Source organism: Gigantopelta aegis, chromosome 10, assembly GCF_016097555.1.
Source record: "Gigantopelta aegis isolate Gae_Host chromosome 10, Gae_host_genome, whole genome shotgun sequence".
NCBI lineage: Eukaryota > Metazoa > Mollusca > Gastropoda > Neomphalida > Peltospiridae > Gigantopelta > Gigantopelta aegis.
Window position 1 is genome coordinate 68,959,158 of NC_054708.1, and position 69,750 is coordinate 69,028,907.

General features: G+C 37.6%; 2 protein-coding genes across 2 annotated transcripts; one reads left to right on the plus strand and one right to left on the minus strand.

The window, feature by feature from the left end:
- Positions 1 to 2,725: 2,725 nt before the first annotated feature.
- LOC121383771 lies at positions 2,726 to 51,286 on the minus strand. The gene is made up of 3 exons (XM_041513866.1): positions 51,001 to 51,286; positions 48,981 to 49,116; positions 2,726 to 2,783 (listed from the first exon to the last, which is right to left on the minus strand). Exons 1-3 carry the CDS (start codon positions 51,284 to 51,286, stop codon positions 2,726 to 2,728), a joined length of 480 nt encoding a protein of 159 aa, XP_041369800.1.
- A 3,511-nt stretch (positions 51,287 to 54,797) lies between these two features.
- On the plus strand, positions 54,798 to 57,140 carry LOC121383772. The gene has a single exon (XM_041513867.1). It carries the CDS (start codon positions 54,798 to 54,800, stop codon positions 57,138 to 57,140), a length of 2,343 nt encoding a protein of 780 aa, XP_041369801.1.
- Positions 57,141 to 69,750: the final 12,610 nt, after the last annotated feature.

A 69,750-nucleotide genomic window follows, 5' to 3' on the forward strand; every position in this document is an offset into this window, starting at 1 on the left:
CTTAAACTTGACAAACCAAAATTGAGCCAATCAAAATAAAAACTTAGACTTCGATCGTGCTCAGTTTACCTCTATCAAGTGAGGAGCAAAATATTACAAAACAAAAATAAAATATAACCGATTCTAGTCTGTCGGAATTTTCCCGTTATCTTTCGAACCTTCTCCCCAAAACAGAGAATAGTGTGGGTAGTTCTTGTCAAACTACTACTCCTCTGTCACAAAGATAACAACGAGCACGATTCCCATCGGTTAACACCCCTTCCAAACGTCCTTACCGTAAGGCAACACCGCCTATTGCCAAACGGTCCACTGCACCTCGTCTAAAACTACTACCTAACTGCCCACCTTCCCCACCTATCCCATCTCAATAAACACGGACTAACAGTACTAACGGTAGTTCAGTACCTCATCTGGTAACTTCTTTTGCTAACGCATTAAAGTAAAAACTGAAATTGTTCCCCGTGTCCTTTTAAAGACGCACAGTGATTTCTATATGTGTATAAGCAAAATAACATGAAAAATGAAGTCTATTACAAAACGGCTCTTTAACTCTGTTGTTTTAACGCAATTGCAACAATAGGGGCAATTTTGAAAGTCCATGAACGGAAAACATTTATTTAAAAACATGCCAAATTTGACCTGGCGGTACATATTTGGGCCCAAAGATTAAGAATCCATAAAAGTTGAAAAAAGAGATAATTTATTGCAATTCGCCACTTTATTTCAAAATGTCACTTTTGAAAAATGTGTATGTGTGTCGTTTTGTAATAAACTGAAATAATATACACATACCCATAACCATATACATACACACATAGACATACATAGACATACACATACATATAAACACGTACATATACACATACTAGTACATAAACATACATACACACATACTTAGGCATACGTATGCACATACACACGTACACATACACATACGCATACACATACACAAACACACACACACATACACATACGCACATACACATACACATACACATACACATACATACTACACGTACATATACATAATACATACAACACAGACAACTACATGTATGCATATAGTTAAGCCTGTGTTGAGCAGCCTTTTAAGACGGGTGACTGGATAATGTAAATGTGACCTCTAAAGACATGAGGCTGCTTTATACAGGTAGCAGCTAGAGTAGGTTTCACTGTATATGTATATACATACACAGGCACAGACACATTCATACATATACACATGCATTAGAGGTTTATCTGTAAACTGATGGACGTAAATAGAGAGAGAGAGAGAGAGAGAGAGAGAGAGAGAGAGAGAGAGAGAGAGAGAGAGAGAGAGAGAGAGAGAGAGAGAGAGAGAGAGAGAGAATGTATTTTCAATCTGGCAAATATTTGAAAGATGATTCATCTCTCAGTCCTACATTTTAGCACTGAATGTTCGACAACAAACACTCAAACTTTTCGATTAGCAGCAAGGGATCTATTATATGCACCACCCCACATACAGGGTAGTACATACCACGACCTTTAATATACCAGTCGTGGTGCACTGGCTGGAACGAGAAATAGCCATATGGGCCCACCGACGGGGATCGATTCCACACCGACCGCGCATCGAGCAAGCGCTGTACCACTGGGCTACATCTCGCCCCTGATACGGTACTTTCGTTAAAACCGGTTAGGTCTTGACAAAGTATTATCGACAATCGTACCTTCCTATTTCAGAATTAATATTTTATAAAGTGTCAGTAGAACTTTCAAAGTTTAGTTTCTATACTAGTAACACATTAATCATGTATATATTTTTTAATAAAATATACTAAAGTAGACAATGAACGTTTTCACTTGTTAATTTTACGTGTGTTAAAATCGACAAATTGAAATAAATATTCTTTCGTTTGGAAAGGGCAAAGTTAGTTTGTTTTGGTTAACGACATCAGTGTTGGAGAATATTGATTTAAGAGGAAATGGGTGCATGTGAAGGGCGGGGGGAGGGTATTGGAGGTTGAACAAGTTGAACAGTGGTCACTGCAGGCCGCGGCCGTCTCCAACAGCGTTATGCTCAACTTGTCAGGCAGAACTTGGAGGACGTCCGCAAGCTGATTAGCAAGCCCAAGCACGAGGCGTACCAGCAGCTACCAACAAGCCGTGCTGACGGGGATTTTGCTTTCCACTGCGTCAAGCTGCAGGAGGGACGAACCGCAGTGTGCATTACCATCCGCCGGACCGGACTTTACCACCAAGGGCTACTACTTCAAGAGATGAACAACCCGACTTTACACCGCGTCTTAAAGACCGTCTCGGGGCAAGACTACTACCGTCCCATCGCCAGAAGTTTAGCGGCCTCCGTGTACCGGCAGTACCTCACGCAGCTTGACGTCACGGATTTCATCGGCACACCATAGGCGGCGCCCGTCTACCAACCTCCTTTGCCCCCGTGAGTATGGACTTAGTCAGACTTTAAACCTTTTGGCCGCCATTTCAAAAACTTTGTTTATTTTTTTGTAAATAGTCTGTCACCCTTTATTTTTGGCAGTCCGTCTAAATTGCTCCAATCACCTTCAACTTTGGATGAGCAGTCTAAATTTTTGTTTGGCCTCTAATTGATTCCAGGCATGGTTATTCTCGACTTTACAAAATGTTTCCAAATTCCGCCCACCTCAAACTTACCCTCCCCCTCCTGTCCCGGAATTGGTCACTGGCGAAGTCAGAGGCTAAGTCCGGGGTGGGCGTGCATGAACCTTCAGTGGATGTGGGCATGTAAAAACAGTTCCCATTCCCATTCCAACCCTCGTATTAAGCTGTAAAAAAAGAAGAAAAAAAAAAACGGAAAAAAGGACGTACTCGATAGTGTCGTGGTTAAGCCATCGAAGGCTGTTAGGTACAGGGTCCCCAGCCCGGTACCGGCTCCCACCCAGAGCGAGCTTTAACGACTCAATGGGTAGATGTAGGTCACTACACCCTCTTCTCTCTCACTAACCATTAACAACTAACCCACTGTCCTGGACAGACAGCCCAGATAGCTGAGGTGTGTGCCCAGGACAGCTTCATTGAACCTTAATTGGAAATAAACACGAACATAACTTGAAATGAAATTAATGGACGTCATGGTCTGACACGCAAATATTAAAAATATGTCCCATTGTCCAACTTTCCAATTGTATTACATTACATACATTTAAATTGCCACTGGAATAATTTTTAACTTATAATTTAAAAGTAAACTTTATTAACTGCCATAAAACAAGTTAATTAAATAGAGATGCTATTTAATTAACTTGTTTTATGGCAGTAGCATAATATATATAAACAAATACAAGCTGCAGTTAAGTTTACATTTTTTTGGCGATACAGTCCTCACTGTTTTTAATATAACTGGAGCTGAAAGGAAGAGATCTATCTATCTTATCTGTTGGGAAATTGCCCTGTGGAGTTTAACTTTATTTTTATTTACACATAACTTTTAAATAAATTTATAATCCTGGAAACTGGAACACTTCGGCTTTATTTTCTGTGGATGTTATTTATATTCTCTGGACATTGTTGATATCCTTGGGACGCTGCCACAAGTTGGCTTATAGGTTGTATTTTCCTTTCCAGCATGAAAAATTGTTAACAAGTTAACAACATGGTAATATTTTGAGAATATAGCTCTCAGCTATTGGGCGAATGCCATAAAGGTCTCCCGATAGAGTTAACATTGCGACTGAGAACCTCGTTTTGTAATAAAGTGTCGAATTTTAATTAAAAAAAAAAAAAAAATTATTTAATTCTAATCTACTCTAACTTAATCTTGGGGCCGAAATATGACTTGAGGAAATTACCCATATTGCTGTAATTGGATTAAATGCGTTTTTGGAGCAATTGCATTACAGTTCCGTTTTGAAATAAACTTCAGTTTTCATATGTTATTTTGCTTTTTAACATCTCAAAATCACTGTCCATCCTTAACAGGACATGGGCAACACATTTCCATTCCAACTTTTATCAATTTTAACAAACGAATGGAATTATATCAGTTTATTACAAGACTACACATATGTACATTTATCAAAAGTGCCGTTTTGTAATGAAGGGTCGAAAGTACAAAATATATTTTTCATTAATTCTAATCTACTTTAACATAATCTTGTGGCCAAAATTTATACCACCAGATAAAATTTGGCATATTTGTTTTTATTAGTTTGTCGATCCACGATTTTGTTGTATGGTTTATTTAATGGTTTATTTAACGACGCCCTCAACACATTTTATTTACGGTTATATGGCGTCGGACATATGGTTAAGGACTACACAGATATTGAGGGAGAAAACCCGCTGTCGCCACTTCATGGGCTACTCTTTTCGATTAGCAGCAAGGGATCTTTTATATGCACCATCCCATAGACAGGATAGCACATACCACGGCCTTTGATGTACCAGCCGTGGTGCACTGGCTGAAGCGAGAAATAGTCCAATGGGCCCACTGACAGGGATCGATCCCTCAATAGCTCAAAAGGTATCGTAGCAAGTCTGCAAAGTTGCGGGCGATTCGGTGCCATAGGTTCGAGTCCCACCAATGGCACGGGACAATTTGTGAGGCCAGAATTTATTTATCCCCTTTGCCAGTGCGTTAATATCTATGTATGTAACAGTCTACATCGACATACAAACAATATATAGATATTCATACATCAATACATACATAACACATACCACATACATAAATAAATACATACATACATACATACGCACACATACCTACATACAAACACCTATACATACATACATACAAACATCTATACATACATACATACATACATACATACATACATACGCACACATACCTACATACAAACACCTATACATACATACATACAAACATCTATACATACATACATACATACATACATACATACATATATCTATACATACATACATACATACATACATATATACATACATACATACATACATCTATACATGCACATATACACCCACACCCACCCACCCACCCACTCACCCACCCACCCACTCACACCCATCCACTCACACACACACACACACACAGACAGACACACACACACACACACACTCACACACAGACACATGAGAAAATTTGTGAAGGCAATGAAGAATTTTAATATCCCCTGTGCCAGTGCGTCATTGAGTATATGTATGTTTAAGTCAAAATCCGACATACATACAAGAGAGATATTCAAAATATAAAAATACAATCTATACGTACATCTATACATACATACAAACAACATACAAACATCTATACATGCACACATGCATACATACATCAATACATACATACATACAGTCAACCTCGACATACATACAATATATAGATATTCATACATCAATACATACTAGCTAGTGCCAGGTCTGCCCACTGTTTCGTGCACTAAGCGGGATCGACCGCGTAGATTGTAGCCCCCATGCATGTGGTTGAGTTAAAGAGCATCCTCGATAGCTTAGAGCAATCTGTGGGCGATTCGGTGCCACGAGTCCCAGCAAGCGCATGGGACAATTTGTGAGGCCAGAAAGGATTTAATTATCCCCTGTGCCAGTGCGTTAATATCTATATATGTAACAGTCAACCTCGACATACATACAGAATATAGATATTCATACATCAATACATACATACATACATGTACGTTAGGCATAGGCTTGCTTTTCATACACGAGGTTTTCCTTGTGACAAATGTGGGCCATGATCATTTCAGGTAATTTTGTGAAAATGTAATAGCTTAACCATTATTCAAATGAGGCTTTTTGTAGCGATCATGAGCAAAGTCTCCATAAATATATGTATGATATCCGCCAACTCCCGCTTAGGTGTGGTTGTATGGGTGTGAACATTGCCAAAAATACACAAGAAAAGCACGCACTGTCGACACATTATGACGAAAGTAACAGACATTTAACTAAAAATATTTCAAATAAGCTCTCTCTCTCTCTCTCTCTCTCTCTCTCTCTCTCTCTCTCTCTCTCTCTGTGTCGTGTGTCGTGTACTATTACTAGATCACTGTGACCTACGTTCACGGTCTACTGCACATAACAGTAAATCCTTGTCCTGACCATATATTGCATACAAATGCATACGGGACCATGACATCTCACTTGTAGGACTAACTTGGGATGGCTGTGTGTCGCGTACTATTATTAGGTCTCGATGACTTACGTTTCACTGTCTAGTGCACATAACAGTAAATCCTTGTCCTGACCATATATTGCATACAAATGCATACGGGACCATGGAATCTCACTTGTAGGACTAACTTGGGATGGCGGTGTGTCGCGTACTATTATTAGGTCTCGATGACTTACGTTTCACTGTCTAGTGCACATAACAGTAAATCCTTGTCCTGACCATAGCTTGCATACAGATGCATACGGGACCATCAAACCTTACATGTAGGAACACCTTTGGATTGTGGCGTATCGCATAATATCACTAGGTCACTGTGACCTACTTTTCAGTCTACTGCACATAAAAATAAAATCTTATCTCGCTAATTTTGTGGCAGTTCTATATTTTCAACATTACATATATAATGTGTTTCTCTGCCAATATAAATGTGTCAATGGGTGTAGTTTTTGGCAATATTCACACCCATACAAACCACACTCAAGCGGGAGGTGGCGTACATCACACATATACAAATGTATTCAATTACATTTTTCATAAAATTACCAAAATTATTATACCCCACTTTTGTCACATGAAAAATCTGGGGTATGAATACCAAGCCTCATTACAACTAAACCGTTTCCGCTGCTGGAGAGAAACCGATTTTTATTTTTATATCTATGATGGGTCGTATTATAGTATGGCGTTGTCTGTTCGTCAGTCCGTCTGTCCGTCTATTAATATTTTCTTGTCCGGACCATCTTTTGCATACAGATGCATACACGACCATGAAACCTCAAATGTAGGAACACATTAGGATAGCGGTGTGTCGTGTACTATTACTAGATCACTGTGACTTTGGATGGTGGTGTGTGGCATTATATTACTAGGTCAATGTGACCTACTTTTCAGTCTAATGCAGATAACAATAAATTCTTATCTGGCTAATTTTGTGGCAGTTCTATATTTTTAACATAAAGTGTTTCTCTGCCAATATAAATGTGTCAATGGGTGTAGTTTTTTGCAATATTCACCCCCGTACAAACCAGACTCAAACGGGAGGTGGCGGATATCACACATATACAAATGTATTCAATTACATTTTCCACAAAATCAGCTTGTTTCAAAATTACCCAAATTATCACAGACAACTTTTGTCACACGGAAACCCTGGAGTATGAACACCAAGCCTCATTACAACTAAACCGTTTGCACTGCTGGTGACAAACAAATTGTTATTTTTATAACCTCACATGTATGAACAACTTGCGATGGTGGTGTTTTGCGTTCTATTACTAGGTCACTGTGACCTACTGTTCATGGTCTACTGCATATAACAGTCAATCCTTATCCGGACCATGTCTTGTATACAGATGCATACAAGACTATCAAAAGTAAAAGTAAAGTTTGTTTTATTTAACGACGCCGCTAGAGCACATTGATTTTTTATCTTATCATCGGCTATTGGACGTCAAACATATGGTCATTCTGACACTGTTTTTAGAGGAAACCCGCTGTCGCCACATAGGCTACTCTTTTTACGACAGGCAGCAAGGGATCTTTTATTTGCGCTTCCCACAGGCAGGATAGCACAAACCATGGCCTTTGTTGAACCAGTTATGGATCACTGGTCGGTGCAAGTGGTTTACACCTACCCATTGAGCCTTGCGGAGCACTCACTCAGGGTTTGGAGTCGGTATCTGGATTAAAAATCCCATGCCTCGACTGGGATCCGAACCCAGTACCTACCAGCCTGTAGACCGATGGCCTGCCACGACGCCACCGAGGCCGGTACAAGACTATCAAACCTCACATGTAGGAACAGCTTGTGATGGCGGTGTGTCGAATACTATTACTAGGTAAATGTGACATACTGTTCACGGTCTACTGCACATAACAGTAAATCCTTTTCCGGCTAATTTATAGGCAGTTTTATATTGTTAACATTACATACATAAACTGTTTCTTTTTCAATATAAATGTGTCACCAGAGTGCCCATGCTAAACAAAATTTCCCTTTCTAATAAAGAACAATAGCGTCATTAATCAGACAGCAGTATGATCATTAGTTGGTCCAAAACAAACTTTTCATCCATCCGATTGGAAACATTTCACATAATTCGAATTGAACCATGCCCATAACATATCCATTAATATCTACGGTTTTCCACCAAACTCCTGAAGGGCGTAACATAACTCATTGGCTATCGCTAAGAATTACTTAGTATTCCAAATAATTAACCTTCAAACATGGAACTGTACACAAAAAACAAAACAAAAAACGAACTCTTTAACTGTATACTGCTACCTATCACATACAATTCTTGGAGGTTTGAACATGAGCAGTCGTGCGGTCGTGGTGTATTGACTAAGGGCGACTAAGTCCTTTACAAAGGTAGTCCGTTGGATGACCATCGATTTTAGGATCTGACCAGTATGGTACCAGTTAAATATGAAACGCTGAAACTGAATCGATTGGCAGAAGAAGACATAAAACATGTTCTATATTTTGACAGCACCAGACTCAGTTTCTATGGTTTTGGGCCGGGTCTTTCTAAAAATAAAGCTCAAAACGTATTGCAGACAATGCATATACAAGCACTCCCGAGGAAATCCTATACTGGAAATTTAATCCCACAAAGTTTATTTCATCCCTCTTACATCGTCACAGAGGACTGCCATTCCCAGACTAGTTTACTAAGACATTTAGTCACTCTGTACTGTATTATCTTTTACTTCAGAGACAATCCAAGCAAGCTGCATACCTTGGCTGTTCTAGCATTTTGTCTTCACCCCTGTATTAAAAATGAGATATAATCTATATACTTTAATAGTAATTTGTAAAGAAATATTTTAATTTGTTCATGGATCTCTTTTTCTTTCAGCTTTGTTTATTTGAGTTGGTGTGGGTTTAAAACTTAATAACATGGTTTTATATGAATTTTAACTTTATTCGTTATGGAGTTATATGCTAATTCGTTGGTTTCCTTTTGACGCAAACGGACTATATACGGTGCGAAACATGGTTATTATTCGACAAAGAACATTCTAGTTTTTATTTGGGCTGTGCAGTTAAATTCCAATGTGATAATTGGAGGGCTAGTTGAATTTGAGAAAGGCCAGTAAGATTTTTCATCAACTGGCCCTGCTGGCGACCATGGTTTTCATTTAATTTTCAACCCTACAGTTATTACATAGGATATGCTACATAATATATGATAAATGTGGAAAGAGTAGCCTGTGTGGTGGCATGGGGCTTTCAGTCATCTCTCTCTCTCTCTCTCTCTCTCTCTCTCTCTCTCTCTCTCTCTCTCTCTCTCTCTCTCTCTCTCTTCCCCGAGACCCCCCCCCCCCCCTTTCTGTCTACCGAATAGACGTTTTCTAGTATTAATAGTGTTAATAGAACAGCTAGGTGTTCCAGACCTGATTAATTTTATCACAACTACCAGTAATACTTAAAATAATTATCTAGGCATCAAATATTCTAGAAAAAAATAATTTGTATAATAGTTACAAAGGTGCTTATAACACAGACTCAAAAGGAACTCTTTTCTAAACGATATAACTAGAAATCTATATTTATATATAAACTGTCAGTACCGCCTTTTTGATAGTACTAGTATCTGAATCACAAATCATCTGGCACTACAAACACTAAACACATAAAAGACAACAAAAAGCAAAAACAACGCACACTACACAGACACAACACACACACTACACACACATGTACACACAAACACACACCACACACACATACACACAAAAACACACTACACACACTACAGACACACATAGACACAAACACACACACAAATACACATAAACACACACACACACACACACACACACACACACATACACACACACACACACATAAACACACACATGCTACACACAGACACACACAAACACGCACACAAATACACACACGAAAACGCCCGAATCTGCATAACAACATTTATTCATATTAGCATTACTGTCAAACAGCTATGAGTAGTAGGTACGGTGCCGTACCTACTACTGCTATGTAGGGATACACACAAATCACTACACCTTTTCACGGGGATTACAACTAATTTTCAGTGTAGATGGAAGGAAATGTAGGAAATGGTTTATTTAACGACGCACTCAACACATTTTATTTACGCTTATATGGCGTCAGACATATGGTTAAGAACCACAAATATTGGGAAACCCGCTGTCGACACTTCATGGGCTACTCTTTTCGATTAGCGGCAGTTGATCTTTTATATGCACCACCCCATAGAAAGGATAGCACATATCAAGGCCTTTGATGTACCAGTTGTGGTGCACCAGCTGGAGCGATTGAGGGTAGAATGATGAAAATACATGGTAAAGAGAGGTTACAACATTTCCCCCGAATATATGTAACATTTACACGATTTGGAGGTTTTACCCCCATGCCCCCCGTCTCCTCCTCCCCATGATCCCTGTCTCATACGCTCATGGATACACCACGAAAATGCAGCGCCACCATCAGTTTCAGACTGCCAATGTGTACATAACATATATAATACCTTAGCTCGAATGTTTGTGCCATTGTTCCATTCTTCAATATATATAAAGTATGGAAAATGCATTCCCCGGCTTAACCTTGTGTGGAAATACAACACCTGTCAGTTGGGGTCACGGATATGTAACTATATAAAGTTTGTTTTGTTTAGAGCACATGGTTAATTAATCATCAGAGGAAACCCGCTACGTTTTTCCTAATGCAACGAGGGATCTTTTATATGCACTTTCCCACAGACAGGACAGCACATACATGTACCACGACCTTTCACCAGTTGTGGTGCACGGGTTGGAACAACACAAATAAAACATCAATCAGTTGAATGAATCTACCGAGGAGGTTTGATCCTGCGTCGCAAGCACCTCAAGCGATAACTGAACCGACTGAGCTAAATCCCGCCCCATGTAACTATATAGTTATACGCACACTTCACGAGGTGTATCGGTGAATAGCCCTACAGTGTTGGTTGTGTGGCCTCTGGGAGTAAATGTCCGTCGAAATCTACAAATTGTCGAGCGCAAGATATATTTTCCTTTCCTTTCTTTTCAAATCTGGTATTTCCGATTTTGAAAAAAATCAATCTGTTTTAAATATGGGCGACGTAGCTAGGTTTTCAAGCTCCGAACATAGATAATGCTACATTTGTGTCCTTTAGATAACATTTTTCTTACGAGACGTTTTAATATGTATCTAATGAACGAAAGCGAGTTGGATACGTTGTTAAACAACGAGTTGTAAGATAAATGGTATCTAACGGACACAAATGTTATATTCTATATTTTACATATACACATTACGTAAATGATTGCTGAAAACATAGTACAATTTATGCTTTGAGTTGATCTCATCAAAAACACTAAGGACTAAACGGGCTAATTAATGTGTACACAGACGTATTAGTGAGCTGATCTCAGTATTGAAGAGACCTTTAATTCGGATTTAACCAAAAAGTACACAGACGTGTGTCGTTAGAAAAGTAATATTTCAAAGGGAGGCCACTCGCATTAATTTCATGTGGCATTTTAGTCTGCCCACAGTCACTCGCATTAATTTAGAGACGCGTTAATTTCAGGATCTACGGTAGGCACTGCACATTCTTGTGAAACCAATAATCTTGTAAACACATTTTAAATGATTTTCTTAATTCAACTTCCATACGAGATAGAAATAGCAACTGTACGTTTATATCAGATCCATCCCGTTTCAAAAACAAGCCTAGCTTGGCCATATTTATTTGGGTCTAACAAACACAAATTAAAATAAGCGTGTAAAATAAAAACTACGTATTAAAAACAAAATTACACAGAAATATTGCAGCAAAAATATCTAACAGGAATAAAAATGACAGCTACATAAAAGAGACCTGATATGAAAGATGTTATACGTGTCTGTGTTGGCAAATCACATAAAGGTCCACATTGGAAATATTCTACTTTCGGTTTCGTAATCTGTCTGTCGCTCGTATTTACGGTGCGCGACGTCACCCACTGGAAAAGATCAGGCCCTTTTAAAGGCCCCTATGGACAACCTAGGGAGACACCTCAGCACTTCATAGGTTCCCTTAACGAGTAGTTTACCAAGTTAATCATCTACATTCCGTTTTTCAACATGTTTACAAGTCTAAGCCACAAATCATACGTGCAAATTCCGCTGTTTTCAAGTGGAATCGATAAAATCATGGAATTAATCATTTCGTGGAGAAAAATGATATATAGGCCTACACCAACACAAATAAACATTTACTGTATAAAGAAAACTGGATTAAGAAAACCTTCCGAGTTACGTTTCACATATAAATAGAGAGTTTGTCCAAACAGTATTCCTGCATTAACCTGCAGAGTGCTGCAGACGTGTACACGTTCTAGGTCAGGTATTACGACGTCGCGTGGAACCTTTGTCATAGCGTCGCTATGGTTTGACTGTTTTGATTTGTTTACATATGAGAGGCAGGATGTAGCTCAGTGGTACAACGCTCACTTGCTGTGCGGTCGGTCTGGGATCGATCCCCATCGGTGGGCCCATTGCGCTATTTCTCGTTCTAGCCAGTGCACTACGACTGGTATATCAAAGGCCGTGGTATGTGCTATTCTATCTGTGGGATGGTGCATATAAAAGATCCCTTGCTGCTAATCAAAAAGAGTAGCCCATGAAGTGGCGACAGCGGGATTTCTGTCAATATCTGTGTGGTCTTTAACCATATGTCCGACTCCATATAACCGTAAATAAAATGTGTTGAGTGCGTCATTAAATAAGACATTCCCTTCCTTCCTTCCTTCCTTGTTTATTGTCACGGGGATTCTATAATTCCCGTAACTGAATAAAACACGATTATCCAAATATATCTCCTAACTGTATATCTATTAGATCTCTCTGTAACAGGCAGTTCAAAACCGCTTTGGCTCGTCTTGGTATGATCAGAGATACGATCTTATATAAAGTATATATTATTATAGCACGTTTAGTTCACTAGAAAACACAACAAAAACACAATACACTTTGGAATCTGTATTAACCTACGCTGACAAACGTACAGCCGTAGTAGTAAATTAATAACAACAATAATAACAACCCAGAACTGATCACTTAATTAGTTAATCTCTAGGTGTCTAGTTACACAATATGCTAATCACTTCACCGTGACTCACGTGGGATAATTGAGAAACGCTTCTAGGAGAAGTTAATTAATAAAGGAATTACCACTCTATTCCTAACTGGTTAATTTTTAATTAACCCTTACTACTCGTTCAGTAACGTGTGATAATTGAGAAACGCTGCCAGGAGAACTTAATTAATAAAGGAATTACAACACTATTCCTAAATGGTTAATTTTTAATTAACCCGTAACTACTCATTCAGTAACCTTGTAACACAGAATTAATACTGGTACCTATCACAATAAAGACAATAACCTACAGTTTACCTAGGTCTTCTAGGATGACTGGCTAAGCTTTATATTACCAAATACTCATATAATGTTAGAACAAAAAGTCTACGATTTACTTCGTCAGATGACCGAAGACACTGTCTAAAGAATATTGGTATAATACAGTATTAAAATATTTAAAAGTCACATCAATCACATCAAGGTTATACAACAGAGCAGAAATAATATATATATTTATCAAAGTCCAAACGGACAACGTTCCCTGGGAGCCGTCCTTTTTGCTTCTCCCCATAACTCTAAAACACTAGCTATTTATTATAAATCGAAATATCGCCTGGGGGTAAATCGCGGCACCGAATCTTATCATCTGATATTCCACCTCTCCCAGGGTCGGTATATTTCTCTCTGATCGTCAGTCTGGCTGTCGCCAACCGCGAGCAATCTCCTGGCCATAAACAGCACTACCGGAGATATTACGTAACTACTAGCCACATGGCCTCCACACCTGCTCTGGGTGTGTATTAGGCGTACAGTCGCGCAAAGGTATTACGTAACAAGTTGCCCATCTGGGCTTAAGTGCAATGAAACTGCACACGGCCTTCTAAAACAATTAATATCGCCACAGGCGAAAACAAATTAAGAGCATGTACCGTCACAATTATATATGAAAACGTTAAAGGAAAATAGGTGCATAAAACCCTCAAGATATAGACAACTGGCAGTCGAGAATCGGTGTTTACTGCAAATTAAAAAGAAAAAAAAAAAAAAAAAATTAAAATTAAAGATGTGTTTGTTTTTAATGTATAATCTTGCAGTTTGTATTCCAGAGTGTAGGCACCGGCCTCGGTGGCGTCGTGGTTAGGCCATCGGTCTACAGGCTGGTAGGTACTGGGTTCAGATCCCAGTCGAGGCATGGGATTTTTAATCCAGATACCGACTCCAAACCCTGAATGAGTGCTCCGCAAGGCTCAGTGGGTAGGTGTAAACCACTTGCACCGACCAGTGATACATAAGTGGTTCAACAAAGGCCATGGTTTGTGTTATCTTGCCTGTGGGAAGCGCAAATAAAAGATCCCTTGCTGCCTGTCGTAAAAGAGTATCCTATATGGCGACAGCGGGTTTCTTCTAAAAAAAACAGTGTCAGAATGACCATATGTTTGACGTCCAATAGCCGATGATAAGATAAAAAATCGATGTGCTCTAGTGGCGTCGTTAAATGAAAACAAACTTTCGTTTTTACTTGTCCTGAGTGTAGGCCTACCAACATGCTACAACGAACTGTATTATACATTGCTATATCACCAGAATTACAGGAACAGTGCGGTTTGATTTCAAAATATTACTCAAAGGTAGGTATATGGAACATGCAGGGCCGTAGCTAAGACTTTTTGTTATTGGTGGGGGTGGGGGTGGGGGGTAACTGAGTAGATAATAGTCTAAAGCTCCTTAAACGGTTAAGAAGAGAATTTTCTTTAAGTTTTTATAAATTTTTTCTGCACCCCAAGCCCGTATGCAGGCATTTTAACGGGGAGGGGAGCGGAGGGTTCTTACTCTGGCGAGTGTGTGTGTGTGTGTGTGTGTGTGTGTGTGCGTGTGTGTGTGTAACACACATACACACACACACAGAGAGAGAGACAGACACAGCCAGGTGGAGGGGGTATGACAGACATAGCGGATGGAACGGGGTGGCACGAGATCATGCATTTGCTTATTTCCTGTTGTTTTCTTGTTCAATTAATGTGAATTATTCGTAATTTAGTGTGCTTACCCGTGTTTAACATCTGGTAGTAGTCACAACAGCAGTTGTCACCAAGTCACTATATCACGTATTAAAGTTTGTTTTGTTTAACGACACCACTGGATCACATTGATGAATTAATCATCGGCTATTGGATGTCTAACATTTGGTAATTGTGACTTGTAGTCATCAGAGGAAACCCGCTACATTTTTCCTGATGAAGCAAGGAATCTGTTATATGCACTTTCAAATGTGTCATCTGCAAATATCTAAGTCTAGAAAGGTTACCAAAGGTATTGTAGTTGATATTTTAGTCTAACATTTATTAAAATATGTTGTTGTACGTGTTTGGGTTCTTAAATAAATCACATGTGACTGATTTTATTAAATCCTAATTGCAAATGGAAAATTCGATCCAATGGATAAACGTTACGGCACAGCAATAAACATCACACTAATAAATATCGTGTCGAAGACGTTTATCTTGATGAACTACTTAACGAGCTACTCTCGGCATAGCAAATTCAAAAACATATGTAGATCCCTCCTTTATTTTGGGCGGACCGTTCATAATTGCGCCTAATTTCCTTCATACAAACTGCGCGCCCTTTCCCTTTGGCTTTAATCCTACGGGACATTCCATATTCCTTAACACCCATAACCCCCTCCACCTGTTACCGACCTCGGTCGGGCTGTTGGTGCTTCCTTGTTCCTGCCAGTGCAGGCGGTCCCCCTATTCACTCCACCCCACCTTTGTCTGTCCTTGGTAGAGGAGCCGGCCAAGGCCGGCACTTGAGCCCAGGACAGGCGTGCGCTACAACAGCTTGTTCTCAATGTACATTCTGACCTGACCTGACCTGCCTACTGGTAAAGCGCTCGGTTGAGGCGCGGTCGCTTTGTCACGCAACAATGAATGAATAATACAATATGTATGAAATAATGAATGAATGAATGAATCATTCACAACACTCAGGTAGAAAAATACAAATCAGCTACTGGATGTCAAAACAGATAAATATACGAATGAACGAGAAATAGTTGTCACACTATTATTATTATTATTTTTTTTTTATATTATTATTATTATTATTTTTTTAATATTGTATACAGACAGACAAGGCAGATAAATTGTGTTTTAAAAGTCTTAATTCAGTTACAGAATATAGGTCATTGATATATTTTATAATACAATCTAAAATATTGAACCATCCAATTGTGAGTTAAGTGGCATAGTGGAGTGGCGTGTTGGCCCAAAGCTCCGAATTTGCATTTGTACTTTAGGATCTCGCAATTGTTTTGAAAGTTGACTAACTGATTCTAGAGAACAAGGTCATATGTCAAATATAGAGAAATGTCTAGGAAAGCAGTTTTAAAACACTACACTGGTAAAGCGCTCGCTTGATGCGCGGTCAGTTTGGGGTCGTTCCCGTCGGTGGGCCCATTGGGCTAATTCTCTTTCCAGACAGTGCACCACAACTGGTATATCAAAGCCATGATATGTGCTATCCTGTCTATGGGATGGTGCATAAAAAGACCCCTTGCTACTAATAGAAAAATGTAGCGGGGTTCCTCTCTAAGATTATATGTCAAAATTACTAAATATTTGACATCCAATAGCCGATGATTAATTATCAATGCACATCAGTTAAACAAAACAAACCCTAACTTTCGAGAGGGTATATAAATGACAGATTCTTACCACTGATTACAATGTTTATTTAAACAAAGACATGTAATTATGTTGTATACATTCCTTTACAAAAGTTAAAAGTGTAAACATAAACAGTTTAAAAAAAAATCAATAGATACATTATTAACTGCCTACGTGATGGAGACTAAAATAATATTTGATGTTGAATTAAGATATTTAATATAAAATTTTTTTTATAAATAAATATTATAATATTATAATTAAGTTTATATTAATTAATAAAAATTAAATTGAGCTTAATAAAGATAAAATGAATAGAAATAATAATAACAATAACAATAATAATAATAATAATAATAATAATAATAATATTAATAATAATAATAGTAGTAGTAGTAATAATTGGTTTTGTTAATTAATAATATAGTTATATGGCCTGGCTAGAACTATAATTATACAAATAATGGAAAATGCTAATTAAATAATAATGTCTTCTTTAATTAACCCATATAGTGGACTTTGATTAATTATATATTATCTAAAATTAATTAGTAGTTAATTAAATTAATTACTTATTTGTATCTCCACTATATAACTAACACTCCGTAACGATTTAAAAATTATGTTTTTCAATAACGGCTGACAGCCGGAGTTGTTAGCTTTTCACTGGCCGCAAACCGATCGTTACTCATAAAGGTGGAACGCCCATTACGAAACAAAAATCCGGGAATAGGTCGAGGTTGTCTGTAATTGTTCTATAAAAATATCCTCTTAAAATTGACTCGATAAAAAGATAGAAACAATTCCTCAGAAAAGGCTCAGAATGCATCTACAGGCGTCCTGAGAGGCCCCCTGAATCCCCCCGCTCGGGAACGCCTTCGGCGTGCGTAATGCTAATTTTGTTTTGGATACGCCCCCGTCTCAGATTGCAAACCTCGTGGTACCAACTTTGACGTCCGCGCTCGTCTCGAGGTATTGACTCTTGACTGTTGGCTATACAATATGCCCTAGTGTGGATATTAAATAATTATAAATAAAAAACTGGACAAACAAAATACATTTATTATTCTTTGAGATAGCCTCAGTGCCTTGCAGACCATTAATGGCTCCCACAGTATCAGGCCCGAAATTGTTAAAAATATTTATAGTTTTTATAATAAAATTGTCCGCAACGGTGTTGAGGTCGTTCTGGAATGGGTCCCGGTGTAACGTGGTATTTTGACTCCCGTAGAATACTGACTACCCGGTCATATTTCTACGGCAAAAGGAGTCAGTTTTCTACAGGAGAAAAATGACTTCCAGCAGAAAAACCCGTAGTACTACGACGCCACCCGCCACGTTGAAAACTGACCCCCATAGAATAATGACTCCTCTTGAAATCATACAAAATCTTCTTAATGGATTTCAACAAGTTTCTATGTAAGTTATTTTGCTATAATATCTTAAGTTTACAGTCAATCCTCTATAAAACAACAACCCGTAGGGACCTTAAAAATGGCCTCTATCATCAAGTGACATTTTATAAAGTTCAAAATAGATGCAAATATAGTATGAATTAAGTTGTTCATTTATATGAAAGTGGTTGTTATGCCCATTCTCTGCATTCACCTCATGTTTTGCCAATACGAGAATTTCAACATGCGAGTTAGAACTTTTTTAAAATAAGTTTTATTATCTTTCCGTTGTTGCATTGTTTACATAATTAGACCCCCTCGTGTAGAATGACCCATGTATGTATGTTCTATGTATTTATTTTATGTATGAATATATATATATATATATATATATATATATATATATATATATATATATATATATATATCCTGTCAAAAAAGAAACCCATAGACGAAACATTCATGGAATTATCTCTTTAATACAATCTAATTAAAATTAGCTCCACTATTACATGTGGATCTAACAGCAGCCCGTTGGAGCTCATGTCCAGTTGACCTTTCATTTGACCAATCAAAACCTTACTTGCAAAATCATGCCAGTGTACAGTGTTGTTACGAATCTGAATTCCCAACTAAAAAAAACGTTTGACAATACATTGTTTGGCCACAGTTGTGAAAGCCGACAGCAGTAACGTGGTATGGTTTTCTTTTCTATTGTTAGTCGATATGACTGCAGACGAGCGGACAGGCAGTCTTATAAAGCTTGAATGCGAAGTAATCCTCACACCGTCGCGCACATAACCACACACCACCTAGCAAACACCTAGTTGAACGTAGACCATCATGATAAACTTCGACAGAACGTCAAATGCGAAATTTGTTTTGATAAGTAAATTTTTAAAAGTAATTTTTGCCTTTGCAAATACCCAGACCAAGATACATATAGTTTTAACTGATGTCAGTAGTCCTTATCAATGAAAAATATTGATTGCATCTTTACAATATGGCACAGAGTAAACTAGCAACACTGGTTATTTGGTCTATGTAGGCATAACTGTGTTTTGTTAAAAGCATGTCTGCAAACGCTATTTAATGAAATCTATCTAGACCTTGACATGCAATAATAGCCGTTTTTAAATGCAGTGAGCAACTTGTTACAAATATATCCTTATGTCGATGTTTTAATTTGTTTGTTCTTTATTTCTTTATTTCTTTTTATTTATTTCTAATCATTCTCTTTTTTTCATTTTTGATTTCTTTTAATGATTTCATTTATTTATTTTAAATTACATTTGGGCATGATATTAAATGGTATAAACACTATATATAATAGAAAAAAGAATATTATTTTTTAGGTGATCCAACCTTTTGTAAAACATTTTAATAGTTAAAGTTTGATTTTATTTAACGACACCACTAGAGCATATTGATTTATCAATAATCGGCTATTGGATGTAAAAAAATTGTAATTTAGAAATTTAGTCTTAGAGAAAAACCCGCTACTTTGTTCCATTAGTAGCAAGGGATCGTTTATATACACCATCCCACTGACAGGATAACACATACCACGGCACATACCAGTCGTGTTGCACTGGCTGGAACGAATTTTTTTTAATAGTGTCTATATTTAGTACATTAGTACAATAATATTGCATTATTGATTGTCCCCCTCCCTCCAAAAACGTTTTGTAAATTAAATCCAGCATAGATATTCCTACATATATGATATTTATGAATGTAAACAATTCGATCATATCCAGCACTTGCCTCAAAAATAAGATTTTCGCGTTAAAAATGCCCTACAATTAAATTAGCGCCCTGCCCCATCAAAATCCTAGCGAGAACACTGTGCATGAATATATATATATATATATATATATATATATATATATATATATATATATATAGATAGATATAGAGATATAGAATTTGAAAACATTCGGAATTATGCGGAGGGAATACGAAATAATTCGGGTGTATTACGAAGTATGCCGGAAACTAATTTCAATATAAAATTTTATATTCAATTCGTTTCAAGACGAAAGAAAAAACCATGATAGTAAAGCCATCAAATCTGTTTATACTAGTATACAATCCAGAGTTTATTACTGCACTTTCCCCCCTGTTTTTCCATACTGAAATAGACCAACAAGTTCGCCTATTGCATAAATAGCCTCGCCCCATACTTTTAGAATTTGTATGCTCCCGAATAACGCTATAAAAGGCGAAGTGTAATTGGTCGATATTTAAATTGTTATTTATAGATGAAAGGTCACCTGGACATGAGAGTCCACGCAATGCTGTTAGATCTACCGGTAGACCAGTAGAAGTAATTGTAATCAGATTGCCTTTAATACAAAGTGGCATAATTTCGTTATTTATGATCGTATCACAGTCAAATTTGACATGAGTATGTGGCAATGTTCTTGCTATGGCGTTTTCATCACCAAACAGCGTCGCACGAGGGCGCTGAAATCAGTACCGTGTGTTGCCACCAGCAGCAGCAATCACTGCGCGACATCTCCGTGGCATAGACTGAATGAGCCTCTGAATCCGGGCAAGTGGAATCCCAGCCCATTTTTCCTGCAGTGCATGTGACAGTTGCGGAAGCGTCTGAGGCTCAGGGTTCACGCTGGCTTACACGTCTGTCCAGTTCGTCCCATAGATATTCAGTGGGATTGAGATCTGACGATCTTGATAGCCATGACAGCACATTAATGTTCTCATTCTGTAGGAAATCCATTGTTACACATGTCGTGTGCGGTCTGGCATTGTCCTGCTGAAAGAGTTCTCTCTATCGATCCAAAATGGGAAGCATGTGACGGCGAAGAATTTCATCCCGGTAGCGTACATCTGTCAGTTTGCCTTGTACGAACACAAGTTCACTTCTGCTGGTGTATGAGATGGCTCCCCACATCATGACACTCCCTCCACCGAATCTGTCAACTTCGGCGACGTAGTTGTTGGCAAAACGTTCACTGCGGCCTCTGTAAATACGTTGTCGTCCATCACGTCACTGTAGAAGGAAACGAGACTCGTCGCTGAACCATACTCGCCGCCAATTTCCCAAGTTCCACCCCTGTACATTCGTGCATCAGCGAACACGTAAATGTCGATGTTTACGTCGCAGGACGGGGCCAACATACGGTCTCCTAGCCCGTAAACCAGCTTCTCGAAGTCGGTTCCGAATGGTTTGTGACTGCGATTCATCTAACTGGAGGCGGCTTATTGCAATGTTTCGATTCGGCAGGCTTAGTTTTGGCATCTTGTAACTCGTCTACGTCGAAATGGAAATGAGGCATCATTGCGAGCATTGCAGCTTTAAATACCCATCACTACCCCAGCCTTTCCCCGCGTTGCACGTGCATTCGCCAAAATCTGACCATTTCACGCCGATTTCCTGCAATTGTCGCACAACGTGCGTTAAATTTGTTTTAGGGTGCATTTGGGCATGCTGTCCCATTCCAGGAACATTAACAAACATGGTCATTCAGCAACATTGTAAAACAAAACCCCGATATTTTGTAAAATCAAACACTTTTCTTCTTTCCCTATCACCTATTCGTTTCTTGTTTGACAGAATATATGTATGTCGGGTTTGACTAGTATATACATAGATATGAACGCACGGGCATAGGGAATAATTAAATCCTTGCTGGCTTCACAAAGTGTTGATGCCATAGCTGGTACTCGAACCTATGACACCGAATCGCCTGCAACGAACGGGGCTGACCATGTTATCCTAAAGATAACTTTGCTTATTGTTAAGACTCTCCCCTCCATTTACAAATTGACTAGGCTAGTACTTATGTTTACTTTACTCCATGTAACTCGTCGTGTTTCCATTGTTCATTTGGTGAATTCACGTCTACTGATATCTCACTTATCACGCACATGGTACACATTTTGTCATACGTGGACAGACATATCAAATACGTTCGCTACTTTCCTGTCAACCAGGCGAGAGTTATCAGCTGATTCAAAAGGCCCCGTGCGTGTGTGCTCTCCTGTCTATGCCCCTCCTTACCAATAATTTGTTTAAACTATTAATTTGTTTTTATAAAATCATATATACATACTGTTACTACTATTAAATATCATGATATATTCTGTAGCACGAATATTACTTTATTAAATAATACTTGTAAAGTTTTAGATATCATTATGAGCACATTTATGCCCCAAGTTAATGTATTATTATATTATATATGTAGAACTCCTGTATTATTATACTGGACATAATGTAACTATGTGCTCATGTATCACTTGTTATGTAATCCGAGTGTAAATAAAAATGTGTTCTGTTCTGTTCTGTTCTTTTCTGAATGATTAATTAGTTACTAGTAACAGCTGCCTCATCAGTGTTTTTGGCCACTAATTGGATGCGACTTTGATGTTATGAGGATTATTGTTTCTGATTTATGTGGTTCACTCAGTGCATAGCATCTCCATGTACAGTTCTTCAAGTGTGGGGTATTCTGAATAGCTCAGTTTGGCATATGTACCCTATACAGTACACAAACGCATATGGAAGTTATATTATTCAGCTGTGTTAAATACCATACAAGGATAAACTATGATGTGTCTCATTCCCATGTCTATTGATTGCGTAATGCATCCATCTTGGTAGGTACAATTGACGACGCTGCTCTGTAGTTCCTCGTATTCTGCTGGCAATGTCATTTCATACCGAGATTCACAAGAAAATATCCTTTTTAAAATATATGACTGAAAACTTTTTGAAATTTAAACGTTTTCCTTATAGGTTGTAATGTAGCAATCATGTGATTCCCAGGTCAGAGTTCGAAGAGCACCGTCAAATATTTAAGGAGTAAAGTAACTATGGTTTTGATTGTGGATATGTGTGACACTGGTAATTTGTGCAAATACTATGATAAATGCCCCATCAGTTCCACAGTTTTATTACCTGAACAATTATTTCACTAGTGACAATTTGTACTTGTTAATAACTGGGGTGGCTATAAAAAATTCAACTGGCATTTTGTGCGATCAGAGGGTGGGTACTGTAAAGTGTCTGTAAGTGTTTAAAACGATACGTGACAGCAAAGTGTCTTTAAGTAATTAGCAATGGGAGGTGCCACACACTGTCAGTGTATATACTGGCCTAGTGGTTTGAAATATTGCTTCTGTTAGTTTTATTAAGAATTGTTACTATGGTCGTCAATAGGAATTTATTTGGTTTAATGGAATCTTAAGGACCACACAAATATTGAAAGAGGAAACCTGCTGTCGTCACTTCATGGGCTACTCTTTTCGATTAGCAGTAAGGGATTTTTTATATGCACAGACAGAATAGCACATACCACGGCCTTTGATATACCAGTCGTGGTGCACTGGCTGGAGCGAGAAATAGTCCAATGGGCCCACCGACTGGGATCGATCCCAGACAGACTGTGCATGAAGCGAATACTTTACAACTGGGCTACGTCCCTCTCCCTAACTGAACGATTAGTACCGTAACCTAATCATAATGAGCCGAATTTAGGAAGCCTGTGTTTTCTTAAACGCAGATGTTTAAGGTTACACACCACCATTAATTACGCCATGCAGTTCAATACCATTTCTATGTCAGAATATATTCTGTGAAAAAAGCAACACTATCAAGAGGGTAATGTGACTACTCATTTTAGTACCGCGTACAAAATCAACATAGGTCGCCCATGAAAGTGTTCTGTTAACAGCCTCCACACTATACCACTTGCACAGTTGCTATCAGTTAGTACTACATGTAGTAATTAACTTCAAACCAATGGGTTACTTAAAGTCAACCTACGTGTAATCATCAAAAACATATTTTTAAAAACCACCATGTTAGAATTTTGTAGTATTTTTTATGAGGAACTGTTATCGCAAGCATATTACAATGGCTGCAAACTCACGACTGTCGCTTTAACCTGCTACAACAAGCAACGACTCAACAAATGGTGGTGTGGTGTCTTAAAGCTTTGCAAATGCATGTAGCAACATGAGTGTAGGTAATACACAAGCTTTGTAAATTCGTCCCATTATGATTAGCTATCATAATCTGTAACACAAATGGGCGGGACGTAACTCAGTGATACAGCGTTCGCCTGCTGCGCGATCGATCTAGGATCGATTCCCGTCGGTGGGCCCATTGGGCTATTTCTCGTTCCAGCCAGTGCTCCACAACTGGTGTAACAAAGGTCGTGGTATGTGCTATCCTGTCTGTGGGATAGTGCATATAAAAGATCCCTTGCTGCTAATCGAAAAAGAGTAGCCCATGAAGTCGCGAATGCGGGTTTTCTCTCTCACTCAATATATGTGTGGTCCTTAACCATATGTCTGACGCCATATAACCGTAAATAAAATGTGTTGAGTTCGCTATTAAATAACATAATTTTTGTCCTTCCTTCCGTAACACAAATTCTTTGGATTCGAAACCTCTTTAATATAGGATGTAGTGTTGACCTTTAGTATAAGAAACTTGAAATGTTCAAAGATAAGAAAACCAAGTTAACATGAAACGTTATTTGTATCAAACATGGCTGATGGTATCCTCAGTAACTACGTGTCAAACGGATGCACTACAAATTGACTCCGCCAGTGAAATTCGTACTCTGTATTGTTATCAGCACATAATACTCACTGTTATTAGGTTTTCTTATTGGGAAAATGTCCCTGAGCAACATCATAATATTAGTTATCACTGAAACTGTGTAAATATGTGTGATTCCTTCCTTGAACAGGCGAAATATGGTACCTTCGCGAATGCGTCCCCTTATTCCCATCGGACTACGTATTATCAATAGAGAAAACTGATTTGTATTGTATCTCCCTTGCGTACTGTAAATAATTACACATCAAACATAGATTCAAGAAGAATGATAAAATGCACGGGTGTGTGTTGTACGTGCGTCTCTGTCAGTTGTCAATTGAATGCTACAATACAGGTACCAATTTTCTTCTGCAAAAAAAGGATCAAAGGGCAATCATATGAAATGTGTATCGTGTAAAATATACCTTTTAACAACTTTACACTGCTAGTCACAATACGTGATGGAAACATAAAGAATGCGCTAAAAAGTACAAAGAAAGTCATTGGTAATGTTGCAAATATATATATATATATATATAGTTACGCCATTCATTCAATAACATATGTTTACAGTATTCGTTTGATTTCAAGCAATAACAAAAGAGACATATGCTCTAAAATGACGCGGTTCCTCTTTTCAACAGTCAAAGAAGCGCCTCGCCTTCATAGCAAAGTCACTAGTGTGTATGATCGCCCTTAACTTCAAGATATTTGATGCACCTACAACGCATGAAAAGGTGATGTTCCTGAGAGTTTGTTGGGGAATGATCTGCCATTCTTCTGCAAGAAACGGTTAAGCTAGTTGACATTACAAGTTCGGGGTGGTTTTCACCCACTCGTCATACAACAACGTCTTATGGTCGGATGGTACCACATAATAAGGAGAGTGGACAGGTCAGTTGATGCTCGGGATCCCCTGTTTTTGCAACAAGTCTGTCACGACTTGAGCTCTGTGAGGAGTGGTGTTGACATCCAGAACATCGTCCTATGGACGAAGGACCGCACAATGTCGTCTCTGTAGCGTATGGCGATTATGGAGCACTGCAGGTAGTACTAAACCAAATAACTTCCGGCTGGGTCAAAGTGCGAGGTGCACCGAACTTTTGATAGAGAAGTGAACACCACAAGTCCTGTGATTGGTTATAAATGTGAGTGTGTTGGTTGTAAAAAATAATAGTTTCATCTGGGTAAAAAAAAATTGCAATTTTATTTCATCTAGTACCAATGTGTCAAGTAGCCTTGTGCTTGAAACATGTATGGGGTACCTGTAAAAAAAAGTACTCAAATTTTGTGCGAAACTAGGGTAGTCATAGACGCTACCCGTTATCTCAGAAACGAGCAGCTTGACCCCCATTTTTTTCTGATTCACTTTAAGTGTAAGGGGTGATAGTATTTATATCCGTGGCGTTTATGTCGGTTGATAATAGTTTCATCTGGGTAAAAAAAAATTGCAATTTTATTTCATCTAGTACCAATGTGTCAAGTAGCCTTGTGCTTGAAACATGTATGGGGTACCTGTAAAAAAAAGTACTCAAATTTTGTGCGAAACTAGGGTAGTCATAGACGCTACCCGTTATCTCAGAAACGAGCAGCTTGACCCCCATTTTTTTCTGATTCACTTTAAGTGTAAGGGGTGATAGTATTTATATCCGTGGCGTTTATGTCGGTTGATACGTTGCAGGTAGGAGTTTTAGCCACATATGTTACTATTGTCGTCTATGGGATTTGATTTGGTAGTATACACCCTATAGCACATATTCAGTGCATAATAAAAAATATTATGATTTTGTCATTTTATTTAATTAAACTATACTGGTTGATAAATTAGCCATCACTCGATCATGCAAGTTCACAATGACCTTGACCTTGACAATAATCTCTGTACATGGCTCTGAATGGAGTTTGAATCAAAGTTAGCACTGAAGAAAAGTTGGTTTTGGCCTATAATTCATACTGTAAAGATTTCAATAATTTCTTTTTACATGGTATTTGACTTGCCATATACAACTGCTCTTAAATATGGTATTATATATAAGCAACCTGAACTAAGATTTTAATAGCAATTTATTTTTATATTAAAAATAGCATGTGCCAATAGTGGGTTAATGTCTTTAGTTTCCATTAACATTGTTAATTTTTTATGTATGAAATTCTGAAAACTCAAATTTGTAAAGAAGTTGATTTTTATTGTCATTTTGACATATTTATAGGGTGCTAAGTTATATTTTAGACAAATTTGTAGTTTTATGCAAAATTTAAAGTAAATTTTAAGAAAAACTTTACCAAAAACATAATTAAATTTGTTGTCACTATTGTGCCTTCTGTTCTTATTTGTACATAACAATAAGGTTGTTAAACATATACTTAGATCTCCAGATAATTTTTTTTTTTTAATGATCACTTAGTTAGCTCTCATGAAAAGCATTTTGAGTTTATACTAGATTCAGAACCAATTTTTTCAGATCTGATTATCTGCCTTGGATTAAGTTGATAATTTATTTTATTGTTAAAGCTGTATTACCTAATGCTACTAGCTAAATAAAATGCTGGATAACAGATTGTAGGAATACATCTAATGTACATATTGTATTCATCCGGATTAGAAAATAATGCAAGAAAATAGATGTTCGGGTAATTTTGTCATTTAAAAATAGTTTTTTTCAGTAATTAATCAAAAATAAATGTGTTAAAGCTGCATGATAATTCCAGATATCACAACTATTAAAACCACCAACTACAGTAGGCTATAAATAAAATATAGTCAGGAATATTGGTGGCTGCCAATAGTTTTGATGGTTCATTATGAAAATCAGCATGGCCGATGGATTTGAAATTCGCACATCTGGTAACTTGAAGACACCCACACCCAGCATACAGGATTTCCTCCCAACACTAATGTTCAGGACATTAAGCCATTACTTCATACAGGTACTGTCATGTTTGTGTTTCCTTCCTCAGACAGTGTATTTTTTTAATACTGATATTTCTTTGATGTGCCTGTTAAGGTCTTCATAATCTAGGGGTCAATCAAGTGCATGTGTTTTAATGGAATTCTTTAAAGGGGTAGAGGTACTCTGACTATCTTTGTTGTCTCTACATATATACCTGAGTACACACACCCAACTGAAAGTAAATATCTTCAGGAGTTTTATTTTAAAACATTTTGTTGTTTAATATGACATATTGCATTTGTACAAAACTATATGCAATATATATGCTTTTTGAGGTGTACATTATATTAGGTTGCACTTTATAAACAACAGTTTCAGTGAGGTTGTCAGTTTATGTCAGAATACACCAGATCCTGGTTGTCATAAAGACACATAGCTGGACACTTTTTGAAAAATGTATGTTATCAGTATAGGTAGTACTAAACCAAATAACTTCCGGCTGGGTCAAAGTGCGAGGTGCACCGAACTTTTGATAGAGAAGTGAACACCACAAGTCCTGTGATTGGTTATAAATGTGAGTGTGTTGGTTGTAAAAAATAATAGTTTCATCTGGGTAAAAAAAAATTGCAATTTTATTTCATCTAGTACCAATGTGTCAAGTAGCCTTGTGCTTGAAACATGTATGGGGTACCTGTAAAAAAAAGTACTCAAATTTTGTGCGAAACTAGGGTAGTCATAGACGCTACCCGTTATCTCAGAAACGAGCAGCTTGACCCCCATTTTTTTCTGATTCACTTTAAGTGTAAGGGGTGATAGTATTTATATCCGTGGCGTTTATGTCGGTTGATAATAGTTTCATCTGGGTAAAAAAAAATTGCAATTTTATTTCATCTAGTACCAATGTGTCAAGTAGCCTTGTGCTTGAAACATGTATGGGGTACCTGTAAAAAAAAGTACTCAAATTTTGTGCGAAACTAGGGTAGTCATAGACGCTACCCGTTATCTCAGAAACGAGCAGCTTGACCCCCATTTTTTTCTGATTCACTTTAAGTGTAAGGTAGGGGTGATAGTATTTATATCCGTGGCGTTTATGTCGGTTGATACGTTGCAGGTAGGAGTTTTAGCCACATATGTTACTATTGTCGTCTATGGGATTTGATTTGGTAGTATACACCCTATAGCACATATTCAGTGCATAATAAAAAATATTATGATTTTGTCATTTTATTTAATTAAACTATACTGGTTGATAAATTAGCCATCACTCGATCATGCAAGTTCACAATGACCTTGACCTTGACAATAATCTCTGTACATGGCTCTGAATGGAGTTTGAATCAAAGTTAGCACTGAAGAAAAGTTGGTTTTGGCCTATAATTCATACTGTAAAGATTTCAATAATTTCTTTTTACATGGTATTTGACTTGCCATATACAACTGCTCTTAAATATGGTATTATATATAAGCAACCTGAACTAAGATTTTAATAGCAATTTATTTTTATATTAAAAATAGCATGTGCCAATAGTGGGTTAATGTCTTTAGTTTCCATTAACATTGTTAATTTTTTATGTATGAAATTCTGAAAACTCAAATTTGTAAAGAAGTTGATTTTTATTGTCATTTTGACATATTTATAGGGTGCTAAGTTATATTTTAGACAAATTTGTAGTTTTATGCAAAATTTAAAGTAACTTTTAAGAAAAACTTTACCAAAAACATAATTAAATTTGTTGTCACTATTGTGCCTTCTGTTCTTATTTGTACATAACAATAAGGTTGTTAAACATATACTTAGATCTCCAGATAATTTTTTTTTTTTTAATGATCACTTAGTTAGCTCTCATGAAAAGCATTTTGAGTTTATACTAGATTCAGAACCAATTTTTTCAGATCTGATTATCTGCCTTGGATTAAGTTGATAATTTATTTTATTGTTAAAGCTGTATTACCTAATGCTACTAGCTAAATAAAATGCTGGATAACAGATTGTAGGAATACATCTAATGTACATATTGTATTCATCCGGATTAGAAAATAATGCAAGAAAATAGATGTTCGGGTAATTTTGTCATTTAAAAATAGTTTTTTTCAGTAATTAATCAAAAATAAATGTGTTAAAGCTGCATGATAATTCCAGATATCACAACTATTAAAACCACCAACTACAGTAGGCTATAAATAAAATATAGTCAGGAATATTGGTGGCTGCCAATAGTTTTGATGGTTCATTATGAAAATCAGCATGGCCGATGGATTTGAAATTCGCACATCTGGTAACTTGAAGACACCCACACCCAGCATACAGGATTTCCTCCCAACACTAATGTTCAGGACATTAAGCCATTACTTCATACAGGTACTGTCATGTTTGTGTTTCCTTCCTCAGACAGTGTATTTTTTTAATACTGATATTTCTTTGATGTGCCTGTTAAGGTCTTCATAATCTAGGGGTCAATCAAGTGCATGTGTTTTAATGGAATTCTTTAAAGGGGTAGAGGTACTCTGACTATCTTTGTTGTCTCTACATATATACCTGAGTACACACACCCAACTGAAAGTAAATATCTTCAGGAGTTTTATTTTAAAACATTTTGTTGTTTAATATGACATATTGCATTTGTACAAAACTATATGCAATATATATGCTTTTTGAGGTGTACATTATATTAGGTTGCACTTTATAAACAACAGTTTCAGTGAGGTTGTCAGTTTATGTCAGAATACACCAGATCCTGGTTGTCATAAAGACACATAGCTGGACACTTTTTGAAAAATGTATGTTATCAGTATAGGTAGTACTAAACCAAATAACTTCCGGCTGGGTCAAAGTGCGAGGTGCACCGAACTTTTGATAGAGAAGTGAACACCACAAGTCCTGTGATTGGTTATAAATGTGAGTGTGTTGGTTGTAAAAAATAATAGTTTCATCTGGGTAAAAAAAAATTGCAATTTTATTTCATCTAGTACCAATGTGTCAAGTAGCCTTGTGCTTGAAACATGTATGGGGTACCTGTAAAAAAAAGTACTCAAATTTTGTGCGAAACTAGGGTAGTCATAGACGCTACCCGTTATCTCAGAAACGAGCAGCTTGACCCCCATTTTTTTCTGATTCACTTTAAGTGTAAGGGGTGATAGTATTTATATCCGTGGCGTTTATGTCGGTTGATAATAGTTTCATCTGGGTAAAAAAAAATTGCAATTTTATTTCATCTAGTACCAATGTGTCAAGTAGCCTTGTGCTTGAAACATGTATGGGGTACCTGTAAAAAAAAGTACTCAAATTTTGTGCGAAACTAGGGTAGTCATAGACGCTACCCGTTATCTCAGAAACGAGCAGCTTGACCCCCATTTTTTTCTGATTCACTTTAAGTGTAAGGGGTGATAGTATTTATATCCGTGGCGTTTATGTCGGTTGATACGTTGCAGGTAGGAGTTTTAGCCACATATGTTACTATTGTCGTCTATGGGATTTGATTTGGTAGTATACACCCTATAGCACATATTCAGTGCATAATAAAAAATATTATGATTTTGTCATTTTATTTAATTAAACTATACTGGTTGATAAATTAGCCATCACTCGATCATGCAAGTTCACAATGACCTTGACCTTGACAATAATCTCTGTACATGGCTCTGAATGGAGTTTGAATCAAAGTTAGCACTGAAGAAAAGTTGGTTTTGGCCTATAATTCATACTGTAAAGATTTCAATAATTTCTTTTTACATGGTATTTGACTTGCCATATACAACTGCTCTTAAATATGGTATTATATATAAGCAACCTGAACTAAGATTTTAATAGCAATTTATTTTTATATTAAAAATAGCATGTGCCAATAGTGGGTTAATGTCTTTAGTTTCCATTAACATTGTTAATTTTTTATGTATGAAATTCTGAAAACTCAAATTTGTAAAGAAGTTGATTTTTATTGTCATTTTGACATATTTATAGGGTGCTAAGTTATATTTTAGACAAATTTGTAGTTTTATGCAAAATTTAAAGTAACTTTTAAGAAAAACTTTACCAAAAACATAATTAAATTTGTTGTCACTATTGTGCCTTCTGTTCTTATTTGTACATAACAATAAGGTTGTTAAACATATACTTAGATCTCCAGATAATTTTTTTTTTTTAATAATCACTTAGTTAGCTCTCATGAAAAGCATTTTGAGTTTATACTAGATTCAGAACCAATTTTTTCAGATCTGATTATCTGCCTTGGATTAAGTTGATAATTTATTTTATTGTTAAAGCTGTATTACCTAATGTTACTAGCTAAATAAAATGCTGGATTACAGATTGTAGGAATACATCTAATGTACATATTGTATTCATCCGGATTAGAAAATAATGCAAGAAAATAGATGTTCGGGTAATTTTGTCATTTAAAAATAGTTTTTTTCAGTAATTAATCAAAAATAAATGTGTTAAAGCTGCATGATAATTCCAGATATCACAACTATTAAAACCTCCAACTACAGTAGGCTATAAATAAAATATAGTCAGGAATATTGGTGGCTGCCAATAGTTTTGATGGTTCATTATGAAAATCAGCATGGCCGATGGATTTGAAATTCGCACACCTGGTAACTTGAAGACACCCACACCCAGCATACAGGATTTCCTCCCAACACTAATGTTCAGGACATTAAGTCATTACTTCATACAGGTACAGTCATGTTTGTGTTTCCTTCCTCAGACAGTGTATTTTTTTAATACTGATATTTCTTTGATGTGCCTGTTAAGGTCTTCATAATCTAGGGGTCAATCAAGTGCATGTGTTTTAATGGAATTCTTTAAAGGGGTAGAGGTACTCTGACTATCTTTGTTGTCTCTACATATATACCTGAGTACACACACCCAACTGAAAGTAAATATCTTCAGGAGTTTTATTTTAAAACATTTTGTTGTTTAATATGACATATTGCATTTGTACAAAACTATATGCAATATATATGCTTTTTGAGGTGTACATTATATTAGGTTGCACTGTAGAAACAACAGTTTCAGTGAGGTTGTCAGTTTATGTCAGAATACACCAGATCCTGGTTGTCATAAAGACACATAGCTGGACACTTTTTGAAAAATGTATGTTATCAGTATAGGTAGTACTAAACCAAATAACTTCCGGCTGGGTCAAAGTGCGAGGTGCACCGAACTTTTGATAGAGAAGTGAACACCACAAGTCCTGTGATTGGTTATAAATGTGAGTGTGTTGGTTGTAAAAAATAATAGTTTCATCTGGGTAAAAAAAATTGCAATTTTATTTCATCTAGTACCAATGTGTCAAGTAGCCTTGTGCTTGAAACATGTATGGGGTACCTGTAAAAAAAAGTACTCAAATTTTGTGCGAAACTAGGGTAGTCATAGACGCTACCCGTTATCTCAGAAACGAGCAGCTTGACCCCCATTTTTTTCTGATTCACTTTAAGTGTAAGGGGTGATAGTATTTATATCCGTGGCGTTTATGTCGGTTGATAATAGTTTCATCTGGGTAAAAAAAAATTGCAATTTTATTTCATCTAGTACCAATGTGTCAAGTAGCCTTGTGCTTGAAACATGTATGGGGTACCTGTAAAAAAAAGTACTCAAATTTTGTGCGAAACTAGGGTAGTCATAGACGCTACCCGTTATCTCAGAAACGAGCAGCTTGACCCCCATTTTTTTCTGATTCACTTTAAGTGTAAGGGGTGATAGTATTTATATCCGTGGCGTTTATGTCGGTTGATACGTTGCAGGTAGGAGTTTTAGCCACATATGTTACTATTGTCGTCTATGGGATTTGATTTGGTAGTATACACCCTATAGCACATATTCAGTGCATAATAAAAAATATTATGATTTTGTCATTTTATTTAATTAAACTATACTGGTTGATAAATTAGCCATCACTCGATCATGCAAGTTCACAATGACCTTGACCTTGACAATAATCTCTGTACATGGCTCTGAATGGAGTTTGAATCAAAGTTAGCACTGAAGAAAAGTTGGTTTTGGCCTATAATTCATACTGTAAAGATTTCAATAATTTCTTTTTACATGGTATTTGACTTGCTTGCCATATACAACTGCTCTTAAATATGGTATTATATATAAGCAACCTGAACTAAGATTTTAATAGCAATTTATTTTTATATTAAAAATAGCATGTGCCAATAGTGGGTTAATGTCTTTAGTTTCCATTAACATTGTTAATTTTTTATGTATGAAATTCTGAAAACTCAAATTTGTAAAGAAGTTGATTTTTATTGTCATTTTGACATATTTATAGGGTGCTAAGTTATATTTTAGACAAATTTGTAGTTTTATGCAAAATTTAAAGTAAATTTTAAGAAAAACTTTACCAAAAACATAATTAAATTTGTTGTCACTATTGTGCCTTCTGTTCTTATTTGTACATAACAATAAGGTTGTTAAACATATACTTAGATCTCCAGATAATTTTTTTTTTTTAATAATCACTTAGTTAGCTCTCATGAAAAGCATTTTGAGTTTATACTAGATTCAGAACCAATTTTTTCAGATCTGATTATCTGCCTTGGATTAAGTTGATAATTTATTTTATTGTTAAAGCTGTATTACCTAATGTTACTAGCTAAATAAAATGCTGGATTACAGATTGTAGGAATACATCTAATGTACATATTGTATTCATCCGGATTAGAAAATAATGCAAGAAAATAGATGTTCGGGTAATTTTGTCATTTAAAAATAGTTTTTTTCAGTAATTAATCAAAAATAAATGTGTTAAAGCTGCATGATAATTCCAGATATCACAACTATTAAAACCTCCAACTACAGTAGGCTATAAATAAAATATAGTCAGGAATATTGGTGGCTGCCAATAGTTTTGATGGTTCATTATGAAAATCAGCATGGCCGATGGATTTGAAATTCGCACACCTGGTAACTTGAAGACACCCACACCCAGCATACAGGATTTCCTCCCAACACTAATGTTCAGGACATTAAGTCATTACTTCATACAGGTACAGTCATGTTTGTGTTTCCTTCCTCAGACAGTGTATTTTTTTAATACTGATATTTCTAGCATGTAGGGAGAGAACCACGATGTGCCTGTTAAGGTCTTCATAATCTAGGGGTCAATCAAGTGCATGTGTTTTAATGGAATTCTTTAAAGGGGTAGAGGTACTCTGACTATCTTTGTTGTCTCTACATATATACCTGAGTACACACACCCAACTGAAAGTAAATATCTTCAGGAGTTTTATTTTAAAACATTTTGTTGTTTAATATGACATATTGCATTTGTACAAAACTATATGCAATATATATGCTTTTTGAGGTGTACATTATATTAGGTTGCACTGTAGAAACAACAGTTTCAGTGAGGTTGTCAGTTTATGTCAGAATACACCAGATCCTGGTTGTCATAAAGACACATAGCTGGACACTTTTTGAAAAATGTATGTTATCAGTATAGGTAGTACTAAACCAAATAACTTCCGGCTGGGTCAAAGTGCGAGGTGCACCGAACTTTTGATAGAGAAGTGAACACCACAAGTCCTGTGATTGGTTATAAATGTGAGTGTGTTGGTTGTAAAAAATAATAGTTTCATCTGGGTAAAAAAAAATTGCAATTTTATTTCATCTAGTACCAATGTGTCAAGTAGCCTTGTGCTTGAAACATGTATGGGGTACCTGTAAAAAAAAGTACTCGAATTTTGTGCGAAACTAGGGTAGTCATAGACGCTACCCGTTATCTCAGAAACGAGCAGCTTGACCCCCATTTTTTTCTGATTCATTTTAAGTGTAAGGGGTGGTAGTATTTATATCCGTGGCGTTTATGTCGGTTGATACGTTGCAGGTAGGAGTTTTAGCCACATATGTTACTATTGTCGTCTATGGGATTTGATTTGGTAGTATACACCCTATAGCACATATTCAGTGCATAATAAAAAATATTATGATTTTGTCATTTTATTTAATTAAACTATACTGGTTGATAAATTAGCCATCACTCGATCATGCAAGTTCACAATGACCTTGACCTTGACAATAATCTCTGTACATGGCTCTGAATGGAGTTTGAATCAAAGTTAGCACTGAAGAAAAGTTGGTTTTGGCCTATAATTCATACTGTAAAGATTTCAATAATTTCTTTTTACATGGTATTTGACTTGCCATATACAACTGCTCTTAAATATGGTATTATATATAAGCAACCTGAACTAAGATTTTAATAGCAATTTATTTTTATATTAAAAATAGCATGTGCCAATAGTGGGTTAATGTCTTTAGTTTCCATTAACATTGTTAATTTTTTATGTATGAAATTCTGAAAACTCAAATTTGTAAAGAAGTTGATTTTTATTGTCATTTTGACATATTTATAGGGTGCTAAGTTATATTTTAGACAAATTTGTAGTTTTATGCAAAATTTAAAGTAAATTTTAAGAAAAACTTTACCAAAAACATAATTAAATTTGTTGTCACTATTGTGCCTTCTGTTCTTATTTGTACATAACAATAAGGTTGTTAAACATATACTTAGATCTCCAGATAATTTTTTTTTTTTAATAATCACTTAGTTAGCTCTCATGAAAAGCATTTTGAGTTTATACTAGATTCAGAACCAATTTTTTCAGATCTGATTATCTGCCTTGGATTAAGTTGATAATTTATTTTATTGTTAAAGCTGTATTACCTAATGTTACTAGCTAAATAAAATGCTGGATTACAGATTGTAGGAATACATCTAATGTACATATTGTATTCATCCGGATTAGAAAATAATGCAAGAAAATAGATGTTCGGGTAATTTTGTCATTTAAAAATAGTTTTTTTCAGTAATTAATCAAAAATAAATGTGTTAAAGCTGCATGATTATTCCAGATATCACAACTATTAAAACCTCCAACTACAGTAGGCTATAAATAAAATATAGTCAGGAATATTGGTGGCTGCCAATAGTTTTGATGGTTCATTATGAAAATCAGCATGGCCGATGGATTTGAAATTCGCACACCTGGTAACTTGAAGACACCCACACCCAGCATACAGGATTTCCTCCCAACACTAATGTTCAGGACATTAAGTCATTACTTCATACAGGTACAGTCATGTTTGTGTTTCCTTCCTCAGACAGTGTATTTTTTTAATACTGATATTTCTTTGATGTGCCTGTTAAGGTCTTCATAATCTAGGGGTCAATCAAGTGCATGTGTTTTAATGGAATTCTTTAAAGGGGTAGAGGTACTCTGACTATCTTTGTTGTCTCTACATATATACCTGAGTACACACACCCAACTGAAAGTAAATATCTTCAGGAGTTTTATTTTAAAACATTTTGTTGTTTAATATGACATATTGCATTTGTACAAAACTATATGCAATATATATGCTTTTTGAGGTGTACATTATATTAGGTTGCACTGTAGAAACAACAGTTTCAGTGAGGTTGTCAGTTTATGTCAGAATACACCAGATCCTGGTTGTCATAAAGACACATAGCTGGACACTTTTTGAAAAATGTATGTTATCAGTATAGGTAGTACTAAACCAAATAACTTCCGGCTGGGTCAAAGTGCGAGGTGCACCGAACTTTTGATAGAGAAGTGAACACCACAAGTCCTGTGATTGGTTATAAATGTGAGTGTGTTGGTTGTAAAAAATAATAGTTTCATCTGGGTAAAAAAAAATTGCAATTTTATTTCATCTAGTACCAATGTGTCAAGTAGCCTTGTGCTTGAAACATGTATGGGGTACCTGTAAAAAAAAGTACTCAAATTTTGTGCGAAACTAGGGTAGTCATAGACGCTACCCGTTATCTCAGAAACGAGCAGCTTGACCCCCATTTTTTTCTGATTCACTTTAAGTGTAAGGGGTGATAGTATTTATATCCGTGGCGTTTATGTCGGTTGATACGTTGCAGGTAGGAGTTTTAGCCACATATGTTACTATTGTCGTCTATGGGATTTGATTTGGTAGTATACACCCTATAGCACATATTCAGTGCATAATAAAAAATATTATGATTTTGTCATTTTATTTAATTAAACTATACTGGTTGATAAATTAGCCATCACTCGATCATGCAAGTTCACAATGACCTTGACCTTGACAATAATCTCTGTACATGGCTCTGAATGGAGTTTGAATCAAAGTTAGCACTGAAGAAAAGTTGGTTTTGGCCTATAATTCATACTGTAAAGATTTCAATAATTTCTTTTTACATGGTATTTGACTTGCCATATACAACTGCTCTTAAATATGGTATTATATATAAGCAACCTGAACTAAGATTTTAATAGCAATTTATTTTTATATTAAAAATAGCATGTGCCAATAGTGGGTTAATGTCTTTAGTTTCCATTAACATTGTTAATTTTTTATGTATGAAATTCTGAAAACTCAAATTTGTAAAGAAGTTGATTTTTATTGTCATTTTGACATATTTATAGGGTGCTAAGTTATATTTTAGACAAATTTGTAGTTTTATGCAAAATTTAAAGTAACTTTTAAGAAAAACTTTACCAAAAACATAATTAAATTTGTTGTCACTATTGTGCCTTCTGTTCTTATTTGTACATAACAATAAGGTTGTTAAACATATACTTAGATCTCCAGATAATTTTGACAGCCCCTTATGATCACTTAGTTAGCTCTCATGAAAAGCATTTTGAGTTTATACTAGATTCAGAACCAATTTTTTCAGATCTGATTATCTGCCTTGGATTAAGTTGATAATTTATTTTATTGTTAAAGCTGTATTACCTAATGCTACTAGCTAAATAAAATGCTGGATAACAGATTGTAGGAATACATCTAATGTACATATTGTATTCATCCGGATTAGAAAATAATGCAAGAAAATAGATGTTCGGGTAATTTTGTCATTTAAAAATAGTTTTTTTCAGTAATTAATCAAAAATAAATGTGTTAAAGCTGCATGATAATTCCAGATATCACAACTATTAAAACCACCAACTACAGTAGGCTATAAATAAAATATAGTCAGGAATATTGGTGGCTGCCAATAGTTTTGATGGTTCATTATGAAAATCAGCATGGCCGATGGATTTGAAATTCGCACATCTGGTAACTTGAAGACACCCACACCCAGCATACAGGATTTCCTCCCAACACTAATGTTCAGGACATTAAGCCATTACTTCATACAGGTACTGTCATGTTTGTGTTTCCTTCCTCAGACAGTGTATTTTTTTAATACTGATATTTCTTTGATGTGCCTGTTAAGGTCTTCATAATCTAGGGGTCAATCAAGTGCATGTGTTTTAATGGAATTCTTTAAAGGGGTAGAGGTACTCTGACTATCTTTGTTGTCTCTACATATATACCTGAGTACACACACCCAACTGAAAGTAAATATCTTCAGGAGTTTTATTTTAAAACATTTTGTTGTTTAATATGACATATTGCATTTGTACAAAACTATATGCAATATATATGCTTTTTGAGGTGTACATTATATTAGGTTGCACTTTAGAAACAACAGTTTCAGTGAGGTTGTCAGTTTATGTCAGAATACACCAGATCCTGGTTGTCATAAAGACACATAGCTGGACACTTTTTGAAAAATGTATGTTATCAGTATAGGTAGTACTAAACCAAATAACTTCCGGCTGGGTCAAAGTGCGAGGTGCACCGAACTTTTGATAGAGAAGTGAACACCACAAGTTCTGTGATTGGTTATAAATGTGAGTGTGTTGGTTGTAAAAAATAATAGTTTCATCTGGGTAAAAAAAAAAAAAGTGCAATTTTGTTTCTCATCTAGTACCAATGTGTCAAGTAGCCTTGTGCTTGAAACATGTATGGGGTACCTGTAAAAAAAAGTACTCGAATTTTGTGCGAAAATCAGAAACGAGCAGCTTGACCCCCATTTTTTTCTGATTCACTTTAAGTGTAAGGGGTGGTAGTATTTATATCCGTGGCGTTTATGTCGGTTGATACGTTGCAGGTAGGAGTTTTAGCCACATATGTTACTATTGTCGTCTATGGGATTTGATTTGGTAGTATACACCCTGCATGGCGTAGAGGTTTGTTCTGCCGTTGATATGGATGCCACCCCACACCATTACTCGTCTTCCGTAGGGGCGAGACGTAGCCTAGTGGTAAAGCGCTTGCCTGATGCACGTTCGGTCTGGGATTGATACCGGTTGGTGGGCCCATTAGGCTAGTTCACGTTCCAGCCAGTGCACCACGACTGGTATGTCAAAGGCCGTGGTATGTACTATCCTGTCTGTGGGATAGAGCATATAAAAGTGCCCTTGCTACTAATGGACCAAGATTATATGTACAAATAGCAATTGTTTTAAATCCAAAAGTCGGTGATTAATATATCAATGTCCTATAGTGGTGTCATTAAACAAAATAATCTTCTTCTTCTCCAAAACGACCGATCTCTCAAAGAGCAACTCAAATGATGCACTCGAGGATCCTGCATCGGACGCGCTTTCTGCCGTCCTTGAATGCAATGTTCAAGTGAAGTTATTCTGTGTTGGGAATTCTGGACCATTGCTGTTTGGATGTCTGTGACGCACAAGTTAACTAAACGCTAGGGCCATACATAGGTTTTAGTTGCAAAAAGTGTTTAAATTTATTTTAAAACTGTTTTCTGAAGATATGTAAGAAATAGAACACTGTATTCGTGTCGGTTAGATACGGTTTATCTTAAACGCGTTGTTTAAAAAGGTATCCAACGACCGCATCGACCTTAAGTGCCAAATGTTACATGTCCTGACATCTATCGTTGTAAGTGAAAAACAAATATAAAGAGGATTATGCAGCTCGCACTGTCATAAAAGGTTCTGCTTTGCAGGATTAAAAACTCTTTGTCAGTTTGGCTTACGTGTGATGAAAGCGGACACACGGTTCGAGTAACTGAACTTTACTTACCCTCAAGGCCACCGCTGAGTGGCAACGGAGGAAATAGATAATAAAAACCGTGGTGTGTTCTATCATGTCTAAAATAATGCATATAAAACATTCCTTGCTGCTATTGGTAAAACAAAATGCAGAAGAATTTCTATAAAACCTATTTGTCAGAATTATTAAATGTTTGCCATCCAGTAGATGGTGACTAATAATTAATCAATGGGCCTAGTGGTGTCGTTAAACAAATCACAGTTTAATTAAATACCCTCCAGCAACCTAAATTATAGGTACAATTATGGCGAATTTTCAAGGGTCTTAATTGACTTATATAATTATGGATTTTCTCTAGAAAATATTGTTTTAATATTACAAGAAATCTGCTTACTGTTCAAAATGGATTCTCATATAGATTTTAAGGTTTGTTCTCTAAACTGCAGAGGCCTTGACCATTTTTAAAACCAAGAATATGCATTCAACTCCTTAAGGGCGAGATATTTTTCAATTTATATGCTACAAGACACTCATTTTACAAAATATAAAGAACCTTTCGTAAGATCCCTCTGGGATGGCAATTGTACTTTTAATAGTTAAAATGGACGATCTCGCGAAGTAGCAGTCTTAGCAGATAACGATTGCAACGTTCTGTTTATAGATGTTACAATTAAAGACTTTCGGTTTACTTTTGTTATATGGACCTAACACAGATCAACCTTATTTTGATTCATATAAAATTAAAGCTTTCGGCAATACCTATTGCATAATTCTTGGAGATTTCAATCTTATTCACTTGACGCCTGTAAAAATCAAACAATAAGCAACCCTCGGTCCAGAGAACAAGCCTTACAAATGATGGGTGAGCTAGATCTAGTTGATATATGACGTGATCATAACCCACAAGTCCAGCAATTTACACGGAGAAGAAAAAATCCTATTAAACAAGCCAGACCTGATTTTTTTTTTCTGATCTCACAAACTGCATATTTTTTTATTAGTGACTCAAATATAATTTCCGGTTATAGATCAGACAACTCTTTGGTAAGCTTAAAATTTAACTTGAAAAAGCAACAAAAACCCCAAATACATATTTGTTTAGTTCTTAGACATCTGGAATGTGGTAAAATGTGTGTGTTGTTAACTAATTGCTGAATAAATGTCGGTTATGTAAATAGTTTAATAAGAAGTGATTGCAGAGTTCGTTTACTTCTACAGAAGAAACACGCAGTTAAGAAAATATTAACTGAACAGAGACAGAGAACCTAGTTAAACAGGAAAGTTGTTTTCCCTTATTTTAGTCTGAATAGTTACTATATGTATTAGAGGAAAAACAAATATAATTAAATTAATTTGCCGGGGGCAGGACGTAGCCCAGTAGTAAAGTGCTGGCCTGGTGTACGGTCAGTCTAGAATCGATCCCTGTTAGTGAAATCATTGGGCTATTTCTCGTTCCAGCCAGTGCTTCACAAATGGTGTTACAGACCATGATATGTAGGCCTACTATCCTGTCTTTGGGATGATGCATATATTAAAGATCCCTTGGTGCTAATAAAAAAATAGTTTCCCATAGTTTCCTCTCTAAAATATATTTGTGGTCATTAACCACATGTCTGACACCACATACCTGTAGTTGTGTTGAGTGTGTCATTAAATATAAAATTCCTTTCTTTCTTTCTTTCTTTTTTTAAACATGGCTCCCATATGCAACAACCTTAGTTAAAAATTATGATCTAGCTATGTCTGTATTTTGTAGACAATTTGAATATTATATAAAAAATAAATTAAAGTTGCAATTTAAAATGAAAATGTTTGGGAATTGTTTATTGTAATAAGGATGCCGGCCCAAAGATGATAAATGTTTTATGACCATACGCAATAAAATATTTTAATTTACTTAGCATAGAGGGAAATTAGTTTATATTATTTCAAAGGCATCATGACAGGATTGTAACTTTTCTAGTCATTGTATATTTTATTGACATTATATAATATTTGACATATAGTTGAACATGAATTAGTAGTTCATGGTAGTTCATATTATAACTAATTGGTTAGAAGAAGCGACACCCTTTATATAAATGGCATAAAATAAATATGCATACTAATAATAAATATTGGTCATTGTAGTAGTTTAAATGTATGCACATTCATATTTTCTGGGCTAAAATATCTAGATATTACTACATTAACTGGAATAATTGTAGCATTTCAGATGTTCCAATGGTGAGATATCTCTGGTCATTATAACAAAGTGGTTACTGCTATAGTGTGTTTAAATAAAATGTGTGTGTGTACATGTATATCATTCTACGAGCGCATTAGACAAACATTATACTTAAACACGCACCAGATCAGTGCTGATGACGAATGCATTAAACTGTATTTAGATATGTTTTACACCTGGTCGTATTGTACTTAATGGCATTCACTGGTACATTAAAGATTGTGATATGTACTTTCCTGTCAATGGGGAAAATGCATATAAATGATACCTTGTCGCTGTTTTGTTGGAGCAGCCACTATGCCGGTAACAATTTTCCTTTTGCATTCTACAGATCGAAATACCTCACACAGAGGACATATAATAACTATGGTTTAAACAACTTCCAGATCAGGTTGCCGAGGTCTGGATTGAAAATTAACGTTGCGGAAAGAAACTGGCTTAAGATGTGATAATAATCCAGCTCAGATTTCAAATATCACTTGCCGGATTCGTTTCGAGTTGTGCTGTGTCATAGCCAGCTTTGTTTTGTAGATCCATATAGTGACGATCATGGGACACACACACCTTCCCACCTGCATTATATTGAATTCTTAGGGGAACAACAATAACAGTTAAAATTTGATACACCAAACGCCTAGAGTTTGAGGACTTAAAAAAACATGGAACATGGAATAGGTGATTTTAACATTTCACTAGCCATATATATATATAATTTATATATATATATATATTAGGGTAGCCAGGATTGTTTATTGGGGGTGGAGTGGAGATAGAGGGCACTGCTTTTACACATTTTATGGGGTGACATGCATTATAAAAGTTGGCATTGTGAAAAAAGAGGTCCTCTTGTGCCCAATCCCTGGCTACCCGGATACGCCAGTGCATATATGTGCAATTTAAAGTATATCAATCAATAGATTTTGGTTTCAACACAGGTACCTTTAGTAGTATTACTTGCATAGACGGTAGAATTGTGGTAATTATTTGCTAATGTCATATTATTTTAGTAAGTTTTTATCACATATAACTTCTAAACATTGTTTTAGTAACATCTGACCCACACGATGAAATTTTTGTGCATTTTTGTAAAACCTATGAAAATGCGCATTCTGCTAGGAATCATTACACGTTGATTGTAATTATATTTGTCATTTTATTCTCTCTAAATTGCTGTTTAAATCATTAAGTTGAAGAACATAATTTTGTTTTAGAACATGTCAAAACGTAGACACTTTAGAACGATTGAAAACTTTTAAAGAAAAATGCCGAATATAGTTACTGGCCCTGTATTCATTTTGTTTCGTTAAATTACTGTGTATTAAAAATCATTAAACGTATTAACTTATCTTAACGGTTGATTATTAATTCAGTCAGTAGCTCAACACTACAGGTGGTGCAATTTACTGTGATAGCTTACATTTCGTGTTTAATTAGTGTAATAAATATATCTGTTATAACTGGTATGATAGCTTACATTTCATGTAATAATTAGTATAACAAATATTTCTGTTATAACTGGTTTTAAGGCTTTGCGTTGTTTGACAAATTGTTTTTCTAAAGTTGTTAAGAGCTTCTAACAACCTGCTACAATACCAGGGAGCACAATTTACCATCTCAGTGTAGGATAAGGTTACTGTGCACACAGCTGGAAACACCCATGACCCTTTCCAGTGTCTGCCATCCAAAGATAATTTGTTATTGTTTACAATTACTTCCTTCCGCCAGTATTAACAACACAGACCCAATTAGGTGTCTCAGAGCTGCTGCGAAATTAAACGTTTACTGTATGCCACGTGGACTCACTGCAAGATAACATTATTCTTGACTTAGATTCACACAATTTGTCACATGCTGGACTGTAAGAAAAACTGTTTATAAAATTAACACTATTCTATTTAAATTCCTCTGGAATAATAAACAATCAAAAGAACAATAGTTTGTCGTCCTGTTAGTGAAGGTGGTTTCGGTATGGTAGACATATATGCGTATGCAAAAACCCTAAAACTTATACGGATGGGAAAGGTTTTGGATGTAACAAATGATAAAAAATGGAAAAAACTACTTTTATAGACAGGTCCAGATTTTAACAATATAGCTTGTTTTGGAAGTTCCAGGCAAAGTAAATGTCACTGTGACGGAACATGCTCTTATCGTTTCGCCTGTGGCGATGCTAATTGTTTTAGAGGGTTGTGTGCAGCTTGGTTACGTAATACCTCCGCGCGACCGTACCCCCTATTACACACCCAGACCAGTTGTGGAGGCCATGTGGAGAGTGGTTACGTAATACCTCCGTGCGACCATGGTATTTCTGGCGAACTAGGCGACAGTAAGTCTGGCCATCTAAGAAAATATACCGTCTCTGGGAGTTGTGGAAATATCACATGATAGGTGAGGTACCGCGATATTCGCTGTCTCTGAGATTTTTGAATAAATAGATAGGATTTTAGATATATCGGTGAGAAAACATTGGAAGGCCCTCGGGGAACGTAGTCCGACTGGACTGATAAATATATTTTTCTGCTGTGTTGTATAACCTTGATGTGATTGATGTGACTTTAAATATTTTAATACTGTATTGTACCAATATTCTTTAGACAGTGTCTCCGGTAATCTGACGAAGTAAATTGTAGGCTTCACTGTTCTAATATTTTATACGAGTATTTGGTAAGATAAAGCTTAGCCGGTCATCCTAGAGGACCTAGGTAAACTGTAGGTTATTGTGTTTATTGTGATATGTACCAGTATTAATTCTGTATTACAAGGTTACTGAATGAGTATTTAAGAGTTAATTAAAAATTAACCAGTTAGGAATAGTTGTAATTCCTTTATTAATTAAGTTCCCCTGGCAGCGTTTCTCAATTATCACACGTGTGTGTGTGTGTGTATCACGGTGAAGTGATTAGAATATTGTGTAAACTAGACACCTAGTGATTAACTAATTAAGTGATTAGCTCTGGGTTGTTATTATATTGTTGTTGTTAATTAACTACTGCGGCAAGTACATTTGTCAGCGTAATGTTAATACACATTCCAAAGTGTATTGTGTTTTGTTGTGTTTTCAAGTGAACTAAACGTGCTACAGATATAGATATATTTATTACCCATATGGGATCAAATATACGGGGTAATATTTGTTCGATCTCTCCACAGTGTGCAGATTGCTCCTACAGCCACTGATTGGCTGGCTTAAAAATCACGATGTTTGGTTGGTTGCTTGTCATGGCCGGAACTTCACTTTCATTCATATAATGTTTCCATTCATGAGTCAGATTACACATACGTTATACGATATACAAAGATTTACAAAACCAAATGGACTCATTTGTTTCGTAAACATGAAATGGTATATTTTCATAAGCAGCGGCTTTAGTAATATATAAAAATAATTATTTTCAAATGCAAATACAGTCGTATTATTTTGTACTGTAAACATTCATTCACTCGGGACAGATAATTCATAATTCCTCGTAGCTCGTTAGTTATTCTCTAAATATATTTATATAAGATCTTATCTCTGATTATACCTAGAGCCGAGCCACTCGGGTATTAGACTGCCCGATACAGAGAGATCTAAACGATATACAGTTAGAAGAGATATTTGGATAATCGTGTTTTATTCAGTTACGGGTATTATAGGATCCCCGTGACAGGAGTAAAAATTGGGGTGCTCGTCCCGGATCTGAAACGGGACATGCATATTTAAAACGTATTGTTTGTAAATGGGGGCTTTATACATTATTTTTACAAATTAACTAGAAGTAGCAACGTTGTTCACTAGAAAAAAATAATAATAAGTGCGTCATACCTAAACATGGATAAGAATTTGCTGGATAGGCCTACGCTCAGTGTAGTGGAGATTAAGCGAGCGCGTAAGGCCGAATTAGTTGAAATCGCGAGTGAGCGAGAAATTGATTTAACATCAGCTAAAACATTAGGTGATATAAAGACAATTATTATCCAGGACGTTTTTGGTGATAGGCCTGTTATGGAAGACAGTGAGATTGTTCCAGATATAGAGATAAATGAGTTAAGTGTGGAACAACAGTTAGCTTCTAAAAAGTGTGAGTACGAAAGAGAAGAACGTGCATTAGATAGAGAGAGGGATAGAGAAAAAGAAGATAGAGTTCGAGAAGAGATCAAGAGAGATAGAGAGAGAGAGAAAAAAGAAGATAGAGATAGAGAAAAAGAAGATAGAGAAAGAGAAGATAGAGAAAGAGAAGATAGAGATATAGAAGAGAGAGATAGAGATAGAGACAGAGAGAAGAGAGAGATAGGGATAGAGAATTCTAGTTAGCAAAATTAAAAGTGGAACATGAGTTAAAGTTGAATACTGAAGAAGTTAGACGAGAGGCAGGAAATGGGTTTAACATGTCGGAGGCTTATAGATCAGTGCCTGTATTTGACGACCAGGAGGTAGATATGTTCTTCCAACATTTTGAACGGGCCGCTAAGCAGCTAAATTGGCCGCAGTCTAAGTGGACATTGTTAGCCGTGTCTAAGTTTAAGGGGAAGGCTAGCGTAGCTTATAATCCAATGAGTGATGAGCGAGCAAGTCAGTACGACCTAGTTAAGTCTGCAGTGTTGAGGGCTTATGAGTTACCTGGGGATTATTGATTACGGTATAGCGAGTTGAGAAAAACGCAGGGTCAGTCTTATAGTGAGTTTGTGGCTAAGAAGGCAGGGATGTTTGATAAATGGGTGGTTTCTCATCAGGTAGGGTCATATACCGAGTTACGGGAATTGTTGATCTTACAGGACATTAAAAATGGATTACCAGTTAGCTTACGTATTCATTTAGAGGATCGTGATATCAAAAAAATAGAGGAGGCAGGCATAGCGGCAGATGATTACGTGTTAATACACAAAGCTCAGACAGTACAGGGTAGCTCTATACAACAGGGTGATAAGAAGAAATTTCAGCCAGGTTTTTCCCGGGAAAGTAATTATCGGGGAGAGTCATCTAGTTGGTCAGCTAGTCAGGCAAGGAATGCACCTGGTGGGCAAAGTAAGGATAAACCTGCATTATGAGCCAATGCACGAACCTTCCGTCCACATTGCAGTTACTGTGAAAAGGATAACCATCTTGTCGGGGACTGTTTTAAAAGGAAACGCGATAATGCGCAAGTGGTCGGTTTAGTGAGGTCAGCTCCGTTAGTGAGAGAGTTAATGGTTAGTCCCATGGCAGAGAAAGTAAACCCGTATGTTTTCACTGGTATGGTTTGTGATGTGAAACAAGAGTTGAGTCCTAAGGCAATATCAATCTATCGGGATACAGGGTGTAGCCAGTCTCTCATAACGTCAGATTGTTTAGCTGGTATTGAAAATTCAGATACAGGACGTAGTTTGGCCGTAACCTCGGTTACTGAAGAAAATATGGTTGTCCGGTTACATAACGTTTTCTTGTGTTCGAAGTTTGTGACGGGACCAGTCGTTATGGGTGTTGTGAAGGACTTGCGTTTTGAAAACATAGGAGTTTTGTTGGGTAACGATTTGACTAGTCAGTGTTGCCAGCTGCAAGGTGACCAGTTGTTAATTGAAGACAGCCCATAGAAGAGTGTGAAGTTGATGAGATTAGTTATCCTGCGTGTGTAATGACTAGGGCTATGGCCGGAAGGGTAGCACAAGACCCAGAGGAAAATTGTGATTTGTCTGGTACGTGTGTGAGCCATGAAATTGGAGTGGATGAGGTTATCAGTAAAATGGTAGATAAGTCAACTGAGGAACTAAATGTGGTGGAACCTGTTGACCTCCCGCAGAGGGTAAATGAACCAGTTGTGTTTGATAGAGGGGACTTGCCTTGTAATAGACAAGAGTTAATCCTAGAGCAGGGGGCTGATCCAAATTTGTTGGCAGCTCGCACTTTCATGTGATTATAGTTATCATCTTATTTGTTTTCATTACTTCTTTTGCAATTTCATTATAAACGTAAACATTTATTTAATTTTGGTTCAAAGGTTTTATTATATTGGGAGGGGGTGGGAGAGGGGGTATGGTTAGACTCTGAGACCGCTGTATTGATTTGGGATGATGTGGTTAGTGTAGTGCTATTCTCTGAAAATAATGTATTTAGTGAAATAAAGAAATAAACAAGTTCATTATTATTGTTATTGCTATTGTACCTTGTGCCTAAATCAATGACCTGAATCAATGACGAATCAAGGCCACCGTCAACCCCACTTATGGAAACATTGGAATGCCCCAAAACATCGTAAACCGCTTCAGCAATACCACTCAGGTTCATCACGGGACCGCCTCCTGCAACAACAATAAAAAAGCAGAACAAATATTACTATAGAAATGAATTTTTAAAATACAATAATTCCACGTATAGTATTTGACCATACAATTGCCCATTTTTACAAGATTTGCTTTTGTACATAAAAATTAGTCTATGTATAAGAAAATATGAAGGAAAAAAAGGAATCCCCCCTAAGGGACAGCAGCTTTGAACGAACCTATTTTAATGAACAGATATATCTAATATTTTACAAATACCCTTTCCTTTCCAGAGGCCCCCCCCCCCCACCCCCACCCCACCACTACATCCATGTATGTCTTTGGGCCATCAATGTCCAGTGGCGGATCCAGGATTTTCTATAGTGGGGGGGGGGGGAGGGGGACGCAGATGTGCCGTAGATGCGATTTCCTGCAATCTTGACAGTAAAATATAACGTTAAAAATAAAACGTCTGCAGCGAATGGGGGGGGGGGAGGGGGGGGCGTGCGGACCGTGCGCCCACCCCCCACCCCCCCCTGGATCCGCCATTGATGTCTTCTACTGACTGCATTTTTAAAAAAATCTGATTATGGTACGAAATTACTAGGGCACGAAATAAGTAGGGTACGAATTCATATCAGGTAATGTATGAACCTGGTACGAAATGTCCACCGACGTATACATGTGGCTTCCACGTGGCTTCCACGTGATTGTCAGTAAATCACCAATATTTGTTTTACAAAATGAGACGATCCTGTGAGTTCATTATTGTGACCACCACAGGGGGGATTTGACACTTCCAGTGTTGACCGGATTGTCGGACCATGTACCCTGAAAGTCTTAAACAAGAACGTTGTTCTTTTTCCCGCCATCTTTCACTTTTCATACGGAATCGACTTGTCACCATGTGCCCATTTATTGGAATAAGTTATGTCAGTTCACGGCATGCTTTCGCTGTTTTTGTAGTTGTTGAATTGTGGAGGGGGGAGTGGAAATTTTAACCATATTCAAGGAATGTACGTGTTGCTACTGCCTGTGGATGTTTCCTAATTATTGTAAGTATCCTACTGTAAATAAATATAATTGTCTTAAAATATGAATATACATGTCATAATACTATTTACAAATTAGCTTCATGCAATGATATTTATTGAAAATATTTTAATACAATATTTAAAATATTTCTTAAGTAATTATAACGACACACAGTAGCCAATGTTTATTCTTGTGCTGGGTTGATTTACAGTCATCCATTCCCCCGAAATGACAGAACCTGCATTAGCTATTTTTAACTCCATCTGCCATTATGACATAGTCTATGATTTAAGATGTCATAGATTTAAGCTCCGCCTACTGCCTACAGAACCGAATCAATTACAATTTACATTAAATTAATATAAAAAGTATAACATGAATCGAACACAAAATGTGTATTTTGTACACTCAAATGTCAGTATTAGTAAACATTTATACATTACATTTAAAAAGAAACATTTTATTTGGACAATGAATAAGTGTTTCATGTTATAAAAGTACCGGAGGTTCATTATTCGTGCCTGTTGTCTTTTCGTGCCCCAAATGGAAATGGCGTTTTGCTAAGCAATCCAATTTTAAAAATTACTGAACAATCCTCAACTTTTTTCGTGTGGCCTACATTAATCATTTCCTTGTTTTTGCAATGGGCTCGTAAGGGGCACGGAAAGACAACTCCCTAAGTTGTGTCACGGGGATTTTTCTCGAACTTTTAAAAACTATTTCAACATTTTATGCAATTTGGTGTTTTGTTTTTGGAGTGTGTAAATCAAAGAGAAATGGCCACTTTGTGAGTTTACTAAATCGTTCTTATTTATTTTGTTATTTTGAGTAGGAATCGTGCTTAGGGGCACGAAGTTAAGCACACCACTGTCTACCGAAATAACTTACCTGTGCCTTGCATGTGTGTCTTTTGCGTAGAAATTTCTTTTCGTGATCTACACTGGACGTTATACCACCGTTTCTCACAGTCTTCCGATGTTCGTAGCACGGAAGGGAATGCGGCGTTTATTTCTTCGGTGACTGCCAACCATGCTTCCTTCTTCTTCTTCTTGCTTGTCACGCCTGCTCCAAATTTACCTCTTATTATGTCTTTCCTTTCGTCCACCAAACGAACTAAGCTTAACGTTTCGTCTTCGGTCCAGTTAGGTTTCCGTTTGGGTTTGCTGGACTCCATTACGATGACACTGACAGATGCACGTCTGCTTGTTTTAACACGTGGCGCTAAATATAGACGGGCTTTCCCCTAACTACGAAGGGAATTCCATCTGAGAATTTTCTCAAAGTCAAATTTAAGACTTAACTAAAAGTTGTCTCAGAAATTTTTTAAAAGTAAAGTTAAGAATATTTTTTCCACTCAGAGTACTTTTAAGGTGTTAAGAATTTTTTGAGAATATTCTGAAAAAAATCTGAAAATCTTTATAAATACAGCCCCAGGTAAACCCGTTTTGATTTAGAGATTTTGATACAATGGTTGTGTTAGCGCTAGCATTTGGTCATTCTTACATCCGCCGTCTCGGCGATTTCATAAATGATGTTGATAATGGATTTTTGAATCTGGGTTTCGACGGTACATCAGTACAGGTTAGTTGTATGGGGGTGGGAGGAGGTACGGTCTATCCGGGCCCCAAATCCCTGCAATTACATTCGGGAGAGTAGTAGGAAACTACCGTTTCTGGGACACTTTCCCCCATTGGATTAACATAGGATAAACCGAGCCTCTCCCACCGAACCCCCTGCGAGCCTCTCTGGCGAGAGGCGCTAAAAATAGATGGGGTTTCCCAATCGAGCTAAAAATAGAATGAGGTAACCCTCCTTGTGATGGCCACCCTTCGTGATGTACCCACCCATATGCTCCATTGCACCCCACTCAACCCCAAACCACATGTTCTAAACGACTAATGGGATGGCTAATGTGTGCAAAACGCAGACTGTAACAGAGACGAGTCGGTATGTTGAAGCCTGCGAGAGGCGCTAAAAATAGATGAGTGATAGAGACATGTCTGTACGTTTGTTGGAGCCCACGACAGGCGCTAAAAATAGCTCGGGTTTTCATAAGCTCAACATGAGGAAACTCTCCCTTCAGTGGACTTCGAGGTTATTTTCTACTATGCGATAGGGCCCCACTCACGTGTTAAACAGTTTAGAATGTATCGATGCCCTATTTGACAACACTGAATTAGATGCAACAAGACATACAACAGGTTTGGACCTGTCTTCGTACCACAGACCGAGTAACAGCCAATCTGAACGTTTATGGTGGTGACGTCACTGGAAATCCCCATGCCTAAAACTGTGTATCAACAAAACATGTTTGGACTTGTCTCGTTACTTCGCGTATTTTTAGACGTGTTTCAACTTGTTGAGTTTTAGCAGCCGATGGGTATATAAAGGCTGGATTTCCCCCAAACAAGTCATTCAATCGCCGAATGCAGAAGCAAAAGGTCACGCTGAATTTTACTCGAGAAAAACAAAAGCCATCTGAAATGTGAGTATACACTTTAGAATAAACGAGTAATTTATATTTGTTTATTTATTTATTTAGCCTGTTTATTTATTTATTTAGTCCCATTACCCATCGAGTTTACAAAGTGTAATCCAAATGGTGGAGGAATGACCGTGTAAAAATAAACAGCGATTTATAGCCGTGTTTCGGTGTTGTTTCCTGTGTGCTTCACGGAAGTCGACAGCGATTAACTAGGTCGTCGGAGCGAGAATTAGAACCAGGTTGTGATGCGGACGAATTCACATTTAACTGATTATAGTTTCTCCCTTATCGACGAAGTATTCATAAGTGTAGAATATGTCAGACTGTAGTATCGTTTAAATGATTTATAGATTGTAATTATTTTATGCTATAAGCATGGTGGAATTGAACACGTTTGAATGTGCGAGGTATAACGGTTTGGGATGTCTGTAACGGGTGATATATAACCATTTTTTATTTATTAAATTATTTTATTTATAGTATTAGTGTCAATACGATTTTACTGTGGTATTTACATATTAATTTAGCAGATGACAAATACTGCAAAAGTCCCAGGGCCATCCTAAGTGCGGGAGACAATTTAAAAACACGCCTTCACCGCTCGGTGGTCATATTACAAATGATGGCGGTATGGCTATCGTGTAAATGAGCGAGTTTACTTTTGTAATAAATAAGGGGTGTCAGATAGTATTACAAATGTAGATTTAACACCACCAGACTATTTACAACGGGTTTCCACCCTATTTTTTAAACTATTCCAAATGAAGGGTATATATAGGATAGTAGCTAAAAATTATAAATCGAGACGAAACATTCTGTCAGTGAAATTATTTTATTGCAGTATGGAAGCCCAGACAAGTATGGAATATGGAAGAACAGCCAAAAGGCAGAGGCTCGAATACGGTTGTAGTGACTGTGGTCAAACCTTTGCACACAAACAAAGTTTAAACCGTCACAAGAAGACGGCCATGGAAGTCCGAAGCTAACTTGCAGTCAATGCAAAATGACATTCACGAGAAGAGATAACCTGCATCGTCATTTGAAGACACATTTACAACAGGGGGGTGCTAATGAAAGTACTCCACGAGGGACATCTGCCACCGAACCAACACCCACTCAACAAGAACCTGTCGAGCCACCGTGTGACCTTCAAGCCCTAGGAGGCACTATGCAGGTTCATACCATCCCAGGAGAAGGTATACAGAAATACGACCCCATGACATTCCTGAAGGGAAAGTACGACGAGGTCAAGAAGGTGCTGAAGCAAGCCATCAAAGATCGAGGTGAGCTAAAGTGGTACCTGACCATCAAAGTAAAGATGAGCAGGCGGAAAGGTGAGGTGGTGGAAACGGTGGAAACCCATTTCAGAGGCAAGTGTCAAACGTCTCTTAAATTTGAAGACCCAGATGAAGGGATGAAGGAATCGATTAAAAAGATCTATACTTCTTTCATCGAATTTCAAAGGCAGGGTAGCAACTGGACGGTGGGTGGGATAAGGTGGTAGACCTCACCATTCACATGGCTCGGTACCGACCCCTTCGAGGCTCGAGTTACACACCCTCCCCATCAAATTGAGAGCTAAGCATGCCATCGTCAATGTTCAGAATCGGGACCAGAAGTGTTTCATGTGGTCGGTCCTGGCGGCATTATACCCCGTCAAACAACATGCAGAGCGGGTGGCTAAGTATGCTCAATACGTCAATCAACTTGACACCACTGGCATTTCTTTCCCCGTTTAAACTGGTCGATATTCCCCGGTTTGAAAGGCAGAACAATATTTCTATCAACGTGTTCGGTTACGAAAAGGGAGACGTTTACCCACTCCACGTGACCAAACAACGTTTTGAAAGGCACGTGGACCTGCTGATGATCGCCAACAGTAAAAAGTAACATTTTTGCTGGATCAAGGACTTGAACCGGCTACTATTTGATCAGAAAAGCTATGGTCATCGCCATCATTATTGTCCTTACTGTCTACAGGGGTTCACAAAACAGAGAATTTTGGATGATCATCTTGTTTATTGTCAAACACATGGTCCACAGAAGGTTGACATGCCCAAAGACGAAGACAAATGGCTATATTACAAGAATGTAAGAAAACAACTCAAAGTTCCCTACATCGTCTATGCTGATTTCGAATACCTCCAAGTGCCTATTTCAAGATGTGAAAAAAAGCCCAGAGTCATCCTCCACTGAGAAAATGACTAAACACGTCCCTTCTGGGTTTGCCTATAAAGTGGTTGGCTTGTCACCTGAACATTGCAAACCACTTGTCACCTATGGAGGATTAGATGCCACCGACAAATTTGTCGAGTGCATGGTCAAAGAACAAGAGGACATAGAAGAGAAATTTAAACAGTGTGAGCTAATGGTGATGACGGGACGAGATTGGCAATCATTCAAGACGGCCACGCAGTGTCACATATGTAAGGCGCCACTCGGTCCTAATCCAGTCAGGGACCACTGTCACATTACTGGAGAGTTTAGGGGTGCAACCCACAGTGAATGTAACCTCAACTACAAGTTTACTGGGCGCATTCCCGTTGTTTTCCATAACTTGAGAGGCTATGACAGTCATCTCATCATGCAGGCCATAGGAAAAATTCAGAGTAAACCCATCAGTTGCATTCCCAACAATATGGAAAAGTACATCTCCTTCAGTCTAGGGTGCATGCATTTTATCGATTCCTTTCAGTTTATGAACTTTTCCTTGGAGAAACTCGTAAGCAATCTGGCCAAGGAAGGACCTTCTAAGTTTGTCCACATGACTCAACATTTCGGCGCAGATCAACTGCCCCTTTTGTTGAGAAAGCAGGTCTACCCATACGAATACTTTGATTCTGAAGCTCGGTTCTTAGAGACCCAGCTCCCACCCAAAGAAGCATTTCGAAGCTCCTTAACTGATGAAGACATAAGTGACGAGGACTATGCTCATGCCCAAGGAGTATGGGAGGAATTTCGCATCCGAGACCTCGGTCAGTACCACGATCTGTACGTTTCAACAGATGTTTTGGCTCTAGCAGACGTTTTTGAAAATTTCCGGGGTATCTGTTTGAACTATTATGGACTCGACCCAGCTCATTTCTACACGTCTCCAGGTCTGGCATGGCAGGCAGCCCTAAAGATGACTGGTGTGAAACTCGAACTTCTTACAGACATCGACATGCACCTCTTCATCGAAAAGGGACTTTGGGGTGGAATCTCCATGATATCCCATCGTCATGCCAAAGCTAACAACAACCAGGTCCCAAACCACGACCCTGATCTTCCCAATACCTATATTGCTTATCTAGATGCCAACAACCTTTATGGGTGGGCCATGTCACAAGCCCTTCCAGTGTCTGGGTTCCAGTGGCTAGATGATCCCCATATAGATGTGACCGAGATACCCGATGATGCATCTGTAGGCTACATCTTAGAAGTCGACCTGGACTATCCCCAAGAACTACACGACCTCCATAACGAGTATCCTCTTGCTCCAGAGAAAATGACAGTGACTGAAGACATGCTATCTCCCTATGCTTCCCAGCTTCTGAAAGAGCTAGATATGAGTGGCATTTCAACAGAGAAACTGATCCCAAACTTGAGACAGAAGGAGAGATATGTAGTGTACTACCGAAATTTTAAAATGTATATCTCACTGGGCATGAAACTGACCAAGATCCATCGAGTGTTGGCCTTTGAACAAAGCCCATGGTTGAAGGCCTACATCGATTTCAATACAGACAGACGCAAATGTGCCCAAAACGATTTTCAAAAAGAGTTCTTCAAACTGATGAACAACTCTGTCTTTGGCAAGACGATGGAGAACCTGAGGAAGCACGTGGACGAGAAATTGGTTAATAATTCAAAACGCTCTCGCAAGTTCATTGCCAAACCCACTTTTCATGCCTTTCGCATTTTCAACAAAGATCTGGTGGCCATCCACATGCAGAAGCAACGGCTGATTTTGAACAGACCGATCTATGTGGGTTTCGCCATTCTGGACATTTCGAAAATCTTAATGTATGATTTTCACTATAACGACATCAAGTCCAAGTATGCATCCAAAGCTCAACTCCTGTTCACAGACACCGATTCGTTGTGTTACTACATCCAGACAGATGACATCTACCAAGACATGTTACAGGACTCCAATCTGTTTGACACTTCAGAGTATCCCACTGACCATGTTCTGTATAGTACCGTATTGGGTAAAATGAAGGATGAGACTCATGGAATCCCTATCCAGGAGTTTGTGGGTTTGAAATCCAAAATGTATTCCTTCATTTTTGAGGAGAAAGGTGAGCTGGTGGAAAAGAAAACGGCCAAAGGGATCAAGAAGAGTGTCATCAAAAGCCACACAAAGCATGAACATTACAAACAGTGTCTCTTTGAAAGACGCATACACATGTCAAACATGACTCAGATCAGGAGCTATAGCCACCAACTGTACAACATCAAACTGAATAAGTTAGGGCTATCTCCCTTTGATGACAAAAGGTATCTATTGTCTGATGGCATAAGCAGTCTTGCCTATGGCCACTATCACATCTCAGCATAAAACATTAGGACCACCGGATAGTGTAGACTAAAAATGCCACCACCGTCATCTATATAAAGGGGCGACGTTCACGTCAACCTCATTTCGAGTCTGACCGTCGAGGTGTCAAGATGTATCAGAACACTTGTCCAGAATGTGGGAAGAACTTTTCCAGGAGAGACGTCATGTTGAGACACTTTCAGCATAAACATACTAATGACCTGCCACCACCACCGCCGCCGCCGCCGCCGCCGCTGCAGCAGCTGCCGTCGCTGTCACCAACTACCTTGTGTCATCCTTTCACCATGATCGTGTCGGGACCCACCTCGTGTGGTAAGACCTTTTTGGTGTTCAAACTGCTGAGAGATGGAAGAATTCACCCACCTCCCCAACGCATCATCTGGCTCTACAAACGATGGCAGCCTCTCTATGATACGATTAAATTGGTTGCTCGAGTGGAATTCGTTCGAGGCATACCTGGAAATCTTGAAAAAGATCATTATTTAGACCCCAGAGTCAGAAATCTCATCGTGTTGGACGACTTGATGTCTACAGCTGGAAAAGACCCACGCATCACCGACCTGTTCACCGAAGGAAGTCACCACCGAAACCTCTCCGTGATTGCCATCAACCAGAACCTCTATAAGAGCAAGGATCCAACACAAAGAAGAAATTGTCATTACCTGGCACTTTTCAACAACCCCATCGACAAGCAACAAGTGATGACCTTGGCACGCCAGATGTACCCAGGAAATACCCAAACGTTCATGCATCCATATGAAGATGCCGTGAAAGAGCCATACGGTTATCTCTTTATCGATCTGAAGCCGTTGACACCCTCTACAGAAATATTACGACCTAATGCTCTGGATCAAAAGGACGACACCCCTGGAGAAGAGCTGACAAAGTCTATAAAAGGGGAGAACAGTCAAGAGATGTTTCATTCTTATTCAGACCTAAAAAGTGAGCAGACGTGTGAAGAATAGCTCCCAGAAATGTATTCTTGTGACGATTGTGGATTAGTGTTCCAAGACGTGCACGATTTGCAGAGACACGTGAAAACATGGTGTCCCGAAAATAGAGGGGAACCTCCTGCAAAGAGAGCTAGATACGAGGTGGAAGAAAGGCATGATGACACCCATGATGAGTGGGAAATGGCTGGACTGGATTATCTGTGGCAGCTAGTCTACAATTGTTATAAAGAGGATATGCGTGAAGACCGACAAAACTACTTGGATAAGGGAAAGTCTGAAGAATGGGTGGATCGAAAGTTAGGCAAGTCATACATTGGCAAATGCATTGCTGTTCACTCGTTGCTTCTCTCGACATTCTTTGATGAAACCGATTCTAGACAGAATCCACAAGATGGAAAGCACTGCCGACACTCAAAGACAAAATCAAACCACTCCTGAAGAGGGTGGCTGAAAACGTTAGTTCTCACATTGACATACCAGATGAGGAATCAGACGGTGATGAATCTGAAAGTGAGGAAGAGGAATCAGACACCGAAGACTAGACTGTATATAAGGCGTCTCGTTTGCCAATAACTGTTATTGATGCTGAAACTACTGAAGTGTGAGGATCATGTGGGAAGATTACTTGAAAGACATTTATTATGATCCATCCAACCCGGCCAGTTTTTCTGGTCCAGACAAACTGTATAGATACGTCAGAAAAGCCGGGAAATACGTCATTAGCAAGAACAATATCAGAAAGTGGTTGCAAAAACAGGAGTCATACAGTTTACATCGTCCAGTCAGAAGAACGTTTTCCAGGAACAGAATCATGGTCACAGGAATTGATGATCAGTGGTCGGCCGATCTCATGGACATGGTAAAGTTTGCACACTATAATCGTGGTTACACCTTTGTGTTGATAGTAATCGATGTTTTCTCCAAATATCTGTGGTTGAGGCCCTTGAAAGACAAAAAAGGACTGACAGTGGACAAAAGCCTTAGAAGATGTATTCCAAGAAGGTAGACAACCCAATCGAATTCGCACAGATAGGGGTATGGAGTTTAGAGCAAAAGACATCCAAAGACTTCTTAAACAACGAAACATTCGGCATCTGCTCACCAACAACGAAACCAAGGCTGCAGTGGCAGAAAGAGTCTTAAAAACCATCAAGACCCGAGTGTACAGATACTTCACATACAAACAGGACTACGAGTACGTCGATCATCTGCAGACATTTGCCAACAGCTATAATTCCACCTATCACAGAACCATTGGTATGGCTCCAGCCAAAGTGAGCTCAGGCAAGGAAACCAACATTTGGTGGAAAATGTATTGGCCAGAGAAAGATGTTAAAACAAAGAAAAAACGTTTCCAATTCAAGGTTGGAGATAAAGTGAGACTCTCACATCTGAGAAATGTATTCACTCGGGAATATGACGAGAAGTGGACAGTAGAAATCTTCACAATTAGCCAAACCCTATTACGTGGTGGACTACCTCTGTATCGAGTGAAGGACTATAATGGCGAAGAAATCCATGGCACTTTCTACCAGTCGGAGCTACAGAAAGTAGACGTCAAAGATGACGACCTGTGGAAAGTGGAGAAAATCCTAAACACCAGAGGTCGAGGGGTCAACAAACAGCACTATGTCAAGTGGTTGCACTGGCCCAAGAAGTTCAATTCCTGGATACGATCCTCTGACGTTCAAGCTATTGAATAGAACAATCATTGTACAGTGTAGATAGTTTTTGCCCTTCAGGTCTATCGATGTAACCCTATGTGTGTCCATTTTATATGTGTGTAGTAGTCTCTAGAGAGACCAGAGATTGTAATTAGAAATAAATGAAAACCAACCCAAAATTTCGCTAGCCCACACAAGTTCCGCTCGAATCGATGGATGGTTGGGAGGTATGGCACTGTGTTTTGTTTTTACTGTTAAATTAGTTAGAGTGGTTGAATCTGGAGTTCCCTATTTAACACTTGCTTGGGGGTCTATATCACATATGGGGAAAACAAAGTTAGTATATGAAGGGAAGGTTCTATTTTTAGCTTGGGGAACTCCGATCTATTTTTAGCGCCTCTCGCCAGAGAGGCTCGCGGGGGGCTCGGTGGGAGAGGCTCGGTTTATCCTATGTTAATCCAATGGGGGAAAGTGTCCCAGAAACGGTAGTTTCCTACTACCGCCTCTCGCCAGAGAGGCTCGCGGGGGGCTCGGTGGGAGAGGCTCGGTTTATCCTATGTTAATCCAATGGGGGAAAGTGTCCCAGAAACGGTAGTTTCCTACTACTCGGGAGTACTATGATCATACCAGCCTTCCATAGTATTTTTACAAATAGGTGGTAATGATATATGTAGATGTAGGCTACTGACGACAATTTGGAGAAACTCGCAAAAAGTATAGTAAGTTTTGCAGCGTTTGTACTCCATGCACCCAGTGTTCGGCGGGTTATTATTGGTCAATTATTGCCACGTTTCCAAGATTCTTGTGTATACAACGAACGAGTGGTTCGAGTGAATGTTTGGTTGCAACAGTTAACAGAAACCGTAACTGGTATCACCGGGGCTTTTGGAGTGAACCAAAAGTATTATATTTGGCAGACAACGTACAGCTCAACACGCTCGGCATGCGCAAATACTCTAAAAGTGTACAGGCGGCAATAGGCTCACAGCTGCGTTATGTTCAGTGATTAGACTGCAGAGGCAATGTTGACCTGTGGTGGGGTTTTATATCCAGTATGGTTAACAAGCGGCTTCATATTACATCCAGTACGGCTAGCTCATGGATCATGTTATGTCCAGTCCGGTTAGCCCGTGGGTGATTAATACATCCAGTAAGGTAGCCTGTGGACATTTTGTTTTATCTTTATGTCCAGTATGGCTTTCCTGTGGATTATTGCCGACAAAATACGTTTACATGTGCATTGTTAATTACAATATTTAGCTAATAGGGTTAACACATGGATCATAGGATGTATGGTATATAGCATAGTCCATGTATTATACATACAGATATCTTTAAAGGCTTAATTATTTGTTGGGCACATCACGTATTTATATCACGTTGTTATATCCAGTATGGCTTATTATTATCCAGTACGGTTAACCGGATCATTTTATATCCAGTGTGGGTAGCCGGTGGATAATAAGAATAGTTTTTATTATTATTAATTTTTTATTATTATTCTAATAAGGCTAGCTTGTGGATTTATATATATATATGTATGGCTAGCGCGTGGATTGTGTCGGACAATAGGATAGTATGTGCATTGATAATACATGGAAAACATGTTTTACTATATAGAAGAACTCATGGTTTAGGTATGTTTGCATACCACTAATACTGATTATATATCTTACATTGTTTGTTTGGCATGAGCATATGGCTAGCCTGTTGTTTACATCCAGTATGGCTTATTACTACCCAGTACGGTTTAACTGGATCATTTTATATCCAGTTCGGATAGCATGTGGATAGTTTTTATTCTAGTAAGGCTAGCCTGTGGATATATATATAGATAGATAGATAAATAGATAGATATATATTTACAGTGAAACCCCTCAATACCGGACATCCATGGGTCCAAGTAAAATGTCCGGTTTTCAGAGGTGTCCGGTTTTCAGGGGTCTGCCTGGACGGAAATACCTTCCGTTCTCCATAAAATAGGGAAAGTGTTAAAGTGTTTTAAAACAAGAACAACAAGAATATGTTGGAAAATGGTGCATTTATGAGCATTTAGAAAAATAAAAACAAATTGTCAATCAATCGATAAATCAGCCTACGTTGAGAAACGTATCCATCGATGTCTGTTGTCTTTCACATCTGTGTTTAACAATGGTTGCCTGCGTTAAACTCTAATTCCTGTACATGCAATAGGAAACGTTCATCTTTTTGTATTGCAAAGTACTTTAAAATCTGAAGCATGTTCAACACGTCAGGATAGCTGAGATCGTTTCCCGGAACAGATACATCTTGTTCGGATTCGTTGTCGCTTCCGTCATTGAGTATTTCGTCCCCACGGAAGTTGGCCACTAGTTCTCTCTCCCACTCGTTTGTGCAGTCTTCAATCGGCACGTCATCGTCGAAGCTGGTCAATATGTCAGTGTCCACGTCGGCAGTGACGAGTTCGCGTGCTAGTCGTGATAACGGAATGTCTTTATTTCGCTAAACAAACGTTTAAAAAAAACCCAACACATTCACACAATAGGAAGGCAGCAAATTAAATTCCCTGTTATTTGTGTCAATCTTTGAAGCAAATCATGAGACATGTTTGTGAAGGATCACATTTAAGACCTTAAAACACACTCGTAACTTAATAAAGACATCTAACCCAAACCCGAACTCCGCTAATGTTAACCATAATTACAACACAATCAATGTGTTTACAGTAGTTAACTCCATTCCAAAGCTTGCGATCAGTCCTTTTAATTGTTTATTGTCAAGTTGCTAATCTTGCCTGCTGAGCGGTACCTGTACTGTATGCAGCGGTGATTACACTGATAACAGCGATCTCGAGCATGTGCATATTGCACTAGCCATCGCTGTTCACAGACAGGTGGGCGCCATATTGATTGGTATCGGTTTGATCGTCCGGTTTTCAGGGGTAGGATTTACACTAAGTTGACACATTGGGACCGAATTGTTTGTCCGGTGTTCAGTTTAGAGGGGTTTCCGGTTTAGAGGGGTAAAATATAGTGTTAAAAGATGTGTAAATCACGGGACCGCGGAAAACGTCCGGTTTTGAGGGGATTCCGGTTTAGAGGGGGTCCGGTGTTGAGGGGTTTCACTGTATATTAAAAAAAATAATAATAATAATAATAAAATAAAATAAAAAATAATAAAATGCAGTAATACTTGTATAACCAGCACGATTAATACATGAATAACCGATTGTACTATATAGTATAGCTTGTGATTTATGTATTCTTATATATCACTAATACGGTTTCTATATTACCCAAGTGTAATTTGATATTATATTATCAACATACATATACTTGATATCTGGTGGATTGCAGGTGTGACAACATGCCAACTCGGACACGAGCCAGGACAAGAGGTGCTACTACACAGGCAGAAGTGTGTGACAGGGCACCAAAACGAAGCAGGCAAGACAACCAAAGTAATGCAATTTTGGTGACGACAATTGTGGACCAAGTCATGGGCAAAGTCAGAGAGGAGATGGCAGCTGCGGTACAGAACGCAAAAAATTGATTCAAACCATCCAAGGCCGGACAATAGAGAATCATTGCCAGTCCCTCTGACAACAAGTGCCGTATTGTCGGGTAATGACAGTCTTAATTTGGGAAACACAAATAATGCCAACATTGTCGCATTGCCATTGAATCCACACTTACTAACATCAAGTCTGCCACTTGATTTCATGGTGTCGGACAAAATTAAGCAAACTATTTACAGTAATGACTATGTTGATTTTGTGTCTCTCATTCATCCCGTCAATGATCAGGCTACAGGTTCAAATATCACAATGCAAGCTAATGGGTTTGGGTTGACTACACGTGCCAAAATGATGAAATTGCAAAATATATATCAATGGAATCAAGCATATGATATTTTTGTTTCAATACATTCCAAGAAATACCCGGAAGAAATATCAGGACTCCTTAAATATGGGCATACTATCCGTTTGATATATGGTCTACCAGCTGCTCTCTTTTACGATGAAAACTTCCGTAAGTTAAGGACAATTCAACCACTGGATTGGACTCCCATACATGACGAATTATGGAGAATGTGCTCTCTACAGGCACTTTCTTAAGTTGGTGCCCGGCAAAATCAACCCAGACCCACTTTTGGCATGCATTCCTTTCGATCTCGAGGTCAGCCAAAAATCCCATTTGGGTTTTGCTGGTCTTATGGACGTCTCGGCAAATGCACCAAAGCAGCATGCCGATACAAACTCGATTCCGCAAAATGCCATAAAAAGCACCCAACAAAAGACTGCCTCTCTTCCCCAAGCCAAACAATCGGTAACACTCCCAACTCCAGTTAAGGTAAATAAATTTGAACGCTTTCTTAAAAATTACGATGTTAAACTTAAGGATATGTTAATTACAGGTTTTACTCAAGGTTAAGTTGGGTATTCATGGAGACTTGTCATCCACCGAATCACCTAATCATATATCAGCCAAACACAACCCCTCGGTAGTGACATCAAAACTTGAAAAAGAAATTAAATTAGGACGCATAGCAGTACCATTTCAGTGTCCACCGATACATAACTTGATTATCTCGCCATTAGGTTTGGTCCCCGAGAAAGAGGCAGGAAAATTCCGCTTGATACACGATTTGTCATATCCAGAAGGACAGTGTGTTAATGATTTGATACCTAAAGAATATTCATGCGTTCATTATGATACTATAGAGGACGCCATAGCCCTATTAAAGAGGTTTGGTACAAAGTGTTTGATGGCAAAGGCAGACATTGAAGATGCTTTTTCGCATACTACCAATACACCCATCTGATCAAAGATATTTGGGTTTTAAATGGGCGGGACTATATTATTTTGACAAATGGTTGCCGATGGGCTGTTCTTCATCTTGTAAACTCTTTGAAATTCTAAGTTCGACATTACAGTGGATTATGACGCATGTCTATAAAGCACCCGGTATGTCCCATCTACTCGATGCTTTTTTTTTCGTGGGCCCTGCGCAATCTGATTCTTGCCTCATAGATCTGCAAAATTCTTCCAATTAACCGAGAAATTGGGTATCCCAATCAAACAGGAAACAACTCGATGGCCGTCAACATGCATCACAATATATGGCATAGAATTAAATTCTATAACTATGACAGCTAGTCTGCCGCAGGACAAATTACAAAAAGCGATATCAATGCTTCAATTGATTCCTCATAAACGTAGAATTCAGTTAAAGGAAGTACAGGCAGTTATAGGTTTCCTTAATTTTGCATGCACCGTTATTGTTCCAGGCAGGTCTTTCTTGAGACGTCTAATTGATCTCACAAGGGGGGTTACGTTACCTCGTCACCATTTACGTTTAAACAAAGAAGGACGAGCTGATATTGAAGCATGGCTAAACTTTTTGGAAAACCATAATGGAAAATCATGTTTTCTATTTGATTACTGGATGTCATCTGACAGTATAAAATTGTATACCGATGCAGCAGGCATCCACGGCGGTTGCGCGGCAGTCTTGGGATCGGAATGGTTTGTCGAAGAGTGGACTCAAAATTTAAAAACACTTCCCATCACTGTAAAAGAACTTTTTTACAATAGTTATGGTAATCGAAATTTGGGGAGCAAAATTAGCAAATCATAAGATATTGTTCATGTGCGACAACCAAGCAGTAGTTGAAATTTTGAACAAAACATCCTCTAAAGATGCTCAAATCATGAAATTAGTTCGTCGTTTAGTATTAGTGACACTTAATCATAACATATATTTTAAAGCCAAACATATACCAGGCTACACAAATGTGGTTGCTGAGAAATTGTCACGTTTCAAATTACAGGAGGTGTTTCAAGTCGCACCCTGGATGAAAAGGCAGCCACTCAAAGTCAAGCCTCGACAGATGAAGTTGTAATGCATCAACTGTTGACAAATTCACTTGCTCCATCGACAGTAAACTTGTATAAGCGTGTACTATCTCATTTTACCCAATTTCACACTCGAGAACAACCTAATTGTAATATCTTTCCTGTTTCACAAATGTTTCTGGCAAAATATATCACACATTTGTTCTTAAGTAATTTGAGCTCGGCTACTATTTATAGTTACGTATCTGCTATCAGCTTCGTACATAAGCTCGAAAACATCCAGGATCCGACACAGAATTACTTCATTAAACGGCTCTTAAAGGGTGTTCACAATATGAATGGCCACACTGATTGCAGAATGCAGAATGCCTATAACATTGGAGATCTACAGACATGGTAATAACATCATGGTATAAAGCCCTAATGTATCGTGCAATGTTTTGACTTGCATTTCATGCATTTCTTCGAATCGGAGAACTCACAGTCAAGAAACAAAATTCTGTTGACAAAGTCCTTCAAAATTCAGACATTACATTTCAATGGAATGAAAACAAAAAAGAACTCTTATCCATGACAGGTACCATAACAAATTATAAACATAGTGATCTGCGTCCATTCGTCATTGAGATTCCAACATCTAGACCATAACTGTACTGCCCAGTTAGATGCTTACATAAGTATGTAAATATAAGCGGGCCGTTATTCCAATTTGCAGATGGCTCTCCGGTACCGTACTGTCACGGGGATTCTATAATACCCGTAACTGAATAAAACACGATTATCCAAATATCTCTCCTAACTGTATATCTATTAGATCTCTCTGTAACAGGCAGTTATATACCCGCATTGGCTCGTCTGGGTATGATCAGAGATACGATCTTATATAAAGTATATATTATTATAGCACGTTTAGTTCACTAGAAAACACAACAAAAACACAATACACTTTGGAATCTGTATTAACCTACGCTGACAAATGTACTGCCGCAGTAGTTAATTAATAATAACAACCCAGAACTGATCACTTAATTAGTTAATCTCTAGGTGTCTAGTTTACACAATATGCTAATCACTTCACCGTGACACAACACCCACACGTGTGACAATTGAGAAACGCTTCCAGGGGAACTTAATTAATAAAGGAATTACAACACCATTCCTAACTGGTTAATTTTTAATTAACCCTAACTACTCATTCAATAACCTTGTAATACAGACTTAATACTGGTACCTATCACAATAAAGACAATAACCTACAGTTTACCTAGGTCCTCTAGGACGACTGGCTAAGCTTTATATTACCAAATACTCGTATGTTAGAACAATCAGTCTACGATTTACTTCATCAGATGACCGAAGACACTGTCTAAAGAATATTGGTATAATACAGTATTAAAATATTTAAAGTCACATCAATCACATCAAGGTTATACACAGAGCAGAAAATATATATTTACCAAAGTCCCGTCTGAACTAATATAGATCGTTCAGTGGACGACGTCCGTGATCCCCTGGAGCCTTCCTAGTTCTCCCAGATATCTCTAAACCCTAGCTATTTATTATAAAATCGAATATCGCCTGGGGGTAGAAGGCGGTCCTCCCCCTATCAAGTGATATATCCCCAACTCCCAGAGACGCATTTTTCTCTTTGATCGCCAGACTTACTGTCGCCATTCCGCGAGCAATCCCCTGGTCATAAACAGCACTACCGGAGATATTACGTAACTACTAGCCACATGGCCTCCACACCTGCTCTGGGTGTGTATTAGAAAAGCTCGAGGACCGTCGCGCAGAAGTATTACGTAACAAGTTGCCCACCTGGCTAAGTGCAATTTGGAACTGCACACGGCCTTCTAAAACAATTAATATCGCCACAGGCGAAAACAAAATTAAGAGCATGTTCCGTCACACGTACACTTACTTTTGTGCAAGCCTAAGGTCAATATTAAGGTTTCTAAAGCTGGATACCAACAGCTATAAAGGCCACAGCTTCAGAATTGGAGCAGCAACTGCTGCAGCAGCAAGAGGTGTACATACTGCATTAATCCAAAAAATGGGAAAGGTGGAAATCCGATGCAGTGAAGGGTTATATACGAATGGATAGATTCTAAATAATAACTGTCCACTCTTTGACGATCCACATTACTACACACGCAAGGTTCACTGTGAGGGTCAGCACTGCCTGCCTCAATAACAAAAAAAAATATTTGTTCTTGTACGATTAATGGACGTTGCTCTAGAGTGCTAAGAACACAATGGGAACATATAACACGGTGAACGTCAGTACTGCCTGGTTCACTGTCATAATTGCATAACACATTTATGTTAGTATATCGGGTAACTGATAGTGTATGTTAGTAGCGAACAATTCATTATCAGCATTGACGAGGTCTCCGTTCGAACATGTCAGTATGATGTATTGTGTAAAGGATGGTGAATGTCAGTATTGCCTGGTTCACTGTCGGATTTACTTAAAACATACGAACACATGAGTAGTCTTTTAAGTTGGTAACGGTAAGCGAGTGTCAAGATTGCCTGGTTCACTTTTTGAAATGCCCAAGTCGTTATCAAAAATTGTAATGGTTTAGGTACTATGTAATCGATGGTGAATGTCAGTATTTCCTGGTGCGCCATCAGAACTGCAATTAATCATTATCAGCACATGTTAGGTCTAAACTGATTGTAAACATTGTATAACTGACAGTGTATGTCAGTATTGCCTGGTTCACTGTCAGAATTGTATAAGTCATTGTTAGAACATATCAGTTTGCCGTTTTTGCCTGGTTCATTGTTAAAAAATGTATTTAATCAATACTATTGGTGCTTAAAATATTGAGTAAGTGACAGTGTATGTCGGTACAGCCTGATGCACTGTCAAAAATGACACGGGTTAAGTTTGACAATGTGTATGTGTCTTGTAACTGAACGTGAATGTCAGGCGTCTCCAGTTCAACAATCTTTATTATTATTATTTGTTGGTTAGAACATGCCAAGATGTCCGTATTATGTAACTGATAGTGAACGTCAGTATTGCCTGGTTCACTGTCGGAATTGCTTTCTCGATTAGCGAGCTACAGTAGTGAAAGTCAGCATAGCCTGGTTCACGGTTATAACAAACAGTATTATGTAAAACGATGTACCTCATATAATAACAGTAACTGAACTTATCGGATAGTGTATAATTGCATTCTCGAGTAAATACAGTACTACCTCTTAGTTTAGTCATGATCAGAGACTTTGGATGGGCAGATGACATGTTTTCAAATTGAATATTTGTCATCTGTGCCAATATTTGTTACCCATCTTTGCTGCCATACAATGTATAGTCTGTATGTATGCAAACTTTATACTTGACAGTAGTATCAAACATACTGTCGAACTGTTTGTCATTAATAAATGACCTTTACAACAATCATGTTGTTGTGTATTTATTTTAACTTGCATGGTTAGCAGCAAACAAGCTGCAGTCTCTGTTCATCGGTTGGGCTTCCATAAATATTCTGTTTAGTCCAATATTAAAATTATTTGAGAAACATCCAGGTCACAGCACACGGGTAAAAAATTTATTGGACAGCTATGACAATATATATATATATATTTATATATACATAACTACTAAAAATCAAATTGTTTATCATAGATATGATGGGTAAGTTATAGAATAAATAACAATAGAAAGTGTGAATATGAACGTCTATTATTGAAAACTGAAATACTTATATTAAGAACCTTTAATTAATGCACTACAAAAATTGCTAAATAAAACCAAATAAAAAAACCCAGTAATGAATAACTAATGTGCACACACATTGTGTAGAGTAATACTAATTATAAGATAAAATCACAAACAAAGAAAAGGATTTGAAAATCTTTACAAAGCATAACATTTTTCAATCTAATTAAAATTAGCTACACTATTACATGTGGATCTAACACCAGCCAGTTGGAGCTCATGTCCACCAATCAAAACCTTACTTGCAGAATCCTGCCAGTGATTTAAAACTAACAACACTGCGTAGTCCCCAATGTCCAGGTAACATTTCGTCTGTAAATAATAATTTAAATATTGACCAATCACACTTCGCCTTTTATAACGTTATTTGGGAGCATACAAATTCTAAAAATATCGGGCGAGTCTATTTTAATGGCCGCAGTA

Coding starts and splice junctions, on each gene's coding strand:
- LOC121383772 (XM_041513867.1), top strand. CDS start 54,798: ATGACTAAACACGTCCCTTCTGGGTTTGCCTATAAAGTGGTTGGCTTG.
- LOC121383771 (XM_041513866.1), bottom strand. CDS start 51,286: ATGGAGTCCAGCAAACCCAAACGGAAACCTAACTGGACCGAAGACGAA. Junction 49,117..51,000: donor GACACACATGCAAGGCACAG/GTAAGTTATTTC, acceptor TTGTTGTTGCAG/GAGGCGGTCCCGTGATGAAC. Junction 2,784..48,980: donor GTCATTGATTTAGGCACAAG/GTACAATAGCAA, acceptor CTTTTTTTACAG/CTTAATACGAGGGTTGGAAT.